Source organism: Haemaphysalis longicornis, unplaced genomic scaffold, assembly GCF_048455015.1.
Source record: "Haemaphysalis longicornis isolate Haplotype H1 unplaced genomic scaffold, Haemaphysalis longicornis Haplotype H1 scaffold_9, whole genome shotgun sequence".
Lineage (NCBI taxonomy): Eukaryota > Metazoa > Arthropoda > Arachnida > Ixodida > Ixodidae > Haemaphysalis > Haemaphysalis longicornis.
In genome coordinates, this window is record NW_027526460.1 from 155,335,002 (window position 1) to 155,407,090 (window position 72,089).

General features: G+C 45.6%; 1 protein-coding gene across 1 annotated transcript; it reads right to left on the reverse strand.

Annotated features, from left to right (window-relative positions):
• Positions 1 to 6,904: 6,904 nt before the first annotated feature.
• On the reverse strand, positions 6,905 to 34,798 carry LOC144152084 (uncharacterized). Its single transcript, XM_077683291.1, has 5 exons — positions 34,632 to 34,798; positions 19,524 to 19,684; positions 18,219 to 18,283; positions 15,710 to 15,793; positions 6,905 to 7,425 (listed from the first exon to the last, which is right to left on the reverse strand). The coding sequence occupies exons 1-5, from the start codon at positions 34,725 to 34,727 to the stop codon at positions 7,292 to 7,294; spliced, it is 540 nt and encodes a 179-aa protein (XP_077539417.1). The 5' UTR covers positions 34,728 to 34,798; the 3' UTR covers positions 6,905 to 7,291.
• Between the last annotated feature and the right edge of the window lie 37,291 nt (positions 34,799 to 72,089).

Genomic DNA, 72,089 nt, shown 5'->3' on the forward strand with positions numbered 1-72,089 from the left:
TTTTCTCTTATATACCATTTTTTATTTTTTTTCTCTCTTTTTTGCTCTGCTTTGTCTTGTTCCCCGTACGTCCCTCTAACTTTATCTTTTCGTTTTTGAGTTTCAGAAACGGCCTGTTTCAGAGCCGTTGCTGTTCCTGGAACAGCACCATTCCAGAGACAGCCGTTGTGCGCTTATTGCTTTTTCTTTTGTGTATGTGTGCGTGGTTTTCCATCCTTTTTTTTCTTTTTTCCTGGACCTCGTTATTCTACCCCTTCTCTAGCTTTTCTTTTGACCTGAGGCTTGCAGATAGCTTCTGATAAGGACTCCTCTCACGGCCTGTTCTGCTTCCAGCGTTTCTGAGAACCTTTCTGTAGGCGCCAGGCACAAACACCCTCTCATTCCTTCTCTCCAAGAGTTTCCCGGAATATCAACCCCCGTCTGACTTCGTGGCTCAACCTATACAATCTTCGTTCCCCCTCAATACCTCCCCCTACATACTCCCAAATCAATCCGGTTTCTCAATTCCACTTCCTTCTCACCTGTCACCTAGGGACCTACCCTGATATACAGCATGCCGGCGAGGCGAAGGGTTGCCCTGACGAAGGAAAGTGTCTTTGCTGAAACGTTGGCGACAATCGTGGTTTGTACATTGTTTGAAGATTTCTTCTGTTCTCTACCATCTTCCAAGCTTTTTTTTCTCCCTACATACATACATACATACATATATGCATACATACGCACATACATACATATACATACATACATACGTGCGTACATACATACATACTCATATACATACATTTACATATGTTTGTATATAAACGTATATTATGCGACCTCTTTCAGTTACGCAGACAGCGCTTGTTGGTGTTGCTACCACGCTTGATCTGCATACTACCATCGGCGGGACCTACCACCAGCGCTCGCCACAATCATCAGTGATAGTCGCAACAATCCCATCATCGTCATCATCACCGTCACTTACCCATAATACACGAAATCGTCTGTGGTTGTTCTAGGCTCCAAGTGTCCAAATGAAAGGTCGCCTTAACTATCCTCTCGGAATATCCGGGTGTGCATGTGTGCATATTTTTTTCTGAGTAATCAATTCGCAGTTCGCGTGCGACTCTAGGGACCTCGTCTGTTTTCGATAGTCGGGTTGCACGCTTTATGAACATCATAAATTACTGCCTGTAGAGCACTTGACATCTCTGGCCTTCTATGTACAATGCCCTCATCGGGATCAATGCCATACATTTATGGGCCTTAAAACTTTGTCTCAACGGTGGTAACAGACAGCTGCCACCGCGTCATGGGCTATTCAATGCGCACAGCTGCTTTCCACTTGCACCCTTTCCTTCTGGTGCCACAACCTGAAAAATGCGTCGACCAAGTGCATATGCTTTTCCTTTCTTTTCTCCTCCCTTTTCTATATCGAAGAAACATTTTGAACGAATTACGAACCAAATTATACTTTTGACATGAAACCATATTTACTATTTTGTCAAGATAGCTGTACGAGTTGCATCTTTTTTTCTTACGACTGATGGCGAGACCTACATCGGGCGGACAGGCTGATGCCTACCGAAATATTAAAGCCTATAACGAGGACCCCAAATATAAATCCACTTAACGCGCCGATGTAAGAACTACGCCCTCTTCAAACACAGAGTCCTACCTAAAGGGAATATTTCCGGCATGGGCAAAACGTACGTCAAAACTGCATATGCGCGCTTTTATTTAATAAAAGCGGCCCCCGAAAACAGTATCTGGCCCCATTGTGAAGAAACAGTACGATCGGTTATGTTACTACTAAAAAAATATAAGTGTATTTGGGTAACGTTTATGCGATTTCATTTGAGATAATTTTGTTTTTGTTTCCTTTGTGGACCATACGTTGTGGTGGGTGTGGCCATTAACATGCAATAGAACGATCTGAAGGAACTGCATGCTGGTGTTATACAGAAGGTTCGGAATGCGTGCCTCTTTTCGTTAGAAACCTTTTAAGTATTAGCAGTTTCTACTTCCCGTCTTCGTCCTTGCGTTTGTTACTGCGTGAGCATCAGTTACGCTTAAGCTAGCTCAGTTGCCCAAACAGGTGATCCACGGGCGGTATCTGGTATGCAGTTAACACTGGCTGCATTTAGCCTAAAACTTCCAAGAAAAATTGTCCATTTTTTCTGGAGAAGGGTACGCGCCGACTGATGACCCTAAGGGCTGCGGCGCGTTATTGTAGCTGCGAAACGGGCATGTTGTGGCAGTCGAAGGTGGTGTCGTTAACAAGGGCATGTGGAGGTCACACCTACCCATGGTGTATACCTCGCCCGACCTTTGCCCTAGCCTCCCCCTTTGTGGCGTAACTTCCTAATGAACTACCAGCAGGTTACGCACATTGTGTAGGCATTGCTTTGCCCATCTCTTCCTTCAACTTGAGGCTCACACAGCTTGAAGACTGAGTATAGGCCTTCCAACAAAGCCAATCAGATGGATTGGCCAGAGATGACGACAGCAGAAGCAAGAAGATTATGGACGGTGAATGCACTTCCGTTTGACTGAAGTGTCCGCATACCAACCCCACAATTTTCAGATACCTAGCCAAAGACTATCATTTGTGCTGTGATAAATTTTTGACCAGTTTAGTCCTCCCGTTGGGGGTCGACGTCAACAAACATTACCATAAGGAAGTGCTAGGCACTGACCATTGACAATGACAGCAGCTCTCAGAGAAAAACATCTGATTCACTACTTCTAGGTTACAGTGAAATTTGACAAGCGCACGCATCCTCACGAACCACGACAAAGCTCACGAAATCTCTTAAACATTTTTATTCCGCGTACTTGAAGCTCTCGCAACAACCCAAAGAGGCAGTTCCGCGGGTGCTGGCATTGGACTTGGCCACGGGTTGTAGCCTACTAATGCGCTCCACTTTGGGAGAGATGGGAAAGCTAGCAGACGAAACAATCCGGGTCTGCCAGTAATAAAAAGATTTCAGCAGCCCGTTCGCAAATAAATATGAGGCGCAACAGCTGGGTCTCCATCGAAGGGAGAGGGGCCGCCAGATCTGCGGTTTCTCCAGCTTTGCACATGGATGCTACCTGCGGCATTTTTTTTTCACGAAGAAACGCGGAGCTCAAGGCGCTGAAATAACAAACTCCGCCCTTCACGCCAGGAAAAGGCTGGTGCTTGCTCCCGCTGGTGGCTTTCTTCGTTGCACCAGCACCATTTTTTACATATTTTATATCAGGTCCAATGGTATATGCGACCAGGGTTTAGACGCAAGAAATTCAGGAAGTTTCAATTTACGAAACGTCTGACCTCCCAGAGCAATTATACGGTATTTTATATTTTGCATAAAGTTTTTGTTCTTTCTTATGATTACAAAGAACCTCAAAAACTTTGTAAAATGGAGACAACAAGGCCTAAGATGAAATGCTACGCGATATACGCCAGGCAGTACGATAATTGGAGGAATTACTGTCTTTATTATTTAATGTTCACGCTGGTGTTTACTGCGTATACACAAGCACTTTGACCAAACCCCGTTTCAAATTTGTGCGCTTCCATGTACGTTATAGCATTTAAACAAAATACGAAGTCCTGTAAGTTTTATTTCCTTAATTATTGCATCACTGCACTTGTGTAACGGTAGCAAAACTTTAAAAACTATAATTAGGCAAAAGCTGTATGTACTGAGAAATGTTATAGTAAGCTGTCACAGCTGCGGTTTCTCACGCGTTTCCAGTTTTGATGACACGTTATGCTTGCTATCAAGTTCAGTAGCCGTAATTGCAGAAACTGTATATATGGGTCTGTTTGAAAGCAAGCTTTCGCCGTATCCAAAGCAGGGTGCTTTCTAAAAGCGGGCAGACTCCGTATCGAACCTTTCCTCTCCGCATAGAGGAAAAAACAGCACTTAAGAAGGAGATGTGTCTTTGCCGTAAGGCAGAACTTCTTGTCTCCCGGCCTTGTGGTTTTCCTAAATGCATTGCTCTGATTCGTGATCTACAGCGTCATTGCTTGCTCAGAGAGTGCATAATGAAAAACGCAAGCATAGCCGCTCAAACGATGAAAACGTAAATTATGGTGTTATTGATGGGTGCTTTGTTAATTACACCTGCTCTGGAAAAGTTTGTATGTACTGGTTATTGCGCAAGCAGATTTGTTAAGATAGCATCGTTACTGCAATGCAGTTATCCTTTCCTCTACAACTAAGGTCGCACTACAAAACATAGAGGAAAGGTGCTTGTGCTGGATCCACAGAATGTTTTAGGTCTGTTGGCTGAATAACCGTACTGAAAAGCCAAAGTTATCTCGAGTGCTGCCTAGCTGTCAATGTAATTTCGGTTTTGTCTCTGAACATATCCTCAAAATACAAATCTTCTCCCGCCCCGGCCAAGTACTAAGCTATTCTCTTTTGGAATTCCTTACTCAATTTCACCTCTATCCTATCATTCGTCTCATGAGATAGCGATAGTATTGTTATGTATTTCCCGGCTGGACAGCCGACGGCCCGAGAAAAGCGCATGCACTGCTACGAACGCAATAACTGCTTGAAATAAGCCCGGCGATGTTTGTGCGCTACACATACGATCAGAGGGTGGCCACATAATCATAAGCAGAAAAGAAGATATCGAGGCTAGCGGGGCAATCTTATCTGAAGGCACAAACGTAGAGTGTGAGAATCACCACGACCGTTACAGATTTTGGCAAACTATACCTATTTTCCCCCGATGATGACTACGAGAGTGATCCAGCCATGTCTTTCGAATTGGAGTGATGACCTGTGCCATCTCGCCTGCGAAAATTACTTATTTCGCAGCGATTACCTATGATCGGCCCTGAATTGATTGATTGTGAGGTTTAACGCGCCGACGCAACGCAGGCGATGATGCGCGCCGTAGTGGAGAGCTCCGGATTAATTTTGACCACCTGGGCACCTTTAATGTGCGCCGAAATATTGTACACACGCGCGTTTTTGCTTTTCGCCGACATCAGAAAAGCGGCCGCCGCGGCCGGGTATCGAACCCGCGAGCTCGTGCTCAGCAGCGCAACGCCTTAGCCACTGAGCCACCGGGCCCTGAATACTATTACGTTTTGCCGCTATGGCCCTATCTAGATTCGTGGCGGACGTTTATTGCAGCATTCTCTGCTTTTCTCCGAAATACCCTAATGGCACACGGCTAACATTCTCAGAAGACCACGTAATGGTTGCCTCAACGGTAAAACCCAGCCTTCACGGACGCGAAATCGCTCCCAAATTAGACCTCTATGGATGCTTTTGTATTATTGTGCGCTCAATTGTTTGTGCGTCTTCTTGACAGCATGCACATGCCTCATTCTGTGGTTTTTGTTCCTATATCTCTTGTTACTCCAGCACCCAGAATGGGGCTAAAAAAATTACGTACTCTTGTCAGTGTTATCGCGAGGATCATCTTACGCGGTACACGTGTACCTGCTTGAAAAACTCTTACTCACTTCCTTATTTCTATACCTTCTACCCAGGAATAATCTTCGCTTCCTTTACTTTCTTCTCGCGTCCCATTTAATTGCACTTATGCATGTCTTGCTTGGAACAGCTCGCACCAATAATTTCTTGTTTTATTGTTTCCTGTTGTAACGCGAATCACGTTTTGGTTCGACATTATTTGAAACACGTTTTTTTTTTACCTGTGAGAACTCCCTGGTGTGTGGTGCTTTGGTAATTGGTCATGACCTATATACACCAAGAGTTCGCAGTGCAAACAAACTTTGCACTTTCTGCAAGCCTTCTGTACCTAACTAGGTTAGCTATACTAGTTCACTGTATAGTGGTACTGTATACGCTCAGTATACTGGTTAATCACTCGGTGTTTTGGGTGAAATAAAATGTAGTTAGGCAATTTGTCCCGGGTGCAGGCACATGTGAATGTTCTCACGCTAGTGGAATTTTATTTCTGGTAGTGAGCAACGGCTGCAACATGAAGTACTGCATTTGTTTCCACGTAACCATAACCTGTCGATATAGTAAACACGCATTATCCTTTACTGTCATTGTTAGGATTTGAAGCATTCTTTTCTTTTTGTTTTTTTATAATAATTAGAGTTCTCAGGGAAAGATAGATGTTCACTCTTTTTTCAAGTGCATTGTGGTAATTGTATGTGACCTCATGTGCCTGCGGCAACACATACAGCGGCAAAGAGCTTATGTACTCAGCATTGTAAAGTAAAACACTCAGACGGAAAATAATTATTCCGCCTAATGGATTGATGTGTGAACTGCTGTCTTTACAATTATAATTGGGTATCTGCAATGTAACGTGCTGGCACTGACCAATTTGCTGTCACGCTTGCACATGCGCACTTTTGTTGATTAGGCACCACCCTGAAATGAAATGAGGCCCCAACGCAAAGAAACTAAGCTACGCGTTATGCCATAACGGAAACAAAACCAATGGCAGTGTATTAGCGCACGCCTGACCTTATTATGTTTGGGTGAGTTCTGGCTTTTACTGCCGCATATGGTGTTCGGCACACCTATGAGACTTACCATAGAATCTGTGGACGGCCGGGGGTTCTGTGGTCACAAAAGTGTGTCAGAATACAGCCGCCTTTCTGCAATACATCAGTTTGTAATTGGGGCGTATTCCTTTTCTGTCTTCGTCGACGCTATACATTTTTTATTAATTATACATACCACAACAAACCAACTAGGCCAGCATAGTATTATGATGAAGAAGACCGTTGGTGGGACAAAGTGACATGATGACACCGAATGTCGAATAGCCCGAGGCTAGGACGAATCATTGGATAGCAGCGCACTTCTTGGTAAGCGGTGTATATAGAGGCTCTAAGGCATTTTAATACCATACGTTTTTCATAATTGTGCCACACATCAACACAGGGCCAATAAACAAAGAAAACCACTGCAATAAAAGTGCCGAATTAGTTGTAATTATCACCAGGTTATAGGCGTTTATTTAATGAAAACCGCTGAAAAACGATAACATGTAATGTCTACTGCAAAGAAGTCGAAACCCATCACTTCCTGCAAGTATTCCACGAGGTTGCCATTTGGATTACACAGGGACTCTTTACAAACTATTATACCTGTAATTTGTAGGAAATGCATTCGTGGCTGTGTTTGACAGCAATAAGTTCTCTCACTCTCGAAGACGGGTTTTTCAGGCAGAGAAACTCGGGGGCATGGGACTTTCTTTGTCGGATGAGGCAGCAATAAGTTATCTCACTGTCCAAGACGGGTTCCGAGGCGGAGAAACTCGGGGGCATGGGACTTTCTTGGCCAGATGGGGAAGAGAACACCGATGATTCTCAATTGTCGGTGTTACCGCCACATGTGTCCTTGTCGTAAAGCACTACTCCTTCTCCACAGATCTTCTCGTTTTCTTGAATGCATTGCTCCGACACGTTATCGACAGAATCAGTGCTGACCCAGAGAATGCACGCTGAAAAAATAAAACGCAACATAAACATGATTAAAAGGCCTGTTTCGATGCTGATAGTATATTTGGGTATGTGTAGTCAGTATTCCTAAATAGAGATTACAGCGGAACTGGCTTTTGAGTCGTCTCCTTTGAGCAGTTAAGCATTTCGAGTAGACCTTGCTATTTACTGATATACGTTTTTTATTTTTAACAACTTTAGCTGTACTTACGAAACAAATTTACAGTGCAGATATATGGGGTTCGTCAAAGCAATTCCTTTTTTTTTTGTTCCCCAAATTCAGGTTTCTGGCCAAGCCAAATCTCTCCTAAAGAATCGGTAGCTTTTAGGCTAATGTGGACTTCCATATAACTCAACCCGCATATGGCCTCTAAAGCCCCTTCTACATGGGGCGAATTTCGCTTGCGAATTCGCAGCTGTGGCGCCGCTCTTGCACAAAAACGATCTATACTCGTTGGTGTGGCCAATTTTCAAATATTTGGAAGTGTCTAACTTCTCTTGTGAACGCCGCGTAGCATTTTGGCAACATGTCGCAGCAGTGAAAATAGGAAAATAAATCGTTTCGCCGCACGGGCGGCGCCGCAACTGTGAATTCACAGGCGAAATTCGCCCCATGTATAACGGGCTTAAGAGGACTGCGTCAATTCCGTAAGCATCCATTTCTTGCAAAATTACTCCTTACACGCTTCCATTAAACGCTACGGAAATCTTGTCTGCCCTCAAAATATGGGCTTTTCGAACAGGAATGCGCTTATAGAAACCGGCTATATTCGTGCCTCATCAAAACTCTCTGGACACCACTTGTATACCTTTAGTGCCTATCACAGAACTGCGTATCCTTATGCAGAGTTATTTAAGCGGTGTAACAGGTAAATATGAGTGGCTGTTTTATACAAACTGCTATTTAAAATCAATTGGTGCTCCTTCAGAAATGAGTTAGCATCTCATTTCTATTCCTCCCAAAATTTGGCCTCGGCCCGATACGCACGACTTACCCCGCCGTTGAATATTTACGACGCGGCGCTGCTAGACCATCTCGAACACCTTGCTAGCAGTGCTTTGAACCCTGGGCGTAATTGTGGTAACGTTTGCACAGAATTGGACTTCACCATTGTTAGCCTGTCGCACTTTAAAACCAAAGCTTTTTACCTCTACCAGCCAACGTTTCGTGCCTTGCGGTACAAGGAACTCCCAACGAAGCTGCGGAGGGACGGGTGGTTTTCACTCATGGAGCACAGTGTAGATGTCGCGACGAATTTACCTCGCGTTCGCAGCGCGCTCACGCCGGCGGGCACATGGGCACGACCCGGCTTTGTCGTCTGCTTTAGCGACGGTTGTTTTGGGCCTGTTTAGCGGCAGCTTCGCGTTCATTGCGCGCTTTCTTCGCACGGCTTGATAAAATTGTTCGCTGGCACCTCCTTAGAAACCAGGTCACGACGGAATTAAGTGGGCGTACGGCAAAGATACGTTAAAGATTCCTTTGCAGGGCACGAAAACAAAATGTAGCGACCACATAAGGCAACTGGCCCTTAAACATAAATAACTACCTTATGCGCACTGCCTGCCACAAACAAGACTCCGTTTTCTAAATGGGTGAATACCAGTTCGGTTGCGTTTTAAAAGGTAATTCAAAGGGCAAAAGAACATTTGGTTCTGATAAATAGATTTTTTAAAATTTCCTCAGCTTTCACGCAATTTTTAAACTTACTAAACTAACTAGTTTAATTTATTATAAACTGGAATCACTAATCTCACATGCTGAATTGTTTCGGTGTCCGCCCTTGTGTCGCGAATTGATGTAGCCCCGAGCGACCATATCGGGATGGCTAGGTTCCGCTGTCTGACCCTTTGAATGACGCTCCTCACCGTTTTCTTTCTGCCGACGCACGTCCGGGCTAAGCGGCGGCGTCCGCCACTGTAGCCCGGCCGTGGCCTACGTTTCTGCGTTTGGGACGCCGCCCCTGGAAATCCTAGGTAACTGGAGGCAGAATGTCTGGTTTCACTCTTTGTAGAGCCACGTGTTTGAATTCAAGTGACGTCGCATGGACAATTGTTGCGGGTGTCGTTTACAGCTTTGCTTTCCAACCCCCTTCACAGCGTAGATTGGAGCCAATTTTTTCTTGTCCGGCAGCATCGGCCCATCGTTGTTGTTATTTTCATTTCTTCTTGTCTTGCCGCTCTGCACTGGCTGCATATTCAATGCGTACGAGCGGACGGGGTTAGGGGGGGGGGGGAAATCAGGGGAACAGCTGAGACAGGCGTGAGTCGGGAGCATCGGCATCCTCAGCACGTGAGCCGCGCTTCCAAATGACGACGACCTAGAAGAAAAAAGGCTGCGCTGTCGCAGCCTTTCCATCTGTGTATTGTGACTCTTGGGACAGGTCGATGTTGATCATTTAGGCCAACCTGAACAATCTATACCTCAGACGATAACAACATAAAGACGCCGCTTATAATCCTTTTTCACCGCATCCAGAATCCTACAAAACAAACAGCATCATGTTTGGCCTGTGTGCTAAGTTAAAAACTTTACCACCCTTCGAAAAAAAATGTTGAGGGAAGCGAAAACGGTTTCTAACATCAAACCTATGCCGAAAAGATGTCGAAACGTCTGTCATACGTTCGTCTAACCGTCGCTGAAAGCGCCGCCAATCGATCGTCAAGCCTTCGAAGATCCAAATCGCAAATAACAAAACCTTCAGACAAGTTTTTCTGTATTAAGTAAACACGTCTACTAACGATCTAAATGGGTACCGATACGGAGTTTATCATGTAAAGGTATATATTGTACTTCTTCGTGTTCCATGCGCGTATTGTCTGATCTGAAACCGTTCTTTCTCGCGATTGTCAAGAAACCGGTTTTACACGCGCGGGCCGTGTGTCCACAGATGTTATCAAAGCTATTCGTTCAACCAACCTGTCTATGGCGAAATGCATCAGCTTTTGACAGAAAGCCATCCGTCCCACTAGAAAAGCTTTCGTTTTAAAAAAACTGTAGTCCTCGCAGATGTTGTTGAGCTAATAGGTGTAAGTGTACGCTCAACCGGTACTTTACAAGTGCCTGTTGTTTGTTGAGCTCGCCTGCATTGCCACCTCGTCAATCGTGTTTTTGACGTACCTTCTTTTCAATCCTCTCAGCTGAACCCATTTGAGTGTATAAACGGGGGGGGGGGGGGGGGGGCGCTTTTCGTCGTACCATGGTGTGGTAGCGTCCGTCCTGTTCCTGTTAGGAAACTCTACGACTGCATAATATGCAACGCAATAAACTAGTTCCAGAAAGGCTTAGAGTGGGTTGTTTGTCAATTCCTTAGAGCATAAATACGTCGTTTGTGAATATATTTGCTGTCATGGACAAGCTTAGTCCTGCAACAAGGACCTTTAGTCTTTTACTTGGTAATGAAACACCATTGTATTGGAAGCTCACAAAAGTATATCAAGTTATTCAACCCGCCACCTTCAAGAAATATGCGATAGGGTAGTGTACATGTGTACATTACACCGTAACAACAACTTCACCAATCGAGCAACAACGCGCCGCCCTCAGGCTGGTCACTATTTGACGGCTGGCGAGCACCCTGAGCCTGAAACTAAAATCGAACGTTTTGCCCAATGAAGGATGTGCATTTTCGCTATGTATACTTTGTCACCCTTTTTAGCAGACATTTCACCTCTTAAGTGAAAACTCGACAAGACTCGCAATCAGGAAAAATGATATCCTAAAAATTGAGAAAACAAATAACGAGAAGTTTGCACGCATTTTTCGGAAGACAATGCCGTCTCACCCAATGAAATGAAGGACCTCTGAACATTAAATAGCCTGTCTTGATCTCCGAGTAAATGAGCCAAGCAGTAATTTGAGATGAAGTCAAGTTACTTTTAATAAAAAGCGGAGCGACTTGATACATTCTGTATAAATACCCCATACTATACAGATGACCTCAATATTAGTTTAATTAGAGCTATGATCGGCTGTGGAAAGAGAGGGAACCCTGATAAAAAATGGCATTCCTCATTAAGCACCTCGAGTGAAAATCTCAATAATTCTTGATTATCTACATGGACGGCAAATTAAATCTGTCAGAAATTTAAGAATTCTTCAACAAGAGAAAATTTGACCACCTCTAAAGATATTTTTGCAGTTCATAAAAAATTTGGCATCTTTATCCTGCAGACAAACAGAGCGAAGCACACACGGTGTTTTCATGTTTTTGCAGATTCCGGCACCTTTCACCTGATGCCACAGCTGCAGTTGTGCCTCAGAACAGTTGCGGATGTTGATCAAAACGCTGTTTTCCCTGCCTTTCGTTTTGGTGGATACAGGAGCAGGAAATGGCGCCACAGCGAATCCCTCTTCCAGCCACGTCACAACCATGTATTCAACGTGTAGTTAAGTTACCTGTGTCTGATGAAACAATGAAAACCCCGCAATACTACATGAAGTGAAAATGGCCTATCCAGTTTGCCGATTCAGGAGTACAAAATGTGTGTTTAATGGCCGTACTTGCGCTTTCCCTCAACTGTTTCTAGTATCAAATTTATCACCGACAGTGCTAATGCACAACCATGCAACAGGGCTATACTTGGAAACCTTGTTTAGATATTTGCAATGGGTTTGTAGCTCGCACGTTACAATCTGGAGTTAGCTCTTCCTTTTTAAAACTGTGCTATATAAACAATATCCAAGGAAAATGTGTCCTCAGTAGGCAATCAAACAAGTGGCTTCCACTTTTCTAGGGCAGAAAATCCACGTAATCAGCTCGACGTTCCTTGTAATAAAGTAAACAAATGGATAAAATAATACCCGCAATTTTTCTTCCATCAGTTTACGCCAACTTTAACTCCCTTTAAACTCTATTAAGAAAGATCATATTGTAAACTGCTTTTCCTGTTACAATACCATTACTTGTTGTTCCTGCCAAACATTGAATATTCCAGTTCTAAACTGCCTTGCATCTCACCTCACAGTACGTTATCTTTGCGGGGAATCACATTTAAATGAAAGCAACCGCCGCTTCCGTCAAGAATTGCGACAGAGGGGTGATTAGAAACTTCCAGTAAAAAGTTCTAGTAAAATGGTATTCCTTTACGAACTGGAAATGTTTCACGGTTTCGTGATCACCAAAGTTTGGCACATCTGTGCACAACAAGAATCCATCGACATTTCCAATGGGTTTATGTACGGCCGCCTAAGTGTGCCCTCCACCCTATCCATTGTGCCCTCCACTCTTTCCCTGCGCTTAGTATCCGTACTGGTTCTTTGAAGCGTACTCAAAAAACCTTGCTGGATTTTAAATTCGATAAATGTGCTTGATTGATCAATCTGCGAAATTATTTGTCGATCTGTCTGGCGAAATTTTGAAAGAACGCTTGATCACATATTATATAGAGGCAAGACATTTCCAAACTACAAAACAGCTGGAATCCATTGCATATATCGCGATGGTTCACAGAGATACCATGGTGGAATATTTGAGGCAAAGGACCAGGGTGTCATTCCGCGCGAAACGTTTTCAGATTTCAAAACGAATCATCACCCCGTCGGGTAATAAAATTGTGGTATTGACTGTGTGAAGAAAAATATAACGAAGTATTTCGCTCCAAAAAACTTGTTCGGAGGAGTGTTCTCGGTAAAATATATTTAAAAATAGACTTGCGCTGGACACGTAGTTAGGCTAAATGACAACCGGTGGAACTCCAGGGTGACAGAGTGGCTACCGGCAGAGCGGTCTAGAAAAAATCCCGGGCAATCTGCACTAACGTGCAACCTCGGAAAGAGCGAAGCATGCAGTGTATAAGTGTTCTCTTGGCAGCTGGAGTTTTTGCCAACGGAGATGAAACCGTTGGTTGTAGAGGTATAAAGCTTTGCTGTAACAGTCTCTTGTCTTTGAAGCACGAAGCTCTTTAGCCCGAGGCGTAATAAAGTGTCCCGGCGTGTTTTTAGTACGCGTTACGAAGCGCGCACGCGCGAGGCGTAAACTGGTGTCCTTGTTTTTTTAGCACGCGTTACGTTCTAGCGCGAGGCGTAAGCACGTCTTTCGGTGTTTTAGTGCCGCGACTACATGAGACTACGATTAGAACGACAATGATAATTAAAAACTTTATTTTGCCCAAACTGTGGCACGGAAGGGTATTTAAAGGAGCGTTCTACTTTACTTCCCCGTCTGATAGCTGGAAGGTAGCCCGTGAGCCCTACCGGCATCTCTGGCCAGTTGGACATGGCTGCGTTGAGTCTCTTGGTTCGAGCTGAGCAACACGGCCACCCATTGCTTTAGAGTCCGTATCACTATTGCCTGCGATGTGTAGTGTGGTTTCTGTGGACAGGCCCCTACGATGTGCTGCACGTTAGCTTGTTCCGAGCACCATCTACATTGCTCTTTGTAAAGGTCTGTGTATCACAACAGGAGACCCCATCAGTCCCAGCCCATAAGGGGCTTTGCCCCTAAAAGACAAGGGTGGCTGCGGGCAATGTGTTTTTATCAAGAGTGAAAAGAGTTACGGTGACTGTGAATGCTGACTACAGCATTCCAGTCTGAAGAGTGCTGACTACAGACAGCCACAAAAAAGAAGAAAACGAATCATGGCTACATGGAAACGACAGCGGCTGATGGAATTTTCAAAATGAGCAGGTACGAGCCCACTATGAGTGAAACAAAGCCGAAGTTCCTGTTTCAGGTGACCACTGGTCTCGGCGGAGTCGGGGATAGCCAACGCGTACTGGGATCGCATCTTCAACTGACCAAAGCTCAAGGGAACGGCCCAGACCGGCACTTTCACCGCACCCGCTTCCCAGAACACGGTGCGTTCTCCTCCGAGTCGACCCGTCGACTCATTCGTTACAAAGCACGAGCAGCAGTCTGCACCAACAACTGTGGGAAAGTTTCCCTTCCATTCAAACTCTGAACAGACAACTTTTGCTTTCACGCTTGCGTTTTGGTCGTAGCGCCCTTGCGTCCGCTACAGTGGTTTGGAGTCCTCGCGGCCTTGTAACCGAGCGAACGAAGAAAGCATCAAATACAGAAGAAAAACGAAGGAAAGTGTGGCGAAAGTGTGAGGGGGTGGAGGTATACCGAGCACGCAAGAGACAAGGTGGGGGTTGGAGACACGTCGCGGGATGATGCCACATTAGCGCGTGTCGTCGTTCGTTTGACGATGACGCTTTCTCTTCCCAAGACGCAGTTCGTGGTCACTTCACGAGACGCATATAGCGATCACCTCTAGAGACACATTTTGTGCCACCGGCTTAGCGGCTCACCATCGCTCACATTTGTGCGGGAGGTTGAAAAACGATTTACAACAACATGCTCGGCGGCGGTGAAGCGGTGCGACACAACGACAGAGCAGCGGACGCCGTCGTGCGTTCGCTCATCCGGCGATCACTTCTTGAGAGCAGCAGCTATGTGCCGTGACCGACAAGACTGGAGTTCGCGCTGCGCCCAACTTTCGCATGAAGGTGTACAGTAATCGCAGACGTTTTTTTCTTCTTCTGTGCTTCCCTCTTACCTTTCAAAATTGCAAGGCTGTAAATCCAATGCACTATTTTTTTCCTGAGTTCCGTTCCTACGCCTCTCCCGCCTGAAGGACTATACAATTCTTCAGAATAACAAATAACATTTAAAATGTTCCATTTCATTGTTCCGTCATATGCCATCCTGATTGCACCCAGGCGTTAATTTTTTGCTTTTATTTCGCCCCAACGGTGCTTGTGGGTCAGTTATTTTTTTGTCTTTTGCATGCTGCCATAGTGTCAGAAATGTTTTTACCCTGAAATTTTATTACAAAGTTTGTCGCGGAATTTTTACTCAAGTAAGGTTTAATGTAAGGGGGTAAAGACAAAGCCCACTTGAACTAGCCAATAGAGAAAGATTCGTTATTTAAAACAACTTCAAGTAACACATCTCCCTGCGACTCGTTTTGTCCACTTAGGAGGCAATAAATGTTTAATCGCCCAGAATAGGATCTCATGAGTTTTAACACCCTTTTTCAAAATAGTAATTCGCCATTGGCGACGTCTATATCTTACGCCGTGTGGGGATGACAAATCACAAATGTGCGTAATGTTTTTCTCAGAAATATTTATGTATGATTAGTACCTTCCTCATTCCCAATACGCGGCTGGCATTTAGTGGACATACCTAAGTGAACACTTTTGAACTTTTTTGCCGTTGCTTTTTTTAATAAATGTTAGCTCACAGAAGAGGCGCGATTTCCAAACCTAGTTCTGCACATCAACGCGTGTCTGGCGAACAGGCGTATATAGGGCAGTATATATTAGTACAAGCTTCTTACCGTAAGTCTTATCTTCGCGTTTCAGTATGAAGCAGGTTTTTTCGTCCGTGAAAGGTAAAGTTGCTGTCCAAACTGTCTCTGGATCTGAAATACGTAGGATGTGGACGCTTTCCAATTATTGGTAAATAATATCCATGGCAAAATAACTCATATATGCACCGTTGGCGGAATTCCGCACAAAATACACTTGAAATACATTTCGTGTAGACTGAACGTGACAAAAATAGGTTGATCACATCATGTGATGCCACACGGTAGAAATTACTGAAACAACCCAAGAGAACTACACCAATCTGTTTTGATTACAAGATAAGCCATGAGAAAAAAAGATGGAGAAATCGTAATTCGGGTTTTCATAAATGCCAAGGGCATCTAAAAAATTTCAGAGGGTGAGGAGTCGCTTGCAACGGAACGTTTAGATTGGCCGTGACACATTTTAATGACGCCTGAACAACTGCTTTCACGTGCTGGAACGATAAACGTACCTACTTATGCTGTGAAGAAAATTCGACAAGTTCGCAGGCCACGTAAATTTACTAAAGCCTGACCGTCTAAGCTATGTGGGCGAGTGAGGTACTGAAGTGGCGCTTTCTTAACCTTACAGGGCACTTTAACAAACAAAGGTATATATAGTAACAGCAGATCTAGTGATGAATTTTTTTTTCTGAGGGGAGCCACCGAACGGTTCGAATGCAAATTTGCGCAGTTTCTCCTACGCAAGTTGTGCGCGCGAAGAGGATCTTCGCCTTGATTTTTGTTGCCTTCAACGTAAGTCGGGGGACGTGTCGTGACGTCTGCGAGGCGTGTTATTATACCCAGCCCTCTATCTTTAGGTGATATTGCATAACGCTCTCTTTAAGCCGTCCGACGAACAAAAAGCTCGGAAGTATTTACACGTTTCAGCTTTATTAATCGCTAAATCTCTTAAACGCCTTTGATATTAAATGTAGATGTTTGATACGTGTGGGCAAATATAGGTAAGGGACATGTTGCATGGCTATTTTTACAAAAACGAAACCACTGCACCGAGATAAGTTTTCCGAAAAACAAAAAATATCGGTCACTTATGAAAACCTCTCAGTAATTAGACGCATGATATCTATTCGAAGGTATCTGCGTATGTTCGCTGAAAGTAGGGATATGTCTTGTTCTCATCCTTTCAGCGTCTGCAAATCCCTTCAGCGTCCTGCAAAATTTCCTGCGGCTCAATTGTCAAAAACGCATTTTAGTTTTATTTGAAGAATAATTCTTTCTTTCTCAACACCTGCTGTTTCTGCTGTGAATGCTGAAGTTTACTGCGCATGGTCGGGCGGGAGACGGGTGTCTCCAAAGCTCGCTCCATTCAGCTACTTGCGGTGCTTCCCTTGAGAACAACTTGACTTAACGGAGACAAAAAACATCCGTTGACCAAGTTGGGACCATACGTCCACAAAAGTGTTTTTAAGCATTCAAATACTGACTTCCTCTCGTGACTACTTGTCGAAAATCCACGGTCACATTAAAATATTTATTTAGCACTTTCACTATTTAGACGCCGGATTTTCGGTAAAATAATTCGACACAGACGTGTGCTGATGAAGACCGTACCCATGCATACATGGGTTCACAATAGCACACCCTATAGCGTCATGGACAAGGCAAAGCTGACAGGGCAGAAAATACAATATTTTGACTATGAAAAATATTTATCAATATAACGCGAACAAAAGTGGAAATTCGGAAGCTCGGTCCACCAAGAAAAATCCTGTTTGACTGTGTTGTCCTGTAGCAACACACCTTGTATTTTGGATTTCCAGAACAGTAATAAAAATGTTTTCCCCATGTATATTTCAGTTCGCCGCATATCTACTAGATTTGGTAAGCAAGCACGGATCTTTTCTGAGGGATTCAAGCAAGATCGAACAGGACAAACCAAGCGGCAACATGGTGCTAAGTGGACACAGCGAGCGCATGTATGTAGTATAATGTATGCTTACTGCCAAAGGAATGATGTGTATATCAACCTGCTAAAATAAAACATGTGTAGAACGCAGGCACCTGGGCATTCGCAGCCACTGCTACTCCAGCGAACTTGACGCCCGTCTTTTTGGAGGCACCTACTGGTACTGATAATCTGCGCAAGGCTTTCACATCAAGACGCCAATTAGAACAACCTCTAGGTAGCATCGCATCCATCGCACACTCGACGTTGACGCATTATACAAACAAAAAACACACGAAAAGAAGGCTTGTGGGTAGCAGCTGGTACAACTGCTGCTAGTGCTGCTTCTGCCAGTACTGCTGCGTCGTATATGACGATGATAGCTCTAAAGCGTCCGATTATACTTTTTTGCCTTCGACGTGTCGGAGTACGAGGCGCTAAATAATTCGAAGGAAGTGAATTTCTAGTGAATGAATGTGACCGTGCAACAACAGCCAACGATGTCAGCTTTGGGTGCATCATATAATATAATTTGATCCTGAATTCTCTCGATTGTGTGGCTATAAAGATATATTATTTTGTGCTCACCAGGAGTGCTCACGACCTTAACCTCGTAAGGGGAATCGCCAGCCCTTATCTGGTCAACAAAGGTTCTGTAATAAAGAAGATCATGGTACTGAAGCGTGCGTTATTGCAGTTTGAACTAAAATTCAATTATATTGACCTGTTGATTGTGCCTAATAAAAAGGATATGTAGATTACTGAACGCTGTAGTCTCTTGTAGCATTCAGTTTTATAAACTGCGTTATTTTTTTGCGTTCTTCATATTTTTTAGTTGCGCTACAGTGGTTGATAATAAAAGTTGCACCGCCCTGCGCCTATGACGAAGAGAAATGTTACGAATTCCGGATGATGAGTTTGTTGTGGCAGTGGGGGATGCCATAAATATACATGCCACTTCTCGCTGGGCCACACGCAGGGTAAAGCTTCGCATTTACTCACAGAGTTCTCCCCTTGTGCAACATAGTAGAGCTTCACAACTAATTCACGCACTGCTTGCATCGGAGAATAAAAGTGCCGCTACAGCACTTCGTGATTGCAAAATACTGATAGCATAAGTGAAATTAATTACAAAGCCCCAAATACAAAGAGATCCAAAAAGCACCCGATACAAAAACATTTTCTCAACTTTGAATTTTGTTTTCTGGCTTCCACATCATCCTAGATGAATGCATATTACATGCTTGTACTTTATTGTTGTCTGGAAATCGGAGATATGATTTGTTCGCCGGAAAAGTGATGCGTTTAGGCGTAAAGGTTTTCCCTGGGTTTCTGCTTTTTAGCACATACAAAGCCATTTATCTCAACTCAATAAGAGAGAAATCTTTTTCTTCAATCGGTGCAAAAGTCCTTGAAATACAGTAAACACTGGTAAATTAAACATACAAAACAGCAGCTAGACAAAATATTAACTCTTGCGCTATGATCTAACATGCGAAACTTGGTGTGGCTCCTTTGTTATACATTGTTTGGGCATAGTGTTCCCATGTTTCCCATATTGATTGCCCGATTTTGGTACCAGTGAATAAAAGATTAGCATCGCGACAGCAAAAAAATAACTAGACGGAAAGTAACGGCTGTATCAGTGAAACTTTGTCCAAACTTATTGAAGTAACGTCACAAAGAAATAGGTTTTACAGGGAAAGCAGACAACGGAAATTATTTACGCCCGAATAAATGGCACTGCTGTGCTTACTATAGAGAATTCGCGTCGAAATAAATGGTACCCAGCTTCCCACATCTGCGGAAACGTTTTAAGCTCTACGTGAAGGCACATCACGGGCCTGCTACCTCCTTCAAAGCCTGACACAACTTTGCAAGTTATGTACATACGGGGCGGCGCTATTGTCGGTTTTCAAGTACCAGGTGTAGGCTGCTGTTTCGTCTTGTGCGTCGAAGTGCGTCAATTGTAGAGTCGCGCACTCGAGATTGGTGCCCAGCAAATCAGCAGTTGTTGAGTGTAGGGCCGTCAAGTTTGGGAATTTTTCTATTGTCTGTAAAGAACATACGTATGAGAACTGCAAAGGTCATTACAACGGTCATTTACAAGCTCGAACACCAAGAGCTGGACTGCAACCCGCCTAATCGGGAAACCGCCAGACAATAATTAAAAACTGACTCCGACCATGAAACTTTAGGAAACCAAAGACGTTTTGTGTCCCGAACTGGAGCGCTGTTCACAGTGAAATGAGGGCCTTGATTTTTTTTTTATATTGCGATAGTATACTCGTTGGCTTAAAATGATGGCCTTGATTTCTACACACTATCATTTCTTTGGGAGCGGGGCTCCCAACGGGTAGCCAAAAAACGTCTTCCTTTTTCGCAGCTTTCATGGTTGCAGTCATTTTTAAATGGTTCAAAAGCCCGGAAATTTTCACCAGGACTTTTTTTCATGAACCCAAGAATTTCGAGTAAACGCGTTCATTCGATCATCGAAGTGAACCTAACGAGACAAATTAGATTCGCAACAAATATAGCCTCATATAAGCCGTATCTCTGAGGTGCCCAAGTAAATCCTTTCCATTCAGCAAATGGGGAGCATAGCAGTGCACTTACGCACTTGCTGCCAGCGCTTTTTGATTCAGAATTCTAGAGTACAACTGGAGAAGTCCTTGCGACCAGCATAGAGAACGATACTGGCGCCACCCTGTGCCCTCGGCGAAGGCAAATGCCACAAACCCTTGATGATGAGTTCGAGGTGGCAGTGTTCGATCCTTTAAATACACACACCACTTCTCACTGGGCCACACGCAGGTTATTACTTGGCCTTTATTTACAGAGTTCCGCCTTTGTGCATTGCAGTCTATGAAGCGAATGCAAAGAAGTGGATGTTAAACTTGTTACATGACGAAGGTAGGTGAAAGGTAGACAAACAGAGCACAAGGGACAAGCGGTGCCAGTGTTTTCTCGCTATTATTCTTCAAGCGCCTTCGCGCTTCAATACGTTTTACAGCACAGTGCCGAGTTGGACAACAGCACATTCTTATCCAGAGGTGCGAATTAAGTTATAAGCAGCACCTGCAGCAGAAGTAGGGCTACAAAATAAAAATATAAAAAATAGCACCGCTTTAACTAGACTTGCAAGGCTGGAGAAACCGCGGAAATGAGAATCAACCTAGCTTCTTCTGGTTCTGCTGAGTTTTTTTATGTTTCGCTAGGCTTTGATCAGTTTTTTTAGGTTTAGCGATGTACTTGCTAGGCTAGGCGAAGAATTGACAGGTGACGCCAAGTTAAGCCAGAATTTAGAAAATCTAGCAGTGGCGTATCTCGGCTGTGCCAGTATATACGTAGCGTGAGCTGGTTATTCTTAACCTTCCTGCTTGTCTAAGATTAGCTTTAATATCATGCTTACTGCTGCTTCAATGACACATACACGGTATACGCACTATGCGACACATGTATATTTCTCAAGCGGCTCAGGCGCAGCGTTCAGAATCGCCCCAGAGCTAAGCTGCTTCCACAGGCACACGCAGTGTTGCTGCGACGCACGAGCCATCGGTTCCATACCCGGCCACCCCTCGCATGATCATCAAGTAGACCGGGCTGCCCCGTGCGGAGCTGAGGTCGGCGAAGACGCTGGGCGCGTGGGGTGTGTGAGATACGCCGGGAAGCGAACAACGTTCTAGGCAAAGCGTAAGTCACTGCTCCTCGCGCATGCGCACCACTGCTCTCCAGGAGCCACGCCAAACTGCTCTACCTCGGCCAGTGGAGTTCGGTCGCTCCCCGCAGTGATAGCCGATCCGACGATGAAGAAGCTCGGTCGACCCCTAGCACCACCGTTTCTCCGTCCTTGTGCCAGTAAAACAAGCCGCACCAATGCTTTTTGCGTTTTGTTGCCCCAGAATGACTATCACCTTTAAAATGGCGCAGTATGGGGGGCTCATACGTATATGTCCATTGGGCTCACACTCGAGCAGGCGCGGAAGCCGGCTTCACTTTTCTAATACCCCATGGGCAGAGGCACACCGTTTAGAAGCTATCCAGTTTTACAAAGAAACTTGTTAGTTTCTCGTTGGTCGGAGAATTCCGAGGCGTAAACAAAAACCCCAAGCAGGACCCAGCAGCTCCTGCCAAACCCGCGGAGCGCATGCGTCAGGCTCATCAGGCATGCTGCATAGAGCTCCGTATTCGTGTAAAAAAACCACAAAGCAAGCATTCGAACCTAATGTTGTATGATAAGGTGCCGGTGAACAATGGTAACCCTTCACCCCACGTGTTCTGATAAAGGTTAGGTTTTCGATGATGATGGTTATAGTTTTTTGGCGCAAGGCCAGCTGGGGCAAAGAGCGCCAAACAAAAGTATCTAAAAGAAAATAGCGGCTACTAAAGCCAAAATAACAATAAAATCAACTAACGGCAATGGTGATGGCTGGTGTATAGGGCCAGATTTGATTATGCGTGATAGGAAATGAGGTTTAAAAACTTCACGTCTGACAAGTACTCAAACACACGTTTCACGGAAACCATGGCATCGTCACCCAGAAACAGCGATGGATGTAGGGGAATATGTTGTCTGTAGAGTTCTCTGAAGTGTTTGCGTCGTGTAGTGTCGAGTGCCTTCCATTCAATGAGGATGTGTATCACGGATAGGCCCTCCCCCCACCTGCTACACAGGGGTCTTGGAGATCCCGTGAGCAGGTGCGACTGCGTTGCATGCGTATGGCCTATCCGTAACCTAGCTAAGGTAACTTCAATGTGCCTGTTGTGTGAGTCAGTAGTGTATTGTCCCAAGTGTGGTTTTATTACGTGTAGTTTGTTGTCTGTCTGTTTGTTCCAGTCTGCTTGCCAAGTTTTACGGAGTTGTTGTCTAATGTGTGGCTTGAGGTCTGTGTAAGGTAGTGTTGGCATGTCTACTGTGTTTCGGAGTGCAGAATTGGCGGCTATTTCATCCGCCACTTCATTACCGCCAATGCCAGAGTGGCCTGGCACCCAACACACCGTCACCCCAAGGTTTGAGAAATAAGCTACCATAATTGTTTTGAAGACAAGATTAATGACATGGTTTTTTTATGACTTTCCGGATGATAATGCACGGACGACGCTCAGCGAGTCTGTATAAATGATGGATGTAGGAATATGATGTTCAACTATGTGACTTACAACCAGAAATATGCCATATGCTTCTGCCGTAAAAATACTTGTCTTTACATTCATTGTCCTACATGCTTCGAAATTGGGACCATGCGCAGCACAAGACACTGCAGTGAACGTTTTAGATGCATCGCTGAAAAACTCTGCAGCCCTGTATTTATTCTGCAGATGCATAAAATGCTGCAAAATCCCACTTCTTGGTGTCCTGTTCTTATTGTATTGTACGAAAGACAAGTCACATGCCACAGGACGAAGATGCCATGGTGCTACAAGATCAGTGTGAGATGATTTGAATGTGTCTAAGAGGGAGACGTCAAGAATAGTCACCTCGTCCCACACTCTCTGCGAGAAAGGAACAGCAATGGATGGGCGGTTTAAAAAGAGTTTAGTTGTGGACGTATCCTTAAAAACCGGTTTAAAGGGATGGTTATTCATTGATGAGATTTTGGAGGCATATAGGAGGTCAACATAAGTTCGCTGGTACGCTAAGCACCATTTGTCGCACTCTGCATAAAGACTGTGGACAGGACTCGTACGGAACGCCCCACAAGACAGGCGAAGCCCCAAGTGAAGCACTGGGTCGAGCATTTTAAGTGCTCTTTTTGTGGCTGGCCCATACACAACGCTTAGGTAGTCCAACCGTGACCCTACAAACGCGGCATAAAGTCGAAGCAGGAGTTGTTTGTCTGCACCGTACGATTGGTGAGACAGGACTTTTAGAATATTCATTGTTTTTAGGCATTTTTGTTTGAGTCGTTTTATGTGGGGTATGAATGTGAGTTTCTCGTCAAACACCACACCCAAAAACTTGAGTTCTCTTTTTACTGGAATCGAGTCACCAAAGAGTTTTACGTCGGGATCGGGCAGGATGCCCCGCCTTTTTGAGAATACAACGCAGGTACTTTTAGAAGGATTAAGTTTAAATCCATTTTCATCTGCCCAGCGAGAAAGTTTATTTACCCCAAGCTGGACCTGACGTTCACAAATGGATATGTTACATGATTTGAAAGATATTTGAACGTCATCTACATACATCAAGCAGGATATGGTTGGCGGCAGTGCCTTTCGGAGAGAGTTCATCTTAACTATAAACAAGGTGCAGCTCAATACGCCACCTTGAGGCACGCCATTCTCCTGCACGTGAACGTTTGAAAGTGCCGAACCGACCCTGACACGAAATGTTCGTTCAGACAGGTAACTTGAAAGAGTATTCAGCATGTTACCTGTCACACCATAGGATTTTAGGTCTGCAAGAATGCCATAACGCCATGCCGTATCATAAGCTTTCTCGATATCAAAAAATACGGTCATGCAGTACTGTCTGTGTATAAGGCATCCTAATGTAAGATTCCAGTGCAATTATTTGATCGTTTGTGGATCGCCCTGCCCGGAAGCCTGCCTGGCAGCTCTCGAGAAGACTATTGTACTCAAGAAAGTACCCGAGCCTACGGTTTATCATCTTCTCGAGGAGCTTGCACAGGTAGCTTGTCAAAGCAATGGGCCGGTAACTGGAAGGAGAGGAAGAGTCCTTCCCTTCTTTTAGGAAAGCCACTACTATGGCCTCCCTCCAAGAGCGAGGAATGTGTCCCGAAAGCCAAATCTTGTTATATAGGTGGAGGAGTGTTAGAAGAGTGTCTGAGTGTAGGTGCTGTATCATTGTATATGTGATGTTGTCTGGGCCTGGAGCTGAGGGCTTACAAGTGCTCAGAGCGGTCCTCAGCTCATGAAGTGAAAACTCCGAGTTATAAGAGGAGGTTGACTTATCATTATCAAGTAAATACTTCTTTTCAGCCAATTGTTTGTGTTTCATGAAAGTGCTAGTGTAGTGTGCTGAACTGGACACGTGTTGGAAGTGTTGTGCGAGTGTGTTAGCCTGGTCTTCCAGTTTGTCCCCTGTTGGACTAACCAGGGGCAGGCTGTGTGTCTGTTGTCCTTTTAGTTTGCGTATTCGTGTCCAGACTTTGCGAGAGTCAGTGTAAGAGTTTATGGATGTTACGAATGAGCGCCAACTCTCTCGTTTTGCCTCACGGCGCACACGTTTTCCCATCGCCTTAGCCCTTTTGAACAATAAAAGGTTTCCCGACGTGGGGTACCGGCGCAGGATACCCCACGCCTTGTTCTGGGCCTCTCGCGCCCGCCTACAGTCCTCATTCCACCACGGCCTCCTCTGGTTGCGCGGGGCACCAGAGGCGTGGGGAATAGACTTTTCGGCGGCGTCGAGGATGTGGGCCGTGAGGAGTTGGGCGGCTTCATGTACGCGTAGGTGTGTTATAGATGTGTAGTGTAGTTTGGAGATTTCTGTACATGTATTCCAGTTTGCTTTTGCTTCATTGAATCTATCATGGGAAGGTGAACTCGTAGGGCCTTTGTCAATGTATGTTAATGAAGTAGGGACGTGGTCACTACCGTATGGATTCGTGTCCACGTCCCATTCTAGAGACGGAAGAAGTACTGCCGATCCTATAGTCAGGTCAAGGTGTGAGTAGGTGTTGTGTCCTATATTATAATATGTTGGCTGTTTCTCGTTGAAATGGCATGCTCCCGACGATGTTAGGAATTTCTCAATGAGGCGACCCCGGGCATCGGTGCGGGAAGAGCCCCAAAGAGAATTATGTGCATTCAGGTCGCCTATCAAGATGTAAGGTTCAGGCAACTGATCTACCAGCCCTTCGAAATCTGAGCTCGAGAGCTGGAAGTCAGGCGGTATGTAAAGGGAGCACACTGTTATCAATCTATTAAATATTATTGAGCGAATCGCAACAGCTTCAAGGACAGTGTTTAAGGGGATGGTATTACATGCAATGCATTTTTGAGCGACAATAGCCACACCGCCCGAGGAGTGTGTGCATCCATCTCTGTCTTTTCTAAATACTATATACTTATTCAGGAAGTTTGTGTTTTTGCTGCTCAGATGAGTTTCCTGCAGACACATTATACTTGGTTTCTTGGTGTGCAGTAACTCATATACATCGTCAAGATTTTTGATGAGGCCTCTACAGTTCCATTGTACAATATTTTCCCTTCCCATTATTTGCAATAGCGACTGGAAATGTGTGAGAGTGTGTGTTTATGTATCGTCTTTCGGGGCTGTGACTCTTGGTTTTTTTGGCTTATCGGATGTCTTGGACGATGGTACCCGTTCCTTCCGCTGCAATGCAGACAGGTAGGGTACAACGTCCATGTCTTGGCTGGACATCCTCGGAGTGCCCAACGGATTGGGCTCCTTGGACCTGGCACCCTGGTGGTTTCTGTTTTCTGCAACCGCCACCACCGATGCCATCGGCACTGCCAGAAGTGGCACAGGTGGTGCGGCAGGGGCGGGAGCTGCCGGGGGCTCCCCCATCTCCATCTCCTCCGTACCCTCACTTGAGCTTTGGGCAGGTGGAGGAGAAATGGAGGCAGCAGCGCCCCCAACTGACTGAGTTGCCACCACAGCCACTGCTGACTGAGCAGGCGGTGTGGTAGCGGGTTGGGCCGCCGGAGGCAACCCGGTGGGGGGCGGGGGCGGGACCAGGTCCATTCGCGGTACAGGGTCCCCGCCGAAACTAGACGCCGCTCCGCCCCCCGGGGAGCTGCGTGGGCATACCACCCCAGGGGGAAAGAGGCGAACCTCTTTCGCGCCTCTGGGAAGGTGATGTTTTCCGTGAATTTGACGTTGATGATTTTCTTTTCAATTTTGAATGTCTCGCAGGCTCGCGAATACGCGCCGTGAGGTCCTTGGCAATTCACACAAAGCAATTGATTAGAAGGACAATTATCAGAGTTATGACCTTGTTGCGCGCACTTGGCGCAGGTTAGTTGGCCGCGACACGAGTTGGTATCATGCCCGAACCGCTGGCACTTGTAACAGCGCCGCGGATTCGGGATGTACGCTCGGACAGAGCACCGGATGAATCCTGCATTGATATGGTCTGGAAGAGTTGAACGGTCGAATGTGAGAATGATGTGCCTGGTAGGTATTTCCTTATTATCTCGTCTTATGGATATCCGCCTGACTGCCGTCACACCCTGATTTCTCAGGCCTTCTAGAAGATCGGCTTCCGTCTCGTTTGCCAGATCTGACTCTGAGATCACGCCCTGCGAGCTGTTGAGGCTGCGGTGGGGCGTGACCTTGATGCCAAGATCGGCAATACGGGTCTGGCTCAGGAGACTTGTGGCCTGTTGCTGGGTGGTGACTTCTACCAGCAACTCTCCAGTTCTTTGCTTTTTGGCTTTGTAGTGTTTAGCGATTATTCCTTCTATGAATTTTGTAGTCAGAAAAACGGACATTGAGGCAACTGGTTTGTCTTTTTCAAAGGATTTGATAATAAAGAATCGGGGATAGTTATCAGGTTTCGGGAGAGTGAGAGTTGGAAGGGGTGGGTACGTAACATCGGTGCGGCCCCTTTTCAGGGACCGATCGGGTTTACGGGTGGGTTTTGATTTATCTATATAGCATTGGAAAAAAGTAGGGGACGGGGGTACTTTCGTCTCAAACCTTATCCTAATAGCTTGAGAGGTCCCGGAGCTCCCTGCCTGGTGAACAGACAGAGAGCCCATCCGCCGGAGCTTGACCTGGGCTCCGACGGCCACCGTTCGTGGTTTCTAACCCTCCACCTATAAACACTTCGCCACGGTTGGATCCAGCTTATGTTTGGGGGCTCGGGGTCCGCGGTATCGCCAGTACCGTCACCATGAATACTCAAGGTGCCCCGTGCGGGGCAGGTTAGGTTTTCATCTGCCCTAAAAAAAGTAGGGGAATTGACGTCATTCGACCGCAAGCGAACGTATCAGGCTAGGCAGGATCCCGCAGTTCTCGCCCAAGACGCCCAGAGCATGCATGACGACCCAGCATTTGCCGCCAGAGAAGCTGAATACATGCGACCAGCGGGCCGAGAAAACAAACATTTCATTCACTCTCCCCTCATCATGTGTAGTGGTTTACAACAGGTGCCCTGGACATCCCATTTCGCAGGGTGGGATGCAGTCCATGTTTTATCTTGATATTTTTTGCAAAAGAAACCGTACTAAGATCAAACTTTAAAGGCTTCATTGTTTACACAGAATCCATGCAAGACCGAAACTTCCTGTAGCAGAGTTATTCGAAGAGGGTGATTGATAGTTGGATCAGGAGTGCACATGGAGGAGAAGAGGAGGATAAGGCTGAGTGACTATGAGAATTAACGAGCCTCCGCTCAACAGGGGATGATTGGCGCCGTAGTGTGGAGCTCCGGATAATTTTGAACCGCTGGAAATTAACGTACGCTGAAATCTAGAACACAGCAGTTTTTTCTTTTCGCCTCCATCATAAATGCGGCCGCCGCGGCCGGGAAACAAACTTGTGTCCTTGGGCTCAGCTGCACAACGCCTTACCCCATGATCCACCGAGGTGGGTGAGGCCACACTCCTGCAAGAAGATCGAGCTTCTGTGCACTAAGGTCGTGTCCTGACGACGCCTGAGGCAAAGCTACAAGCAGCAGGCAGCATTCATACATTGAGATCCCGCTGCAACGCAACGTCAGCGGTTCGAGAAGGTATAAAACCACGGAACGAAAACCATCCGGTCTCCTGGCCTGGGCCAATTAGACTTTCACTCTCTGCGCTTTCGAGATATCTGGGGGCTACGTACTCTTCGATCGTGGTAGCTACCACTGTTCTTGTACGACAACACCTTACCTGGAATGAGTGGCATCAGCACCGCAACAGTCACAACCAGAAAGTCAGCGGCGACGTATAACTCAAGCGGGATGTAGTGGCAAGCACACCATCCCGGAAAATTTCCCTTCATTTTATCGGTGACATTTCAGCGAAGCGCGCCGTTAACAGTTTTGCGTCCGATAGTGTAAATTTCCGTCCGCGCATATTAAGTGTTTTTCTCTGCATCAGTTATGCCCGGTTCATTGACGTGATAATTTTGGCGAGCATGCAGGACTCATCATTGTTGATCACCTGCCAACATTTGAAAATCAATAATGGTTCAAAATCTCTGTGCCCAAAAGAAGCGCTAGGATTCGCAGGGAGGCTGCGACGCATGTGCATAAATGAGCAGCTAGGAAGAACCCAGAGAAACCAAACTAGAGTAGAACTTATTCGAACAAAAAGAAAGCTTGCCGAATTGTCCTCACAGGGTGCAGTTATCGTGGTGGACTGTACATGATATTCAGTATCACTATGAGCCCTAAAGGTTGGTCCAAGAAATGGACTGCACTATTGGCTGAAAAACGCGACAAATTAGAGGCTTACCAGCGGTGTTTTGAAAGAATAGCCAGAGGGCCTAACTCAAAAAAGTAGGAATGAGCTACGGTCTTGACTATGTGAATGACACTGAGTGCCTTCGGGCAACTGCCAGCGCGAGCCTTCACTCAACACGACAAAGTAAAGATTTCTCTCCATTAGATATTTTTTTTGCTGCTGAGAGCGTCGGAGCGACATTTAGTTAGAACAAATCAGATCAGCACTATGTACAGTAACGACGCAGTTCATAAACTGGTATTGTTTTTTGGTGAGGGACTCTCGTCCTATATAGTTATCGCTATAGTTATATACTAAAGCTATAGTTATCGCCGGCACAAAGCGGCACTGCGGGGTTTTCTCGTCGTAGCTGATACCCCTCCCAATCCAGCTTTGATTTTTAATGACGATAGTCTTTCTTGGGCTACTTGAACCCAGAAATTTTGGTCTCTCTGTATGTCTGTCTGTGACTTGATTCAGCCTCCCGACCAAAGCAAAGTGGATATTGCGCGATAGTCTTATATGCTTTCAGCCAAAGGTAAACGTCTAAGCCCGGTTTATATGTTCATATTTGTAAACTTTGTTGAACAGCAATAATACATCATGCAAATATAAGACACGAAATTAGTACACAAGGTTATTTGCAGGGTTCCTTTATTAAAACATTCACGGATGCTTGGGTTTTCGATAGCAAATGATATTCTACATCTACTGCAGAATAAGAAAAATCACGCCACCACAGCAACAAAACATGATGATGATGATGTACTCAAAGATCTTGGCAGGCACCCACAATGAGGGATTGGCCAGTGCTTAATCGGTTGTTCCACTAGCTACGTTCCACGTTCTCCTTTGAACGAACCTGGGGCACGTCCACGCGGCTCTATGAATCTTGATGTCGGCTGCCACGATTCACGCGCGTCACCGCTGTACTGCAGAGTTGGCATTGAGAAACCCGGCGTGTAGCCGTGCAACGCGGTCAACTCAGATCGCCTCGATCAAACTCATGGTGTGTTTACGTAGGGATGAGCGCGACTTTAAAGGAACAGCACGAGAGAGGAGCGGGAAAGCAAAAGGAGCCATTTCCTTGGCAAATGTCTACACAGACTGTCGTCTTTTCACGACATTCGCAACGAAAGGAGCAGATACGCGGCCAATTTTTGGCTTTCTTTTCAAAGTTGCTACCGATTGCTTTCATTGCCGCAACTGAATGAAAGCTGGCGACAGAGCTACACCACTGTAATTGACGTAATTCCGGCGATCGACCACGCCAATACGGGGAAAGAGACAGTTTCTGGGTCAAATTTTGAAGTTCTATAATGAGCCAAGATTAGTAATTTTTGGCTGCGGAACTTTGCGAACTTCTAATCTAAGTACTCAGTGTGTTGGTTGACTACGTTCTCCAAGCATTTAGGACTTCAAAAACAGTTCAAAAAGGGTTGCACGGACCCTTTAAATCTGCTGTTGGTTTAGACGGTTGCGGATCTATCGTCAAATACACCGCACCGATGAAACTTCTAAGGCAAGTGCGACATGCTGGTACGCAGCACGTCAGCACTATGTACAGTAATGACGCAGTTCGTAAACTGGTATTGTTTTTTGGTGAAGGACTCTCGTCCAATGAACATAACCATTCTTTTCCCTTTTTCGGGTTTTTTTCGGTTACTAAGAATGAGAGGCTTGGGCAAGCGCCCTTGTTAGCCATACTCTCACGCAATAACGGCATCTTGCCTAGCCACTCTCATAAATGCTACTTGGGAAAAGACTATGCTCAAATGTCTCCGTAGTAGAGATCATATGTTGCAAACACGTCTCTATGCGGAAGGCCACCACACTTTTGTTAAGTTCACCTTTTCCAGTTCAAACAGTCGGTCTAAGGCAATACAGGTTGTTAGTGCTAGTCTTGCAATAATGGGGACCCTAATATGAATGCAACCCAGCGCGAAGTGGGTCCAGAATTGTTTTCAGCTCAATTAGTCCGTTTTGCTGAAGGAGATCTCTGATAAACATGGTTCGTAGTGATTCCTAGTCATTGCTATTGTTCCCAGTCACAGATGACTTTTCTTCCTTTGAGAAAAAGAAATTTGTGTAGGCCTTCCGTCGGTCGTTTTTAGGACCATTCGACCATTATGTTTACCGTGGATGAAGAATTGTAGACAAGGATTGCTATTATAGCTTGGAAAATAAAATGGATAGAGTGCAAAACTTTCAGTAACACCCTGAAAAAAGTGTGGAATAAACTCGTTGATTTTTGCTACGAATTACTGAAACAAAGCAAACAATGGTGCAGGAACTGCTAATATTAGACAGAACATAATATTTCTGGCCAGTACCTAAAGACGATTTAATGACCTTTGGTCACATACTACAGATCGACATATACCGAGGTCTGTAACAATGGGGATCACTCGTCAGTCATCTCCATCGCTATGCCCTTGAGGCTTACCTGCACTGCGGGCAAAAGAAGGAGTTAAAACCAGTGTCGCGCCTGTACGCTGTGGGCGGCAGTGCCATCTCTTTCACATTCTAGTTCTCTAAAATCTCCCAATTTCCTCTGGTGCATGGACGTATAGAAACACCCTTATTAGGGGGAATGGTTCTACGCCCTCCCTCACAACCACGGCAAGATTGTCAAGCAACCACACAAAACCGGCCTTGAAATGGCGCGGGTCGACACGCTGACACTAATGATTGAGTAAAAAACCATTTATTACCACCTTTGCCGCAATTCCAGCATTATATATGTCACCTACATCATCACTGACGGCTAAAACTTACACCGATGTTCCAATCCCCCCCCCAAAAAAAAAAAACAATATCAATGAAAATTTCACTCCTAAAAGCAAAGTCAAGGGTATTCGTGAATAAAGGATACGTGTGGAAATGAAAAGTTCCGGCATGAGGTTCACACTTGACGTTCTGGCGTGTCATGTAAAAGCAGTTTACGGGTTTCCCATATTTGTGGTCTAGTGTGAAAACAAAACCATTCATTGAAACCAGCAATAATACCATTTCTAGAACGCATAAATGGGCATGCGGATTTCGCTAGCACTGCGATAAACAAGCAACTGAAATACCCAGAATTTACAGCAACAACACCAATGCAATCTGGACAATTTTCGTGTCTTCTGAAAAATGTTTGTGGCTAGTTGTCTATGTACATTACCAATAGGAAAACATGGAACTGTGTTTTCCTATGACGTCACACTGCCCACTACGATCATAACTACGATCATACGATCATAACAAGACAATTTGTCATTACTGCATAGCTAAATTTATTCCCGAGAAACGCAAAAAGGTTTGGAAACACACGCCTTGGATGACGCGTGACATAATTCACTTGAACCGCAAAATCAAAAGACTAAAAAAGAAGCGGTCTTCTACAGGACTGATTAGAAACCTACAGAACAACCTTCAAAACATGATAGAAAGCGCCAGAAATTACTACTTTAATACTTCACTGCCAAGCTTTATCAAGGGCGATCCTAGCAAGTTTTGGAACTATATAATCGAGAAAAAGAGACCTGTGTCCCAAATAATCACCGATGGTACAACCGTTGCTGATCAGAGAGACATTGCTCAGCACTTCAACAAACACTTCCACGCTGTTTTTTCTTCTGCCGCTACATGTGTGTCTAACGATGCAATATCCAATTCATATAATGTAGATTTTATTTCCTACACTGGTGTTTTTTCTTTGCTGCTCAATTTGAAAACCAAAACTTCCTGTGGCCCAGATATTATCCCAACTGTGTTCCTTCGTCGCTATGCTGAAATTCTCGCGAAATTTTTAGTTGCTGTTTTTCGTGCTTCCTTGCGATCAGCCCAATTACCGGAAGACTGGAGGATGGCCCGCGTGGTGCCTATATTTAAAAAGGGAGACCGTCTATCGATAGAAAATTACCGCCCACTTTCCTTAACTTCGTCGTGCTGCAAAGTGATAGAACATATTATATGCCACTGCATAAATGAATATTTAGAAGAACACCCAATCTTAACAAAATTTCAGCACGGGTTCAGAAAGGGCTACTCCACCGTTACGCAACTAATTACGATTATCCACTCGCTTGCTTCCGCTTTAGATAAAAAAGGCCAAGTTGATGTCATTTTTTTAGATTTTTGCAAAGCCTTTGACAAGGTGCCTCACAATAAACTAATTTTAAAACTTAGGAAAACTGGTATTCCTGAAATTTTTGTCTCCTGGATTTCACCTTACTTGACCAATCGCAAATAATTTGTTGATGTGGGCGGGCAGCACCCGGGCTGTCTTCCAGTCACTTCTGGAGTACCACAGGGAAGTGTATTAGGTTCCATGCTTTTTCTATTGTATATCAATGACATTGTAGATGTAGTTAACCCTGGTGTCCAGATTCGACTCTTCGCGGATGATTGTATCCTGTATAAAAATGTTAATTCGGCAACTGATCAAGACGACCTGAACAATAGCCTAGGAAACATTCTGAAATGGTGTGATGAATGGGGCATGATTCTTAATGCTAACAAGTGTGTGTATCGTCCTGTCACTCGTAAAAAAACAACACTCAAGCATGTGTACAAACTAGGTTCATTGCCGCTGGAAGAGGTGAATAACTATAAGTATTTAGCCGTGACACTAACAAATAACTTGTCCTGGAACCTTCACATCAACAACGTTTGCTCTTCTGCCTTCCGAAAGCTTTGTTATCTAAAACACAAACTTAAAAGTGCCCCGCCTAGCGTTAAACTTTTAGCTTACGTAGCATTAATAAGACCCAAGCTCAAATACGCATGCACCGTTTGGGATCCGTATACTGAAGTTAACATTCATAACCTTGAACGAATTCAAAGAAAAGCTGTGCGGTTTATGCATAACAAATTTTCCCGAACTGATTCACCCTCCGAACTAGTGAAAATTACCGACCTACCTTTACTCAAAATTCGAAGACAGCAATTCAGACGACTTTCTTTCCCTACTCGTAGGTAACAAACTAGCACTCGACCCTTCACTGTTTGTATCGCCCTTGACAACAAGAGCTACCCGGCACCGCCAACCCCACGCGCTTACTCCTTACTTTGCACGAACTAATCTTTTCAAGTTTTCTTTTTTTCCACGCACTATCAGTGAGTGGAATGACCTAGCCACAACAAATGTGCTGTCATAAAGTGGTGTATTGCTGTTGAACTGTGCTCACTTGTATCGCCCACCCTGCTTGGACCTAGTGTCCTCAGTATATTGTAAATAAACAAAATAAAATTATAAATAACTTAGCTCCGAAGCCGTAAGCGTATTCTTCCCGAATCTCATATTCGAATAAACTGAGCAACAAAGAAGTTACTATCTTTTTTAAATGCCTCGAGTTACCTGTGTAAACCCAGTCCACTAAACTGAAATCAACGCTATGTTATTGATGCAGGCACAGCGTGCACTTTTCATTACAACATCCAGATGTCCAGTTTACGCCGAAAACGTAAATGCGAAAATTCAGCCCTAGAAGAAACATAGCTGCCTTAATTTGATCTTAGAGTTTGCTGCAGACGGAATATTTTTTGCCGCTAACTACGCTCACTAGGCACCAAGGGGGAAAGGACAAGTAGAAAAATTGCAAACGCTTTTCGTCAAGAAAACAGAAGTATTGAATACAACAGATCTACTTCTACCTTTAAGACATCCGCATCGCCACATTTGGTCACCACGGCTCTCAGGAGCAAAGTGCATAACGCCACATACGGTAACTTCTTCAGGGCAAGTGCCATATCTGTGATGTCTGCCTGCTGCGCTGTGTACTGCTGCCTACAAGCTTACTATGACTGTCGGTTGGACAGCTGCCCTCGCCGCTCGCTATATAGCATGCTCTGCGGGGGCCTGCGTGATTGTACAACGTGCAACGACATCCTGCCTAGCGAGATGTCCAGTTTACGTTACTTTGGCTGCGTGACTGAATGTTTCAATGTTTTCAAACTTTGAGCCTTTCATTTCCGGTCAACGGTGAAGTATGGGGAACTGATACACGTGGCGAGGTCAATGGTTTTTAGTTCGTGCGTGGTATGCAACGTATCTCTTATAATTCGCGCACTTGCAGTTTTAATGAACATAAAAACCTCAACACGTGTAACTCGCTTCTAAGCAACTTTGGTTTATTTAAAGCTATTTTTTTCATTTCTTTAGGTTTTTCTATTTGATATCTGATCATGCTTTTTATTGATAACGTCTGGCGCTAAACAAGTAACTTTTGCCGGTTCTGATTTTGCGTGTCCTGTTCAAGCACCAATGAATGAACCCTTGATGTGCAAAAAACAACACAAACGGTACCAATAATAATATATGCGGGAGTCTCAAAAAATCGTTTCTGTGCTAAGTCACCGATACCTAGTATTTTTATACTCACCGTGGAAATAGGAATGGCATGAGACCACCAAGTATTGGGTACCAAAGGTAGCCGTGTTCGCTTAAAAATAAAATTCCACTGAGGCCTTTATAAACCCAAAAGCGGAACCAAATAGAGTTTTATTCCAGAATATGCATCTACAGTAAAGACCGAATTTCGTAATTACGAATTTAAGTACAGTGGGAAACCATTGAAATATTTTAGTTGTGATATGAAGTAGGCGCCAATTTTGATGTCCCAATTTTTAAACGCAAGTGAAAGTTTTTTTGCTTTTTCATTACGTCAGCACAAAATATGTTACAGGAGAGCTGTATTTCGGTTCCCAATCACGTTTAGATATCTTCACAAGTTTACAGCTTCACGTGGCTTCCGAACCACAGGCATGGTACACTGCAAGGCGTTCCATGACACGTGCTATAAGTGTGGAGTAGCGAAAGTGAACGAGCATCGGCAAAATTCTCAGGAGATAGATCGAATCTGTTAATCTGTTTAAAGCGAATGGCAGAATCACATCACGAAGCAGATCGTGAGGCTAGTCGTTTCAAAATGGAAGCAGGCGAAGTATTATGAGGGCATTGGGCGAAAGCTAACCATCGCTGACGTACAGTTTAGTAAGAAGGCTGTCGGATTGATTAGTGTTCTTTCTACTGACATCAGAAAGTGTATTAGTCGCGATGACACCACCCAGTGATTGAGTAAGTGATTGTAGTCAGTGATCATAGTCAGTGATTGCACTGTAGCTGTGTTAGAAACAAAAAAGAGTTCTTTACATGTTGGAACAGCCTTAGTTTGAGTGCCAAATTCATCCGGCAAAACACCACCGAACTGCGTATGTGCATTGGTTGAACATAATATAAGAATGTGTCTGGAGTTGGGAGCATGCTAATAAGTTTATATAATAACGACAGCTAAGCCTTAAACATCAAATGGTTGTGGCTATTCGGACGAAGTGCCACTGAGACAATTTCGCTTTGCATAATGGCGTTCATTTTAAAAATAGTTTTTTCTGGGGTAAATAAACCCGAAAATATGTCTGTCTGTCTGTCTGTCTGTCTGTCTGTCTGTCTGTCTGTCTGTCTGTCTGTCTGTCTGTCTGTCTGTCTGTCTGTCTGTGTGTCTGTCTGTCTGTCTGTCTGTCTGTCTGTCTGTCTGCCCCTTGGTTAAGCCTTCCAGCCAAAAGTTACTAGAATACAAGGGCGCTTTTTTGCCCACCTTGTCTAACCCTACTTTCGCCACAAATCTAACTCTTAAACCTGGTGCAATAGCACGCAAATGTTAGGGCATACAATTTACAGGTAAAGAGGAATGTGTCCCGTCCTTAATATAGCTGTCATGACCAACTGCAAAACAAGAAGCAAGCAGTGCCATCTCACCCATTTAAATTGGCGGTCTCGTTTACCGATAGATTTAAGGAACCGCTCAAATTGTGCTGAGTTTTCCACGAAGATAACACAATTTCATGCATTGTCGCGTACGTGACATGCCGAGCCACAAATATTCCTCACGAACTTTTAGTCTAGTACCGAAACGAAAAAATCGGAGTGACTAGCAGGTTGTGCGGCATAACTGTGAGAGGGAGGCGGTTAGAATAGAATGAAATAGAACTTTATTGTTGTTGCTACAGAATCGTACATTACCAGAATATAACCAATACAGAAAGGGGTCCCAGAGTAATAAACTATAGTGAGACTTCTTTTTAGTGATAGCTTACACAGAGATAGCTTAATTGCAGTTGCTAACAGGAATGATACGTAATTTTTTTTAACATATCTTATACAAAGAAATAACTAGGCTACGCGTAAAAAGTGAATAGTTAAGATTGCATATTTTAGAAATAAATAAGGAACATATTGAACAAATGAAACGCACAGCATTGAAACAACTAACACAGGAATATTTAAACAAAAGCATCCTATAAATGATACAATATTGAGTGCTGTGAATCCATATACGTAGTTACATAGCAGTTGTATAAATGCAATGGTTAGGTGTGTAAAAGACTAAAAAAAGACTACACTAGGCGAAATGTGGATGCGCACGTCAAAAGTCTATGCGATGTTTCGTGAAAAATGATCGAAAGAAACGTTTAAACGTTGATGGACGTACTTGTGTTTTAACTGTATAAGGAAGCTCGTTCCAGATATTGATTGAAGTAAAAGTGAATGTCTGTTTACCGTAGTCAGTGCGTACCTTTGGAAGTAAAAAGTTATTTTGCAACGAAAAATGAGTTTGGTTAGTGTTTTCTAGTTTAGTTCTACCAATAATATGAAGAAGGTCGGGGTCATTGAAATGGTGCAAGGCAGTTGTGGCAACGTTAAATGCTAAGGTGTCAGTAATCGGAAGAAGTTTAAGATCAAGAAAAAGGGGGGCAACGGGAGCATAAAAGCGACTACAAAGTGGTTATACGCAGTACCCGATTTTGAATTTGCTTTAATGGTGGAATGTGGGAGTTGTAAGTCAGACCCCATGACCAGAGGCAATAGTTTATGTTATTGTGGAAAAAAGTATTGTATAAGGTGATTAGGATCCGTCTCTCGAAGTAATGGCACGCTTTGATTAGCACCCCAACATGAATCTTTCTTCCTGATTAGGTTAATGTGTGCATTATATTTCAGAAAATGGTCAAGTTCAATTCCTAAGAATGTGCATTCATCAGTCGGTATGATGGTGTGATTATTGATGTACACAGGGTTGAGATCGTCACGAGACTTTGTGAGCGTGCTAAAAACCACAATAGTTGTCTAGATGGGTTAATTACAACTGATTATTGTGACACCAGTAAAAAATGTTGGCGAGGTCATGGTTCGGCTGTGAAATAACACTGGAAAGTTTTTCTTGGGATGTGAAAATGGTGGTGTTGTCGGCGTGTAAAATGTAGTCGGTACGGATGTCAGGAAATTCGACAGGTCGTAATACAAATCAGAACTGAGTTAAGAGTTATGAGTTAGTTGGAAGAGGAAAGTTGGGAATAAATTTCCGTTTGCTATTATGATGTATTTTATTCTTGTGGTATTTCTTGTGTGACGCGCAAAAAGCTGTGGTCATTCCTGCTCTATATTGCTTTATGGCGATGGTTTTCTAGCGCATATGTGCGCGGGGCTTGGAAATGATAAGTAACTTCTCGGTAGTTCTAGGTCAGCGTGCGCGCCACATAGAGGCGGAAGAACCCACATGAACACACAATTCACCTTGAACTCGTCACAAGATATTGGAAGGGAAACTAACGCTATCTTGCAGTCTAATCAATGCTTGTTAATTACTAACCGATTTAAAATTAACACAAGTAAATGTAGGCTATAGTATTCCGACCACAAAATAAACAAATCATTATTCTATAGTGTGTGAAGATTTGTTCTAACTAAAAAAAAAAATCGTGTAATCCCTGAAGGTATCAGGAGTGCACTTCAGCCGTCACCTTACTTGGGATGACCACGTCAATAGCAAAACTGTCTCGCATTGCCGAAATTATTACCAATCATCGTCACTGCATTACAATTAAAGTGAAGTGGTTGCTTTATAACTAATAATTCGCATCTTATTTAAATTACGCTCAGCTACTTTCGGTAAGTGCTTAACTTGCTAATAAAAATAAACTTCATGTATTGCAATGAAGCATCCTTATTTACGCTTGGAATCTCACCTATTCCGCTCACTGGTCATTTATTTCAGAGATACCGCATTACAAAAACTTTCAATCTTTAGTATGTAAGATTTGCTCTTAGCTTTGAGAAGGAACTAGCAAAACTTTGCACAAAATCTATATGAGCTGAACTTGCATTGGCCGAATGCGCCTGTACACACTTGCAGAAACACTGAACGATGGCACGTGCACACCTTTCGTACTGCATGTGGTCTCCAAACTTTAGCTAATACATTAGGACGCTTACTACACAAACATGAAGCAAGAAATATAGATCTGATGCGTATTTCGAAGAACGAAGAGTGTACATTGATAGCGTCGTTCTGCAAGCGTTGATTCTTTACGTCCAGCTATCGTCAAGCAAGCAGCTATCGACGCTGCCTTGCAAAACAGTTCATTTATGCCTTCCTTCCTTTTCTTGCTCTTGTTTGCTACTTTTCAATTGTTCGAGGGAATAACCATTACTATTTTTTATTGCAGGGTTTAACGCGCTGACGCAACGTAGACGATGGGGCGTGCCGTAGTGGAGGTCTCCGGGTTCATTTTGACCACCTGGGGATCTTTAATGTGCGCAGAATTCTCGTACACACGGGCGTTCTCGCTTTTCACCTCCATCAGGAAAGCGGCCGCCGCGGTTGTGAATCGAACCCGCGAACTTGTGCTCAGCAGCGCAACACCTTAGCCACTGCGCCACCGCGGCGGGTACCCATTACTTTTTTTGCTACGCGTAAAATTGAGATGCACTATGCATCTTACTGCGGGTAATACCTTGATATACCCATTTTCCTTGATGGGTTCGTTTCTGTGATACGTCGTAGTTCCCATATGCGTTCTTTTGTATCGCTTTTTCATTACTTGTGCATAATTGTAGACTGACAGCATTTGTATATACAGAAGATAGTTTCCGTCTGTGCTTTGTTGTTCTTTCTCATTTTTTTTCAGCAGAAACCAGTTTTTCGTGTTGCCCTGTAACATTTTTAGAATACAATCTTGGTTTCTTTTTTTAGTTGTATGGGTGCATGTATTTTTTTTTTCTGCGCATACTTTTGTTACTCCAACAGGATTGCGATACATCGGTGTGTATTATCTTGAATGCTGTAGAAACTCTGGCGCATGCATTTTGCCAACTGCTGCTTAGCTCCAGAATCGGGCCGATGGGCACGTCCAGCTGTTTCTGTGCAGCTTTTATCGCCGGTCTGCCCTGTGCCCAAACGGCTAATGCCTGACCAAAACACAAATGTGACATATGTGCTCCTAACAAGGGGAATAGGAAATGAGTAAATTACACTGTGAAACAGCGCCTAAACGAAGTCAGCAAGAGAAGCCACAGACACGAGCACTCGTGTCTGTGTCGTCTTTTACTCTCTTCGTTTAAGCGCTCTTTCCCAATTTAGTGGTGAATCCACTAGCCCAAACCCAACACGTTAGGGCACTGAGTAAACCTGCCATGTTTCTGGTGGTCTCTGCGGCTTACGTGTCCAGTCCTTGATGTTTTCAATTCTCTAACTGTGCACGCAAGTTGAGCGCACAGCTTTGTGCAGCTGCATGACTGGTCAAGGGCATCAAATGCCTTTCCGTCACGAGTTCTCGACCTGCAGCCCCATTTATAATGTTTCTGATTGCGTACACTTCATGGTTTTGACCGGATATCTGTGTGCGTCTTTAACGCGTTCCACGGCTAAAGTTTTTTTTTACTGCAGCTGTGGTGGGTGACTGACATCCTGAATTCAATGACATACAATTTATTTTTTTAACCTGCCATTTTCTTTGACAGCAATAAAGTCGAAGCCAACGAGCGGGATTTGTTTCGTGCACAAAACAACTTCCGCTCGTTGTTCTATTGTTTGGTCTTGGAGCCATCACAGCCGTTGCGAGCAACGCAGGAGTAGAAACGGCAACACAAGTTTTGCCGGGTACGAGTAAAATGAACACCTAGGCACGAAGAGGTGTAAAACGGAAACACTACAAAATAACAAAATTTTAGTAAAAGCTACAACGAAGAGTACAAATCTAAACGATGTCAAAATGAGGAAGCAGAAAAAAAATTAAACCCGAGAAACGAACAAATACTGCAGGTCTCTCCCGATATCTTGTCCCCGGTGGGTGGTTCTGCGGCATACATGGTTGAGAACATCACGGCGGGCGCAAGGCAGGCGCTACGGCGCATAGTCGTAATAGCCTTGGCAACTTGTTCACGGAGAGATAAGACTGGAAGAAAAAGCCACAGATTAGTTCTAGAATTCAGGTTTAATCAGGCTAGGCCGCGACCGATTGAGAAGTCGGGTATTAGCGCACTGATGCTGGCCGGAGATAACCTGGGCTGCCGGCCCCGGCGCGGCATTGCCGGTTGCGACGTAGTGTCTGAGCTCACCAATGCGAGCACAGATATCCTAAAAAAGCCCACTTCAAGCTGAAGTCCGCCGGGCTGTCTTTCTTGTGGGCGGGCTTCCCCTTTTTGTTCTTTTTTTTCTCTTCAGGTGCGGCGATGGTCATTTGAAGGGTAGTGAGAGCGGCTTGCGTTTGGCCTTCTTTTATGTATTTCTACTACAACTTCACACATAACCAATAAGATAGGTTGCTTCGGCGGCGCCCCACATAATTTTAATGTCGCTGAAAGATGAAATTGCACCACCTCTGAATGTCGCAAAGCAGTCTGCTTCACCGAACGAACCTCTCCACAAGTTGGGCGCACAAATCGTCATTGGTATTTTCTATACAAAAAAACGCTAGACTACTATAAGGACTTAGATTTAATGCCAAGGTCAGAACAGTTGTTTGTCCTGTTATAGTGAAGTTGTTATTTTTCAAACTGGGTTACCATTTCCAAAATTGCTGACCTCGTATATTGCATCAAGGTAGACACTTGTACATACCATTAGCTTCTCGCCAATATTTCAGTTGTCGTTGACTAGCTTGACAGAAGCTTAGAGCACCGAGCGGTTTTGCTGCTGTTCTTCTTTCTTATGTTTGGCCTAATTTAAAACCCATTCTTGAATATGTTATGAATTTCGCTTGGCCGCTCTTGAAGCGTATGTGTATTTGCAGATGCTGCGGTGCCGACTCTTCCACGATAGCCTTCTCAGCTATTCTGCCATTTCCCCCAGCTTGTTGTGTTGCGGCTTCATTAAAAAAAGAGAAAACAAAATTTTGCCTGAACACACTTGCATCCATTTTGCTGGTGGACACAGAACATTTATTTATTTCCGGAAAGAATACTTATTTATGAAAGGATCACATCCACGTCGTTATTCAAATAACATAAAAATCCGCAAAGTTTACTAAACCCCAACACATCGCATTTATAGTCTACGAAAAAGCGTATGATTCACTGCATACCGCCGCAGTGCTGGAAGAATTAAGAGACCACGGAATAGAAAATACCTACATAAGGGTTTTTACGATGTAAATAAGTGATGTACGGGCAGGACATTTCTTCACAATCAAAGCGAGAAATTTCCGCCCGAAAGGACGTGCGACAAGCAGATACCATCTCTCCAAAACTGTTCACAGCATGTCTAGAGGTGGTAATCAGGAATCTTGACTGAGATAACACTGGTTTACGGATAAACGGTGAAGACTTGAGCCATTTAAGGTTTGCAGACGGCATAGTCTTGCTAAATAAGTCTACAAACAGCCGCAAGAAATGCTTGAGGAACTGCCATGAGAAAGAAGAGCCGCGGGATTGAATAAGTCGTGTTGAATAAACAAGCCCAAAGTGTCCTCTTCAGCATATTTAACAAAACACGAAAAGAAGTGGTTGAATATAACTACCTGAGACACGTGGTCAGTGCTGATCCAAATCACGAGAAAGGAATCCGAGTGAGAATAGGGACGGGCTGGGGTACCCTCGGCCACCTCTCCCGAATAATGAGAAATAAACTACCTATATCACTGAAAAAAAAATACATGACCAATGCGTTCTTCTGGTGATGACATAATGAACAGAATCTTGCCGCCAAACTAAACAATTGAAATGCAAACCTATGTCGCCTCAACAAGCGATGGAAGGATGAATGATAGCAGTAGCGCTTAGGGACAAGGAACGAGCTACCTAGATCAGGCCACAAACTATAGGTAGAATATTTAAACAAACGTTTGGGCAATTTGGGGCATTATGATCAAAGCGGCCATGTTGTTCCTTTCGTATTCTTGTCATTTTAATCCGGTGGGGATTTGTCAAAACAAGGCAAAAACGTGTCCTCTAAAACGACCGAACGTGTTCAGCCTGGAAACCCTGCCAAAAGCAGTCCAGAACTAAAAGTCTTTTACACTGCCCAGGCTAATAATGTAAACTGCCCACTCCGAGCGATAATGACTGAAGATGGATAATGACAGAAGATAACCGGAGGGTTTCTGCAAGCCAACTCAACTTGCTAGGGCCAGATGACCCATTCGAAATCCGTAGTTCTTCGAACATGACTATACAGTGATCTAAAAAATATTGTCTGGTGCTACTATTCCTATGTCAATTCACAAAGAACACTTAATCTATTCTGTGCCCAACGACGAACTCTTCTTCGCTATTCATGAAGTGATAGATAAAACGAATGTGGCGAAATTTTAGAATGAGTATGGTATCAGTGTGGAAGCATTTCTTGAACTGGTGGCTTTGTATCTCTCTTCGACATTAGTTCAGATTCCAGACCACACTTACTTTCAAAAGAAACGTATAAGCATTGGTACTACTGCGGCTCTTGTATTGTGCAAAATTTTTTGTCGAGGTTTGGTCAAAAACTTCAGGAAGTCAGCCCCAATGATGCCACAGTGCTGCGCATGTTTCCTTACCTTGATAATTTTCTAATTTTTTAAAGCTTTTACCCTCTGCGTGCACGGAATAGGCGGCTGAAGTCATTTTAGCGAATATATTTTCGTGCTCACATTCTCTAAATTTTACCTTTGAACTGGCTGAGAACAAAATTCTAAGGTTGTTATATTTAACAATAACAGTTAAAGACGATGGCCACGTTCGCTGGATTTGCTCCCCTAGAAATAAGAAGGTGTTGCTCCTGTTCGAATCAAGCCACTAGAAATTAGTGAAAAGAGGCATAGCCACATAAATGTTTCCGCAGAGCGATAAAGAAAAGCTGCGACCCCGTAATGCAGGAATGCTATGAACGTCATGCTGAGAGGTTAACTGTTGCGGGTTTTCCGACTCAAGTGCTTAAGGTGGTCGGGGAGTCCCTCCGCGTACAGCGTAAAAGAAAAATCCAAAGAGCACATCGGCCCGATGTAAAAATGAAAAGGAGAGCTTGAGGTAATGCCTTATATTCATAAACTGTCACACAACCTAAAAAGAGTCGCCTCGCGACAATGTGTTCAAGTAGTCTTTTCCGGGCCGTGCAAACTATCGGGAATTTGCGGGCATTGAAAGTGTGGGAAAAAAAGAAAGGCGCCTGTAAAGAAAGTCTGCAGCTGCATTCCGTCTAGAGTGAGACGATGCGCTAGTACTTCGTCCCACAATGTTGGTGCAGTGCGAGCATGCCAATGCCGTGTGAGGCGCATTGAAATCCCCCACGATTAGGAGCATATGCTTTTGAGATTGTTTTTCAGCGTTTGAAAATCGGAGATTAAAATTGTGGCTGTGGGCCTTAGGATTGCTGTGTACGTTCAGTATGTAAACTCTGGTTGCGGAACGCTTAGTGAGGTACAGAACAACAAAATAATGAGGAATGTTATTACTTTCGAATTCAAGCCATTCGGCAGTGGTATTTTGTTAAATAAAAACTGCCGTTTTGAGATCATGAGGTTTGACAGGTCTTTGGAAAGCTTTGTACTAGGGGAGCATAGCGTGCGTGCCGGTTTCCTGCAATGTTGGTCCAGCAATGTGGGCGCTAGAGAAACCCCCACATTGCTGGACCAAGAGAAATATTTTCTACTTGGATTGCTACTCTGGTGAAGGAACTGAAATAAGCGCTATTTTTTAACTACGGCCTTAAGTGGCCGAAATAATGGCCGCGTACCTGCTTGCTTTGCTGAAAATATCGTGAAAGATCCGGCGATAGCCATAAAACAAACACGATCAGTTCGAACAACTGCTGCCGCAAAGCTACGGTGTGAACGCGCTTGAACTGGGAAACTACTGGGTGACGTCCGCAAGGCACGCTTGAACGGGGTGGAGCGTAAACGAGTGGTACGAAAAAAATAACACTATAATCCGTAATCTGCCACGTTCTCTTGTTTTGAAATATTACCTGTCTCTCTTTTCTCTCCTCGCACTCCTCGCTAATCCGTTCTCATCTCGCAGCCCACACTACGAGTACAACGGAAATTTGTTGAGTTCAATTCATGTTCCCGCGTCCGACTAGCTTGCGCTGTATCGGTTGAGGCCGCGCAGCCACCTTTGTAACCATATACGGCCACTGTACACACCCTTGTCATTTGTTGTAAAAACGCGAAGAATATTTCTCCTATGTTGAAATAATTATGACGAATATACTAAATTTGTGTCATGCGCCTTGGAGTATTAGCCCCACCGTTCATCGTCGGATACCTTCGCTTTTTATCACTCAAAAATGTTTGGCAGTGTCATTCTACAAAGGGCTAAATATTACATGGCTGTCCGGGACATCCAGGAAATGTACAATTGTCAAGCCATGCTGAGAATGCACAAGGTCAAGGCACATCCGGGAAATGTACAATTGTCAATTGAACAATTGTCAAGGGACATCCGGGAAATGTACAATTGTCAAGCCATGCTGAGAATGCACAAGGTCGTTCAAAGAATAGGTGCCCTTCTGCTCTGTGAAGAACGATGACCTGCAAAGGTGGACGCAATCCACCACAGGCACGAAACTAAACACGTTTGTTTGTAATTTGCGATTGAGGAACTAGCACTCCTCCCAGTGAAACTTGGATGGACTCGAGCTTCATTCTAGCGGAGAGGCATCAAGCTGTCTATTTCTCTACCGCGTCGTAGGCAACTGACCGTCGGCGTAGCACACCTACCTAATCCGCTCGACCACTAAGGACGCCGGACAGTTCGCATTGGGGCAGTAGGCCTACACGTTTAAACACTACGCCAGCATAACGGACATGTCAGTCAGTGAGGGCATGAAGCCTATAGCTGCGCGTGCACGATCCTTCCCACCCTTCCCCCCGGACCCGACCCGCGCCTGCATTGACCAGCACGGGTTGGGAGTGCCAGGTAATGGGCGCGTGCTCAGAAGGGATAGGCACTACCAAAATTGTCGCCGTTATAGCCCTTTAAACTGAACAAAAAATGTGGACTCTTGTCGAAGTTTCATCCGGGAGTATTCCCAGCTTATCGACGAGCTGGAACGTGCGGCGGTACAGGCGGCCCCAGCGGCTTCCTGTGGTTTTCCCGTCCATTCACGCTTGTTTTCCGGCAGGCGCTCGTTAGATTTCCGCTGTTCTTCCTCCGAGCGAGCGACGCCCGTTTGTCCTACGGGAAATTAAAACGTGGAAAGACTCTAGCTCTATTCTAGTGCACTGCTTCTCAGTCACGAGTGCGCCGGGGACTGCTTTTATGGGGATCCGATGATGGAATGTATGTTGATCACTCCACAATGTCAAAACAAATTGCACTGGCGACTTATCTGACCCACACACTTGCTCAATGTCCGCCTTTGCTGTCTGCATTTTATACGATACGTGACAATGTCAAACAGTTTGCTCTTGAAGAGTCTTCTGAACACAATGTTGCCTGATCTCTCTGTTTTTTTTATTCCTTTTCCTATCTGGCTTGTGGTAAAAAAGATGTAAAAATATGTGCTACACGGTGAAACTCAACGTAAATGTCTCGCGGTGAAGCCACCTTTTTGCAGTGCCAGAAAGTTCTGACAAAAGAGTAAAGAATGGCGGGGGGGGGGGGAGTATAAAGTTTTGGGGAGTCTTCGGGGTCGCCTTAATGCTCTTGCGGACACTTGGGGTCCGCGGACCCCCGCTTGAGAACCACTGTTCTAGTGGACAATCACGTGACTGCCCGTTTTCCTTCCGCGTCGGAGTCATCTCACTGTCGGTGTACCGCACCAACTCAAACCGAAACCGCACGACCATTGAGGACAGCTGACAGGTCGCATTCAGCCGCGAGACTTCCATGTTTAAATTTCCCGCCAGCCCAACGCGCATGTCATCGGTAGCGTCATGAAGCCTAGCGGTGCATGCATGCCCCCCTCTTGCACCCCAAGCTAGTGCATGCATAAACTGGCAAACACTGATGGGCGTATGCTTAGGCGTAAAATGCCCGGGCAAAAATGTCACGCGGAAATTCTTTTTGCTGAACAATGACTGTGGGCTCACGTCGGCGTTGAAAGGGTCAAGTTGCTTTGGTAACGCCTGATAAAGGCGCTACCGCCGTTATCAGCCGATTGGCATCATTTGTGAAAGATGCATCTGTGGTTGCGAGGTGAATAAAAGTTGTGAAAGCCGGGTCGGAGGTGGTGAGGAGAAGTACAGCGGCTTCACCGGAATGAAAACTGGGAGTGTGGGAGGAGGGAGGTTAGACATATACCTCTTCGCACTGCATTCGCGATGGACGTTCGTTCTAAGTGCGCAAATCGCCTCTGATCACTAGTCGCTTAGTGAGGCACGTGCTGTTGGCTTTCGTCCAATATCACAAGAAAAACATTGGATATTTAGGATTTGTAGGGTAAGTGTATTCGACGTAATAGGTCTCAGACAGCAGCTGATGAATTAGTGTAAATGGTACACGCTGCTTAAGCCCGAAAAAAAAAACTTAAATGTATGTTTCAAGGAATCTCACACTGCGAGGAGGTCGTCTTCGGTCGATGGTCAATTTTTTGACGTTGTCTGTGAACTCGTGATCGGTTCAGGAGCCCTGCCTCTAAAATATAAAGTGGTGTGATGCAGATTATTTAGCGGGTTTGGGTCGACAAACATACGCGCAAATGAAGTTCTGGCAATGGCCTGAGAAAGCCGAACCACGACATACAGCTTGACGGTGCTTCCTTTGGCCGGCTTGACGACAATGGTGAACTAATTCGTGAAATGTGTTCGCTCGTGTCACCTTGACCCCTAAAGCTTAGGCATCAAATTTGAATTGATAATAAGAAATATGAGGGGCGCGTAATGCGACTGATGTGAACTAATTCCTTGCCGTCTTCGATACCTTTGGCTTTGAGGACAACGTAGGTTTCGTAGTCCGTGAAGGTGTAAGCACCTATCCGAACGGAGTCGGGATCTGTCACCCAGTTTTCACTGACGTTTGTAAATGCTTCATACAGCTTTCAAAGCGCCAATATGAAAATGAGCCTGGCGTCTATTGTTCAAGAGTAAGCAGTGAAAAAAAACGTGCAAAAACTGTGAAGCGAAAGGCTGCATTTTATTATACATTCTATGCAACGTATTCCCACAATAATAACGTATAAGTCTCTTGCGTTGTGCATGTCCTCCCCGCTAGCTTCTTTTCTGTAAGTAGTAGCCGGTTGAAAAGCCGTTTGTGAGATGTGGCACACAACACATGCGTTACTTGGCCGTTTCTGGGCTATATCGGCTGCAGAAGACGGGTATTTTGGAAGGAAGGCTCACGAAAGAAACCCGGAAAAAGAGGAAGAAGGCTCCCGATATAAGTTGTTTGCTGGTGAGGGTATTAAACCGCAGGTTTCAACCGCTTCATCAACATCCATCTGCAACATCCATCTCGAAGACCCCATCTGGGAAAGGACTTGAGGAGTGAGTGATTGGCAAGTTGCCTAAATACCCGGGGATCTCACAAGCCCGCAATATTTCAGTTTCCAGGAAATAATTTCAACGCCAAACACATAGAAGTAATGACTGCTATGATAATTGATTTTATTCTCTTGAGCTTGTGGTGGTGCCACCGAAGTTTGCCACCGAAGTTTACCGGTGGTACTTGTGGTGCCACCAAAGTTTACAACCTGGTGCGTTTGTTTAAACTCCACAACTTAGGAGCCACTGGCGTGATAACCATAGTAGATTTATTTGCGCTTTTAAAAGTCAAGCTGTCTTTCAATAATGAAACTTGAAAGAAACTTGAAAGACCAAGGGTGTGTGTGACAACTTCATTGTTAATTGCGGTGGAATAGGCGGCTGCTCCGGCATGCGTCTGTGATGCATTCGTGTAGACGATCGTATAATCAATAGGATGGACATGATTGACAACGCGAGCACACCCTCTACCTGCATTGGCATTAGCTGCAACGTTTTTTGGGATGAGAGCTATCCTGAGGTTATCTGGGAGCGATGCAGGAGGGGGGATGATAGGGAGGTCAATTGGTTTGAGGGCAACTTGGTGAAGGATCCCGTGTCCTTGTTTTGTGGTAGAAAGACGCGCCATTTGCCGGTCTTTACGTTGTTTTATACGATCTCCAAGGTGCAAGAACAGACCCGTAGAGTATAGGCGCTGAGTGTACGTATTAACGGGAACGTTGAGGGCGGTCTTATACAGTGTATGAAGCGCAAACTCAATCTTGTGTCTTTGGTGACAAGTTAGAGAGAGATATTGAATTGTATAAACAATTTTACTTAGAGCTAAGGCATGTACGAGCTGCCTAACTTAATCCTCATATAGCCCCGCATGCTTGTGGACAATGCGGCGCACCAGATGCGTAAGCTGATGGCGAACTTTACCTGTTGTAGCCACATTACCCTGATTATATGGCTCATGGATATGCAGTCCAAGAATTCGGCATGATATTACGCGAGGGGTGCGGGAACCTACCATTGTGAGAGTGGTGAGGTGGTTGTGTTGGCGCTGATAGCGAGTTTTCGCAATGAGCAGCAATTCGGACTTTTCAGGTGCGGGAGGCAGACCTATTGTGTGGAGATACCCAATGACTGCATCGATACCCTGCTACAAGGTGCCCTGCACTGAACCAGGAGACCCAGATCAGCACCAAAGAGTAAGGTGGTCTGCGTAGAATGTATGTTTGAGATTCGCGATCGATTCTAGTATACGAGACAGGGGCACCATTCTGGGGTTAAAAAGGCTGGGTGAGAGAACAGCACCCTGTGGAGTACCACGCGTGATGAGAGAAGGATCGGAGACCGAATCAAGGAGACGGAACTTGGCCGTTCGGTCGCGTAGAGATGCAGCGATGTACTCGTACATTTTTGGCCCACAGCCGGTAGAGGCAAGTATATTTAGGAGAGGATCATGGGCAAGGTTATCGAAGACTTTGCGGACACCCAGGGTCACTATGGCCTGTATCTGGGTAGGAGAAGGAGGGTCCAACTTGTGAGCTAGGAGGAAAAAGAGGTCTTGGGTAGACACACCCTTGCGGAAACCAATTTCTTGAGGAGGAAAAAAATCTGTGGACCCAAAGTAGGCCTCAAGTCGATTGAGAACCGTCCTTTTCATGATCTTTCCCAGGCAAGAGGTTGGAGAGATTAGACGGAGATTTTCAAGGGCGGATTTTTGACCTGGCTTGGTAGTAGCATTTTAAGGGACTTCCTTCAAGATGACGGGAGGGTGCCTTCTTACCAGTGGGAGTTTATAATGTTCAGAAAGTGTTCCTTGTCATTGTCGGATAGGTTTCGTATGAGTGTATACGTAATCTGATTCTTACGTGGGGCCGACTTCCACTTTAGTAGTTCTGGCGCCCACTCGAGATCCCAAAAGAGTGAACGGCTCCCCGAGTTCTGCAATAAAGGCGCCCATGTAGGGAGTATAATTGCTAGGTAGAGAAAGTGGAATATAAAGGTCGCGGAGCTGGGTTGCTAAGGCATCCGATCCCACCAGGGAATGATGCTTCTCGAGAGTGGGAACAGGAGCCGGATGAGGCCCAAGGATCATTCTAAGTACGTGTTCGAATCTTTTCTGATCCAGGCTGCCGTTGATGGCGTTACAAATTTAATTTCATTGATTCCTGTCAAGTGTAGCACAGTGCTCTTTGACATGTGCCGTTAATTCAGAGATGTGCTCGGCTAGCCGAATATTATTTGGTTGGGGGCGAAGGGCGCGCCAGAGTCGTTTTCTCCTCTTCCAGATACGGAAAAAATAAGGGTCTGGGTTGTCTGATGGGGCTGAAGTGAAACATTCCAGCGTGGCTTTTTTATGGGCCTATTTGAGTTCTTCTGTCCAGTTCTTGAGATTCGCATTCGTATGAGACGTGTCGCGAATATCGCCAAAGATTTTCCAGTTTGTGAGTGAAATATTACGTTTACGGGATCGGTACAGGTAAAGATAGTGACATTATTTAACGTAACGATCGCTTAGTAGTCTTTCATCTGTAACATTCCAGTGACATCTGCGCTCCCCAGACTGCCGTTAGGTGTGGCATGGTCGGCTGTTTGTGCTTGTGACCCTCACGAGTAATCGAATCGGGGCTGTTATAAAGTGTTATTTGAGCTCCGTTTAAAGTGTCGCGGAGTATGCGTCCAGGTGATGAGGTGCGTGAGTAACCCCAAATAACGTGTGGGGTATTAAAGTCCCCACCTATAACGAAGTCGCAGTCGCGATACAACCTTGAACTAAAGTGAATAAGTGGCTTGAAATGTGTGTACACTTTAGGGGGATTATAAATATTTTAGATAGAGAACGGCCGAGAGGGTTCTGGGTACATAGAAAACACAGTTAGATACCGCTCAAGGCGGGAGGGGACATCGATGACCTCAAATCGAAGATCCCGCCTAATGTATGTGCTATCTAATAGGGTACTATCGCTGACACAACTAGAGGTTCACGGTGACCACCTAACAGCAGCTTCCGCCGCCAGCTGAGCAAATTCTGGCTTTTCAATGAAGCCCTATACCGCTACAACAACCATTCCGCTGATAACAAATGGGTCAATTTCTTCCCGTATACCCTCGAGGCTCACATTTTGCATTTTTCAATTGACGATGCCACCCGTGGACACGGAGGATCCCACAAGAGTCTCAATCGCATCGTGAGTACCTTCTTCCGGCCCGGTTTTTCCAGAAGAGTGGCCAAATATGGTTTTATGCCCACATTGCCAGGAACATAAACACGCTACGTAACCACCTTCCGGCGAATCAAAACCTTACCTTGCTTGGCCACGCGGGCCGAGGTCATCAGGCTAACCCTCAGACTCCAGCGGGTAATTGGTGTGTTGTCACTGCTATTGGCCATCTAACCCGTTGCGCAGAAACTGCCGCTGTTCTTTAGAATTGCCTAATTTTTTCTGCACAAAATTTTTTTCCCGTCATGGTCTCTATGAGCGATCGTGGTCGAACTTTCCTCGCCCCAATCTTTGCGGAAGTTTTTCGTACTGTCAACATTGTCTACGAAACTACATAAAGCTACCATTCACAGACCAGCGGCTTGACAGACCGTTTTCACGACACACTTGAGGACATGATTTTCATGTGTATTCGCCCCAAACCCCTAAACATAACTCTATTCGTGCCTTCCCGTATAATACTGCTATGGAGTGCACAACTGGATATTCAGCGTCTTATCTCGTCTTCTCCCGGCAGCCTTCCTCCATTCTGGAACTATGTTTCGGCATTTGTTGATGATACGACCAACATTCCTAAACAGTTGTCTCCCGGAATTGCGCACTCCGCCGCTTGGCTCGCGAGAACAGTGAGGCAAGCCAACAGGCCCGAAGTCTCACGACAATGCCTCTCCCTGGGCTGTATCGTTTGTGTCAAGCAATGAATTTTTCTTCGGGACGCCGGTCTGCACCTTCGGTTTGTGCAAAACAATTCTCGATCGCTTCATCGGCCCCTGCACTGTGCTCTAACCCACATCGCCAGTGAATTGCCGCGTAACTGCTGTTTCCACCGTTGGCGACAATTGCAGCCGAAGGCCCGAAATTGTGCCAGCATTTCGCTTGAATAATTTTACTCGCCGCCATCCTGAGATAGCGTACGTCCAGTCGTACCACGTCTTTGCGCACAATCGTTTGTGTGAGCGCCAGGGCGAGACCTTAAGCGCAAACTATTTTTTATGGTCTCCCCGTATTTATTTACCGTCAGTGCATTTTCTTCATACCATACACTTTGTTCAGGCATCCGCCGCTTCTTGGTCATCATCCTGGTTCGGAGGCTCTTATCGAGCTCGGTTCGTTTCTCCCCCGTATGAACAGCTTTGTCGCAAAAGTCCTCGGTATGAGTATGTTGAACCACAAAAATACGGGTCCCGTTACGGTTCGGGTTCGGGTGAATTCATTCCGTTCCGGTTCAGTTCCAGTTCGACCAATATTCGTGTGAAACTGGTTCGCAAAGCGGTTCGAATGCTTCGAACCGTTTCGCGAACTGGCTGGATTAGTTGAATCGCCAGTGAAGTAGGAACGAAATGTGTAGTAGTTTAAAGCAATCATAAAAACAAAATAGAAAAACCAATTTAAAGTACCGCTTTTTATAAACAACAATGGTGCCATTTAAAATACCACAAAAACAATTCAGGCAGATATTAGGTAAAACCGACGAAGTAGTGACGATTCACAAGCCAGTTTCCCGTACAGCCCTCATGTGTTAGGACTAGTTTGCGAAGTTATTACGAGAGATGGAACAGGTGTGTCCGATCGTCCTATTTAATGAACACGTCTGTTTTAGTCGTTAGCGAAAGGTCTAAAGCGTAATACACCTTATTGCATGGCACTAAGTGTAAAAAGCAGCAGTACTATCTTCTCCTCAGGTAATAATTGTCATGTTCGATGGCTCGCACCAACTAATATTGGGTGTTCTTTCTGGAAAGCATTTAGTTCCCATTTTTCCAGTTGTTTGTGCGTAAAATTCAAGTACGTTTCTTTGACAAATTGTTGCCTTAATTTCATAATGTGGGTACTGCCTCCTTGAAAAGCTCAGACTATTTATTATTCGAGATTTTAAGCATCACCTTATCCATACTTTTTCTTTTCTCTTCCTACAAAGGAATGATGTTCGTACGCCTGTCCGTGAAATGCCTTTCCACGAATCCAAAGCTTTTTTTTACCTTCAAGCCCAAGCCGTTTCAATTTTACATAGCTCAATAGTTTATATATTTGGCATAATCTGTAAATGATAAAACTTGGTTTTTCTTCAAGGTAACTGCACTCGGTTTAGTGAGTGCAAAGATGCCGCAATAAAAAAATATATGCTTCATAAAAAAGATAAAGGTGATATCTGCAAAAAAAAAATTGCAGTTTGCAATTTTGCATCCCTGACTCCCGGCAGTAGCACGTCACAATGGCGATGTGTCCTAAGACTTGCGCTGTCCTGCTGTCACGCAGCCCGTGAAAGACGTTTGGTAGGCGTTAACGGACTCCTGTTTGGCATATTATCTGATTTTATCTCTCTCTTAGAGCTTAGACAGACCGATGTAAAAACCAGGTATCTTTGTTTGTGGTTCTTGCTTAGACGCTGTCCTGCTCGGCATGATCCGAGGGTTCAGTTCTTCACCATGGGTACCATTTTTTTACTGCACTTCTGACACCATGTATCATGTGCGGGTGGCAGCAAGACGACACATGAAGTGACTGAGCCAAAGCAGACCCCGTGCAGCTTTATTGGGCTTGCTTATATCGCCTCATGCGCAGCCAGGGAAGGGAGAGGGTGTGACAGTTTGGCGCGTTGTCGGCTTGCGCGCCGCAACAGCCAAGTATGATACAAAGCTAACAATGGTAATGCTTGCGAATTCAAAATGTTCCCCCGTGTAAAACACAGCAGGTAGTTCAAATATTTTGTAGCACAACCTATAGAATAGTAAAAGTTGCAATGGAGATTTACGTTCCCGCCTCTGCATAACTAGCACTGTATGTTACACACGGCAAAAAACGCCGACTGGAGGGAGGGAGCGCCACAATAAAAGCTAGAGCTGCAAATTTCAGTACACTGTCGTGACCCATAAACAGAAAATGCGTAGCGAGGCTTTTCGTTACAAAGTCTCGTCATGACAACCTTGGGAAAAACAAGGTTCGCGAAACAGGGTCAGATATCAGCACGAGGGCGGACAAATGAGGCTTTGTCAAGGACGTACGCGTAAACAGTGCACTGGGCTTCACAGCTGTGGCTTTTAATAGACTGTCCTGTGCAGACGATCTGACTCGTGAAAATAGCGAAAGATTGCCTGTGAGGATTTAAGGTCACCTGTACTGCTTGGGATGTCAAAAGCACTGTCAGAACACAATTACCCTACTGCTGGGGGAAAGCCTGTCATGTACAAAAAAAAACAGAATATTAGGGCACTACCCTTATTTTTCGTCTGATAAACGTAATGGTGCAATAAAACCAACTGCCCTTTTAAAATAAAAATTCCCTCAAATGTACAGGCAGCGAATTTTTTTAATTACACCGCGGAAGCTTCTAATGCTGAATGGGTCAGCGCCTTACCATGGTAGAAAGCGACGAACGAACGTGTGGAGAAAGCCTGCGCACTCATAGAGTTTCATACGAAAATCTAGAGGCAACACTGGCGCTGAAATCGGTCAACCAAACATGGAGGTGGTTGTGTTACGTAGACCTGTGATTTTCGAAATTGGCTCGACGTGGGGCCTGACGGTTATGTGGACCTGGCTTCGGCTGCGGCGTAGGCTTCGGTTTCGGCGTCGCAAACGCCAACGGCTCGTTTACTCCTGTTAGTGCCCGAGTCCGGTGGCTGCACTGAGGAAATTGTGCTTGGCTGGAACGACATGCGTGCGAAAAGCAGTGGCAGCACCGTGTCGCCTTTACTCTAACAGTAGTCACGTTCTGCGGTATTTCTCAAAACATACCAAAACACAGAATTCCGCACCAGGCAGACGTAAAACGCAAGCTGCTCCCCCAGTTCACCAGCTGCATATGTCGGAGGGCTCAAACTCTCTGCGCGCAGCTGTCACTCGCACAATTCTGCCAAAATGTATGCCGTCATGGCTTACCGGCCGAAATCCAGTACGTTACCCGTGCAGACTAGAAAGTACGCGGCGGTCAGAACACGCACCACCCGCCTATCAAGGAGGTTGAAAAGGGAATGGGTGGTGGTGGGGGGGGGCTCAGACGTTCCGCGCAAAGCAAGCTCTCTATCGCCGCAAGGTTAGCACATACACGATAAGAAGAAAAATGTCGATTTTTTGGGGAGGGGAGTGGCCCGCTTTGTGCGCGGGTTAGCGCATGGTCATCGAGCTTTCAGGCGCGATGAACTCCTCATGCGCCGCTGTGATGATCTTGCTAGTCGGCAAGCCGTTACACACTGAAGGGTCCCTTTTGGCTTGGAGAGCGACAGCTGAGTACTAGAGATGGCATCAGGCAACAGTTTATAGGGACAAAATGCCCCTGCTCACCCCCGCGCTGTTGCTCGTGTCGGTGCCGCACAACAGTTCCAGCAGTCAGTCGTTCGTTGTCGATTGGGCGGGTCGTCAATCGGTCGTCACTGGCAGTGGACACACGCTGAAGCTCCTCGTCTAGATTAAGGCTCAACAACGTCTAGATTCAGGGTCAGGCCGCACGAGTACGTCTGCCGCGCCCACTGCTTTTCCAGTGCTCCTTCGGGATTCCTCTCCTCCTTACACCGTCCACAAGCGGGGTCACATCTCCGGCCTCCCTTTGTCCCCCCCCCCCCCCCCCGCTGACTCATTTTAATGTGAAAACCGCCCATAACGACAAACAGCTTACCGTCCCCGAGTCGCGGCGGATGTCCCTATGCAAGACGACATCAAAGGGGCAGCACGCAAGATGCCATTTTTAAGTGGACGCAGCTTTCGTCGTCCCGGAAGAGAGAGAGAGAAACAACATTTATTTGTCCAACATGGTTTTGAAGCAAAGGAGGCCGAGCCTCTTCACCCCCTTCAGACGGCGGCCAGAAGTCCTTGGGCTCCGGCGGCGTCTTCGGCCATTTGGACAACCCGGATCTGTACATCCGGATCGGAGCTGCGCAGAACGGTCTCCCACTGCTCCTCGGTCTTAATTAATAGCAAAGCACCTAACGAATTCTTTTTCTGGGGACATTCCCAAATAATATGGCGCAGGTCTGCCCTGCCCGTACATAGCTTACATTCGCTCGTGTAGAGCCCCGGGTAACAATGGCTGTACAGGACCGGATTGGGGAATGTATTTGTCTGTAAGAGGCGCCATGCTACAGATTGCCATTTGTCGAGAGTACAGTGGGGGGGACGATACTGAACCCGTTCCAATCTGTAATGATTGATTATGTCTCTGTACAAGACCATGCGGTCCCTCCCCATCCCAGCGCGCGAGAAGTGCTCAGATGTTTCCTCGACGTGATCGGCTCGGTTAGCCAAACCTCGAGCCGCGTCGTGAGCGTTCTCGTTACCGGGAAGAGAAGAGTGTGCCGGTGTCCACACAATTTGGACCTTTCCCCGGTCTTTGAAGCCGACCAGAATTCTCAGTGCCTCGGACGAGATCCGTCCCTTTGCGAAATTCGTAATTGCAGTTTTAGAGTCGCTGACAATAAATTTAGCTTTCGTGGAGGCCATCGCCATCGCAATGGCCGCCTCTTCTGCCGCATCCGGCGACGACGTCAGTATCGTGCCGCTAGTTACGGAATTGCCGTTGCAATCGATACCTACCACGGTGATGGCATCGCGGGCTGCGTATTCCGCGGCGTCCACGTAGACCACGTTCTCAGAGTTTTTGAATCTCTTTTGTAAGGCTTTCGCTCTTTCGCGTCTTCTTTCTTTGTTGTGCTCGGGATGCATATTCCTCGGTATAGGAGGGGCGTGTATGCATTCCCATACTTCACATGGAATCTCGCGTTTGGTGCCGAATTGAGATTCGTACCGAATGCCTAGAGTCATTAAAATATGACGGCCCGTCGAGGTCTTTGTGAGTCTCTCTAGATGGGCAACTCTCTGCGCCTCTATTAGTTCCTCTAATGTATTATGAATTCCTAACGCCTCGAAACGTTCGTTGGACGTGGTAACTGGTATCCCGGTATCCCGAGAGCTTGTTTGTATGATTTCCTGATCATAGTATTAATTTTGGTCTTTTCGTCCGCCCTTAGTCTCAAGAAAGGTGGTACGTACGCTATACGACTCAGGACGAACGCTTGTACCAGCCTGATCAAATTTCCCCCCTTCATTCTATGATGTCTGCTTGCTATCCTGGAAATCAGTCTGGAAGGTTTGATGGACGCTTTTTTCTAAAAATTTAACGGTTTCAGGATTTTGACCGTTGGCCTGAATTCTCAAGCCTAGAATCCTGACACTAGTCACAACTGGAACGAGATTACCATCAGCGAAGAGCTCGATTTTGGGGACTTCCAAGGCACGGTTGCGTCCTCTCATCGTGGGTTGGTCAAGCAACAACTCCGATTTTTGCGGTGAGCACGCTAGACATCTCGGCTTCACGTATGTTTCGATTGCGTCGATCGCTGTCTGGAGAATATCCTGAATTCGACCATCACTACCTCCGGTGACCCAGAGGGTGATGTCATCAGCGTAGAGGCTGTGATTCAAGCATTCTATCCGATCTAGTATTTCAGGAAGCCCAATCATAGCGGCATTAAAAAGAAATGGCGACAGGACGGAACCTTGCGGTGTTCCCCAGCTACCCAATTCTATGTCCTCTGATCTGACCCCTCCGATAGTTACATGAGCTTTCCGGTCGGAGAGAAAGTCTTTTATGTAATCGTAAGTTCTACGACCCACTTCCAGTTCTTGTAAGTTGTCTAGGACAGCCTCGTGAGCGATGTTATCGAAGGCCTTTGTTAAGTCCAATCCCAAAATTGCTTTAGTGTCTAAGGACAAGCTCTCGTCTCCATCTAGGATCTGATGTTTGAGGCGTAGCATTACGTCCTGCGTAGACAATTTGAGTCTAAAACCTATCATGGTGTGAGGGAAGAGTCCTCTGTCCTCCATGTAGGCGTTCAGTCTATTGAGGATGACGTGCTCCATCAGCTTGCCCACGCACGACGTCAGTGAGATGGGTCTCAAGTTTTCCAATTGTAATTTCTTTCCAGGCTTTGGACTCATGACCACTTCGGCAGTCTTCCATTGCCGCGGGATGCTACCCCTTTCCCAGCATACATTAATTTACTTCGTCAAGGCTTCTATAGATCCGTCGTCTAGGTTTCTTAAAATTTTGTTCGATATACCGTCGGGGCCAGGGGTGGACCTTGTCCGGAGATTGTCCAAAGTTGCCCGAATCTCGGATATCGTAACGGGTCGGTCAAGGTCTGCGTTTTCTTTACCGGTGTACGGTTTTAGCCTTTTCTTTTGAGTAGATCCAATGTATCTATCTTTAATTTCTTTGAGCAATTCTTGCTACGTTCCCTGGTAAGTGTGAACAATGTTACTCAGGTTGTGTTTCTGGGTAGTTCTACTATTTTCGGGATCGATTAAGTATCTGAGTATATGCCAAGTTTTAGCGAGCCCCGGAAGGAAACAGGCGTTGTTCTTGCTTCGTTTGGTGGCCACGCCTGAGCTCTTCCCATCGCTTAGGGCGGCGGCCTCTGCCTCCCCACGGAGCGGCGCCTCGAGACTACGCGACGAATGGAGTCGCGCGGACGCGAGAGGAGCGGGTTGAAACCGAATGACTTCGCGAATAGCCTACACAACATTTGAAGATTTCAATAACCATACACTGACAATTTCCGTAGGTGCAAGCGTACTCCAGTACACAAAAATACACAGGTTTTGCTCAGATTAAGCAGCGAACTCCAAGGATAAATGTTCGAGGCGTTTCGCATTGGTGAAGAAGGCGAAGGCTGTCAGAACACTTTCCTTGGCGTTGTCCAAAACAGAAGCACGGTTTAACGCGCACAGGTGCAAAATGAATGAGGCTTCTCCTTTTCTCTGTTATGTTTATGGGGTTTTTCTTCCTCCTTTTGTCACCCGCGCCAAAGTGGTAACGCATGTGTGTCCAGAAAAAAGACGTGAGAAACGCGAAAACTAAAAAGGCCTCCAACTTTCACTGAAAGTGCGTCCAACCGATCTTTGGATCCCAAAGGATCAAATCGCGAACGGAGAACGAAGCCATGCGATGAATTTCCGATCACTAAGGGAACGCATCTATACGGACAATCTCAATGTCTCAATCCGATCTCAATAAACCTATGCGTGGTTTATGCGATAAATGCTTGCTATCGCACTCCTTCTTCATGGTCGATGCGTGTATAATCTTTTATCCGGGAGCGTCCCTTTTCCTAGATTCTCAAGTAACCATTTCGATACAATTCAAGCCAGGTTTCACACATGTTTCAGGTCCAGAGACCTTACCAAAGCTTTTAAGCCGACCAACTGGTTTATGTGGAAATGCGTTAGTTTTTTGACAGAACGCCATCGATCCCACTAAGAAAGCTTTCGCTTGAAGAAATTCAGTTGAACTCACGCGCCATCCCCCGCATTTTCTTCTGTCTCCCGTCCTACAGCGCCAATACAATGCACCCGGAATCATTTACAGTGGTTTCACTTTTCAATATATAGCTAGATTCTATACGATAAACGAAAGGAGTCTTGTCAGACTAGGTCTCTTTTGATCGACATGATGGTCAGAGCTTCTTCACGATGGTGGAGCCAAAGCAGCTTTAACTAAGAACATATTTCAAAAGATATGCTCTTGAGCATGTTACGGAGCGCCCAGCTTTATCTAAAGAACTTTGAAGGAGAACCGTCCCGCATTCCTCTTTCGGCGCGATATCATATTCCCAAAGGGCGACGATCACTAGGTGAGACATCTATTTCCTTCTCCTGAACCTTTTGAAGGACACAAACCTTTGTGATTGGTGAGTTAGCACGAATAGTGTTAAAAGGTGTCACTCGAGCGAATCAATTTCCGGCGCATCTCGCAAGGGCAGGTCTGCCCGCTGCCTAACCCACTCACTCATTCACTCAGTGTTCAGCTTGGTAGTTCGTTACAAGGAGGGTTAGGTGTAAGCAAACAGCAATAGAAAAAATATATTTTGCATTATAATTTTGAGAAGGTTTCTCGCCGTTGTATCTTGGAAAGTGCAACACTCCAGGTAGTGCAAACAAACTGAATCACTTCAGTGAGAAATATTGAGCCGATATCACCCTTATGGAATTCGACTAATCCGCTACCTTTATGCAACTGCCCGTCATCCCAATTAACTTCCTTCTCAAGCGCAATACTCTGAAATTTCTGACAGAAACGGCGTACGCAGATATCTGAGCCCATAGGGCAGTGCTTAAGTTGAGAGTAATTACATTTAACGTCCCTCAGGCGTGAACAGTTTACAATGTTCTTCAGAAAGTATTTCATTATTCGCCTGATCCCCTCTTATGCTCAAGCGTACGCGTACTTAGAGGTCCGTGTACCGAAACGACAACCGAAGTAGTTTTTCTCAAGCAAATAAATCTAAGTTCCCACTGTATTTTATAGGGGGAATGAGCTGTGGACTATTGACAATTTGTTGTACTCCAGTAGGATACTTTGAAAAAAAAAAAAAGTCCGCTGGTTAATTTTGTGCAGTAAAGTTTGTGCCTATATTGTACCGTTCTCCTCCTTGTCTAGATTTCGCATATCGGGATCCGCTTCCACGGAGACTAATTGCGCGCATGCCCACCGCGTCGGGACTAAGCGGAGTGAAGAGGAGTGTGCGATAATAAATCTATTCTCTCTCTAAACGAAACTCCTGATAAGCGTAACATATTTTCCCAGTCCCTAGAGGTTCAGTTTAACGAGAGTCCACTGTATATCAAAGAGCTCCTACAAGCATCATAGATCTCAAGGACAGAAACACCACAGCGCCGGTCAACGTCCCAGACGACATGATTGTTCGTTGTGTACGTTCAATGAGAGATTGCGGGCAGTTATGTATTGCTATGCAAAGCCAACATTTTTAGCCTTTGCTGTGAGCTGATCAGCGAAGTCTAAATTAAGGAGTTTCATGACTGCAGCACAGTTTTTTGCTTCGCTGGGATTTGCGAAATGGGTACCTAAATTCAGGAGTGCAAAAGCCATACAAAGCACTACAAAAGCCACCTCGGTGGTATCCCAAAGCAAAACGCTTTCGCATTGGGCAATGCGTTCGCGGGAGTGAAGGTCGCGACCACATTTCGGCACTAGCGATGACGAGTCGCATTTCAGCGGGCGAGGCGGCTCCAGCGGATGATGAACACGACACCGCTCGCCTTTGTGTGGGCCGTAGAAAAGGAGTGAGATGCGTGTTATGCGGAAGCCTCCGAGTGACATTAGCGCGTGGGCGTGTCTTCGCAGCGCTCAGGTGCTGCACCGATCCCGTTGTGCGCAGCTGGAGAGCTCAGGTTCTCAGCGCTAGAGCTCTGGACGGAAGAACGTTTTCGCAAATCTAACTATTGATTCCGGAGGAAATCATGATCCACTAAATTTTCTTGCTACAACCCAATCACCATACTTACCGACTCTCAGGCAGCGTGCAGAAACTACTTACAAGGTCGAATTTCTAAAGCGGCACTTCCTCTTCTTTTAACAAGACAGAGCATTTCCGAAGTTTATATAGTTTGGGTGCCAGGACACGAATCCCTTGAGGGGAATGAAGCGGCTCACGCCGCTGCCCGAGACTACATACACCTCCGCGATTTGCTGCCGGCGGCTCGCCGCCGGTAGCTCATCGCGAAGGCCACGGTGTGCCGTCACTCGTTACGTCGGGCTCCGCGGTATGGCGGCACTTGTCCGTTCTAAGCACGACTGTGAAACACATGACTGTGTTTCACGTTACGAACTCTTTTCCGAACACAAAGTATTGCGTCGAGTTCACTGTTAGTACGATTAATAACATCTCTGTTGGCCCCACAGTTTAGAATCGGATTGGAACGGAGCAGGTGACGCACGCCAGTGTCTTTTTTTTCTTCGGCGTGCGGCCGCAGTGGCCCAGGCCATAGAGTTGCCCAGGCTGCGCCGTGTCCGTGGCGCATCGGCCATGTCTGTGGCCGTTTCCAGTGTTGCTAAGCGAAGAAATTGACCGCTAAACTTTTCAACGAATATAGTCTATACAGCAGTGGACGGCGCGGTTGACCAGCAAGGACCCTACGTTCCAGCGTGACCTGGTGCAAAGGGCCCGCGCAGCCAGCCGTACCCAGGGGATCCCGGACTAGGGATCCCTTCCACCGGGCGGGTGCCCTAACAACTGCCCCTGTTGTTTTTAATAACGATTTGTTTCATTCATTCATTCATTCAACCAAATACCTAACTGGAATAATTAAAAAGGTACTTAACAAACTGAAATTAAAAATTCGTCCAAGTAGCACTTGGAACCCGTTTTATAGGCCTCGTGCGCTGGTATGGTGGCGCCACTGAATTCGAACCAGCGGCGCCCCCTGTCGACACGCCCCGCATCTGTTGCTCGTAGCGCGCTTAGCCGGTCCGCCTATCCCGTGCCCAGGGCCAGCGTGACAACGCGAAGCGAGCTGTGCGTGAACTGTTCTGCAGCTTCGAATAAATAGAGAGTCCTCAGAAATACTTAAAAAATAAAGGCTACTTGACCTGCGAAAAAAAAAAAAAAGACTAGACGCCAGCAACCATGTCTTCGGCATCAACGCTGAAATTCAGACCGAAACAAGACCCTCTATACAGCCCCGACACATGGTGTGATTCAAATGAATAGTTTAAAATGCAAGTGCGGCTGGCAGTAAGCAAAAAATATGGGATATAAATTTTATACCGTCAGCATTTTTTACTAACACCCCAGAGCCCAATCTATGTAATGCCTGGCATTTGCAGAAAAACGCACAATGGGAGATGAAAGTTAACGCGTTGTAATAGTGTAACTGTAGACCATTTGTCGAGTGAAGTAAAAAATACATACAGGAAAAAAGAATAAAAATGAACTTGCTATAACGAGAAGTCTACCTATTCACAACAATCACACGATTAATAAAACAAAATTATAACCTGTGCCGCTCAAGTAGCAGCGCACCAGCCCTATAGCACCCGCCATGGCCCCTGTTCAGTTCGCGCGCGCAAAACAAAAAAAAAACAAATTTTACCTACGCAAGTCTATTTTGTAAAATTATTTACAATGTTTCCTGAAGCACGGTGTATCCATATTCATCTGAATATTCCATGCAACATGTAACTTGCATGTAACTGTAACTTAAATGCATTGATATGTACCGTGCGTTCGATACAACTGCGCTTGCGTTGTATACGCGGCACTTTCCTCGTCACGTAGATCAACGGCTTTTCGGTTGTACCCCCACATCAAGAAATATTGTTGTTGATGCTAAAACCAAAATTTGAGCATTGCGTTTTCTGTAAAATGTTATTGATAGGGTACTTGTTTTCATGTTCCACCGACTTATATTGCATCGGCGCATGCTCGGCGAATTTTCGTTACAAACCGAAGGACCAACCGCCGCCAGGCCATGGCGATGACTTGTTTGATGTGTGACTCCTGTTTCGTGTCGGCGTGATGGCAAGTCCTAAGCCTTCGAGAGATCTTTTTTTTTAATTTGGTTTTTGAATTTCTTTTTATTTTCGGGTTTTTCAAAGTTCCGCCCGACCACAACACATTATAAAGATTACAGGTGTTACTTCCGCCAAATCTGCTAATAGAATGGGAATGCATGGCGTTACACAGTTATAAATTGTTTCTAATTTTTTTTGTATTTCGGACATTCCTTTGCGGACTTTTTCTTTTATTCTTCAGTTTCGTGTTTTTTGGGTGGCGATGTATATTATGCATATTTTTTATTTTGTTTGATCATTTTTGTAAAATTTATTTTTTTACTTTTCTTACTTTTGTGTTTTCAAAGTTGATTGATTGATTGATTGATTGATTGATTGATTGATTGATTGATTGATTGATTGATTGACTGATTGATTGATTGATTGATTGATTGATTGATTGATTGATTGATTGATTTTAAGGTTTTATGCGGCGACGCAACGCAGGCGATTAGGCGCGCCGTAATGGAGGGCCCCGAATTATTTTGACCACCTGGGCATCTTTAACATGCGTCGAAATCTCGTACACAGGGGCGTTTTTGCATGTGTTTTCAAGGATCCGTCCGACGAATTTTTTCAATCTACGCTGTTATAACGTTGGAATGTGTTACTTCCGAAAAATCCCCGCATTTCCCCGAGGGGAAGAATGTGAAAGTGCGAATGCACGAGTTGAATTGGCGCGGTTCGGTAATTCGCGAAAGAGCGATCACACACACACACACAACTACAAAGAAAGAAAGATGCATTTATTCACAGACACCTATTTGTGTTGTCGTTGTACTTGATTGCTAGAGCGGATCTCAGCTTTGAAATTTCGTGTCAGTACTCCTTTAAGCGGGTGCATTAGCCCTTCTCACGCCCGATTCCTGGCCAATCCCCCACGTGGGTATGTGCCATGCACAGACCCCTATTTGTGTTGTCGTTGTACTTGATTGCTAGAGCGGATCTCAGCTTTGAAATTTCGTGTCAGTACTCTAGCCCTTCTCACGCCCGATTCCTGGCCGATCCCCCACGTGGGTATGTGCCATGTCAGCGGCCAGGCAGCGCGCGCCCATCTCCCCCCGTTGCCAAGGAAGACGAGGAGATTCCTGGCCAATCCCCCACGTGGGTATGTGCCATGTCAGCGGCCAGGCAGCGCACGCCCATCTCCCCCCGTTGCCAAGGAAGACGAGGAGCGCGCGCACCTGCAGCTGTTGCTATGTGGACGGACGGCGGTCGCCGGAATTCAGGGTCGCTTATAAAGTGCATTCGCACTTAAAATCTTCAATTTTGCTGAAATACAAGGGGTTACATGGTCCTGGCTCTGGGAGTATTCGGCAAAGAAAGCTACGTATTAGTGAAACGTCCTACCTTCCTCCTGAATTGTGTCTCTCGTCTCTCTCAAGTACTAACATGCTTCGATGATCATCCGCTTTCGCACGGCTGGAATGGCGAGCTAATTTATATGTTTATGTTTGTTTTTCTGCTGATTTTTTTCCTCTAATCGAGAAAGTGCGGCGTAAAACATGCGCATTAATGATTTTCTTAGTTTTCTTTTGCAGCGTGAGCTACACTGGCCGAGGTTGAGTAATTTCGCGTGGCTCCTGGAGAGCCGTGCTGCGCATGCGCGAGGAGCAGTGACGTCACACCGTGCACAGAACGTTGCTCGCTGCCCGGCGTCTCTCACACACCTCACGCGCAAAGCGTCTTCGCCGACCTCCGTTCCGCACGTGGCGGCCCGGTCCACTTAATGATCATGCGAGGGATGGCCGGGTGTGCAACAGATGGCTCGTGCGTCGAAGCAACACCGGCGTGCGCCTGTGGAACCAGCTTAGCTCTGGGGCAATTGTTGACGCTGCGCCGGAGCCGCTTGATAAATATACATGTTTCACATAATGAATCAGTATACCGTGTGTGTGTCATTGAAGCAGCAGTAAGCATGATAATCAAGCTAACCCTACACAACCAGTAAACAATAATAACCAGCTGAAGCTTAGCTCATGCTACGTAAATACCGGCATAACCGAGCTAAGCCACTGCTAATTTTTGTTATTTTAAATGCAGAGCATTTCAGTAACTCCCGATGTCACCCGCGTTGACGTCCGTAGTCCGCACCGTCGTTGTCCCTACTATATAAAAAAAAATACTATCCGGCGCCCGGTTTCGATCCCTCGCCCCTGCGGGCGGAACGCAATGTACATGGTGCTCTACCCACTGCGCCACAAAGCCGACACAGAATGGGACGCTACGAACGCACCTTATATCGTTGACTCATTCAAATTACTGCTGACGAGCGCTCTCTCGTCAGCAGTTAATTAACGTCGTGCGCCCCCGGAAATGCTCCGCATTTGATCGTGCCCCTCGCGAGGGGGATGTTTCACTGCGTCTTCTCTCGGTCGCGGGACCGGTGACGCCATTTTTTTTGCCAACATGAGGTCATTACGTGGCAAATTTTGTTTTGCATTATTTAAACGCATATTTTGTTTTTATTAACAGCAGAGCTGCGTAAGCTCTTGGTTGTGCCGATATACGCAGGAATAATACCGAGAAAGAGCCGAGCGCACTTAAACGTGCGTCTGGAGGAGCGCCTGGCAAAAAAATACCAAAAGATGCAGAGCTGAAAATATGAAGACAAGGAAAATGCCGGCACTGGTGCACTGCGCGATGTTAAAGTAATGCATAAGAAGAAGACGAAGGTTATAGCCCCTATTTTGAGTGCTCGTACTAATATGGCCACCCAATAAATCACCCCTTCATTTGCATTGAATCGTGTCTTCCATGATGCCACCGCCCCACATGTTTTGCGATTACTTGGTTACGGCTCTGAGAGAAGGCAGGGCCCCAATTATGCCGTTTCCTAAGATATACCTGGGTCCGGTGCGTAAGATTAGGTCTCTCCGCCGACCACGTTTGCGATGACCACCAGCGAAATTTTGGGGATTTGCACGACAAAGGGGATTTGCACGACAAAGAAAGAGACGGAGACGAGCGCAAGCACATTCTAAGGGTAAAGAACCTCTTCGAAAAGATGCCCGACGATTGCCTATAACACACTATGTTCGATGACTTCTACAGTTCTCGCACTGCTTTGGCGTGTGGAACGAGGGTCACTTGAGATTCTCAGAGGCGGAATCACTCGTCCCCGCGTCTCGTATAAGCGGCGCCCCGATCACAAGTTGGTGAACCCATTCCACCCCTTTTTAAAATACGAGAAGAGACCAAGCGCCCCGACGTGCCGGGAACATGTTGGTGGTTGTGTTTACAATATGGGGATGTAACGAAGACCCAGCAGCTAGAGCTAGAACTGCTCAGGCGAATACAAGCACCGATGATGATGCGCTGCGATCATGATTATGCGATGATGAATATGGATAATGTTTCAACACCTTCCACGGCCACAAAGAAACAGTATTTACGTTGGCTCGTTGTTGTTTGATCTGGTGAGACTTTCAGAAGGGGAGATTGCCACAGGTGCTGTCTTTTGGACACTCTGCTGGAGTGTCTTAACACTTCACGCAGCCATGCTCAAATTTGTAGCCTCTCTTCCATTGTCTTGTACTCGGATGGGACTTAAACCTTTTTCCTTTCGGTGGGAAAACACTGTTTTGAAGGCTTCCGCTCCAGTGTTCGAGCGTCGTTCGAACGGTGTCTGCCGCGTACTGCTTTCTTTAGAATGCGTTGTCAGGTGACGGCAATCTTCTTTAGATGTGTAAGAAAACCGGCGGGTCCCGGACCTTAGTGTTCTTGATCCATTGGTTGTTCACTCCATATATTGTGTTTTATCTTGCCCTTTTAGTATTTCAAGAGGAAAATGCGTAATCTCCTGCTCTAGACATTCGCTAAACGGAGATTGTTCTGGCGGTGTGAGCATCCATGAAAGACTATCTTGCTCCTGATCATCTCGGCGGACTTCTAATGTACAAGAGAGCAAGCACTTTCTGTTTGAAGATAACGTGCGGCCAACGAAGGTGTCGCAATCTCACGTTCTGCTTGCGATATGAAATGTGACGCATGCGAAATTTCTGCCAGAGAAGTTTCTTTGTGAGAGACTTTCAGATAATGTGTCATAAAATTTTTTCTCCACGTAAAAAACTCAAATCAGTCTGTCATCATCATCATCATAACAAGCCTATCTACGCCAACTGCCGAGCAATGGCTTCTCCCATTAATGAAGTCTGTAGATCAATACAATATCTCCTCGAGCTGCCCCTGTTCCTTGGTGTCTGATTTGTGGTTTTTCAGAAGATAATATAATGACACAAGACATGAGCAATTTCGTCATCACAATCAAGGTTCGGGCAGAGTCCTTCAATGATTTACTGGTCACGAAACTTCGGCGCTCGTTTCTTATAGGGACCGCGGGCGCCACTACTGGCGCCACCGCCGCACCAAGGGCACGGCCGCTCGATGGAAACTAGGTCCGGCCTGCCGAACGCGCCTCTCCGCCGGTGACGGCGTTAGTTTCCCTTTCCGCCGCAGCGTCAGTCGTGGCGCTAATCATCGGTGAAAGATGAGCGGCAGCTGCCGGCTGCGGTCACGGTTTCAATACGGTGTAAGTTGTTCATGACTGCACCGACGGCCGAAGTCAGCATCCTTATAATTTATAATATTACGCGGTGATAAGTGAGGCGGAAACTCACAATATAGGCGTCACGGACTAACTAGTATTTCAGAAGTAGGCACAGCGCTACATTTGTTTTCCTTTTAGCGTGCCGCATGCGACGTTAGCAGGTGGCGTATTGCTAACGTCGAGCGCAATAGGCGGGTTTCTTTCTAAAGACTTTCCCAAGGCTTTCAGGAATAATATTTGGCATGGCAAGCTAGTCTGAGCAACCGCATTTGTTTATTACAAAACAGCTTACAAGTTGAGCGTACGTAAAAATTACATGAACGTTTCGTGCTGTGTCGTACACGCCCATTTCTCAATGCGCGTTTGACAAATGTGACTGGATATTTTCACACCTTGCTTTAACTGTGTTTTCAAAGAGAACTGGAATAATCTAATACCTTTTAGGATCCATTGGTCCATTTGGTTTTGAAATATTGTGCGACGGCGCGTTAGGTTACCGGGTACACAAAATTATGGAAGACACACGAATGAAATGGACAGATCGAACGCAATATGAACTGATTTATTGCAACAAGAACACTATTTACATGGGAACCAAAACACGGAAATGAGTACAGGATGCAGTAGAATGCTGTAAAACTTCGGCAGTCGTTCTTTGATTTACACTAGCTGCACACCGTAATATACAGTTGGAAAATAAATTAAACTGTATTAAATCCATGTGACATCAAAGGTAAATTTAATACAACATTTAAAGAGGGATTTACTGGGTTTGTGAGAAAATATGCAATTTATCTTCGCCTATGGTTAACCAGCAATCAGCTTTACAAGCGGAAAACTTTTGGCGAGAAATGTTTTCCTGAAAGCTTCAGTAGATTCTCTAAAGAGCTATTAACGTCGCCAGCCTAGGTGGCAAGAAGCAGCGTCAATAGCTTTTTTAAGAACATTTCGCAAAGCTCATGACAGGGTACGGGTCCCTGTTGCTGGCGCACCACATCAGCGGACAGTCTGCGAGGTGTGGGAATACGGTGTTTGAAAGAAGCTTACAAATTCGTCCGCTGTGTCGAACTGCCTGTACAGCGCGATTCCCCTCGAACTTCTTCACTTGTTCACGAAATTCGTTGCAGCGTTTTTTCAGTTTTTGTAGTTTTTCGTTTAGTCTGTTTTCTTTCATATTAAGGCGGCGGGCATTTCTCTTGGTGTTATCGAAAAAGCCTGTCAGATCGAACGAAGTCTGGCATTCTCGCGCCTCAAAATTACGTTGGCCGCATGATTGCATGTCCGTGAGAGAGTACAGGATTGGGTCTAACCTCTTTCGGTGAGTGCGGTTGACCTCTTTCTTCATTATCCGTTAGGCCCAGAATTGAACGCTCAATCGTTCCATTTTCTGCAACCATTGTGCTCACTTGCCCTGGATTGCGTACTTGAGATGCCGACGCACACGCCTCGAGCAGCGGCCGAACAAGCGCCCTCCTCCTTTTTGGGCTTTCCGGCAGCACGTACGTTGGGTACGGCGGAAATCTTGTCGACACAGCTGTTGGCAGCAACAACTTGCCCTACAATCCCACCGTGTAGTCATCCTCTTTGAAGTGCAGCGAGCAAACGACCGATCTGGAGCTTGGCTTCCGTTGGCTGCCCTTGATCCCTTGACGGCAGATGTTGTGCAGCCAGGCGTCTCGGAGTCGTTCTTTGGAGGGAACTCGTGGCAGCAGACGCCCGGGGTTTTCTAGGAATTCGACTTGCAGCGCGGCACGCAGCAGTTTTGGGCATTTCATAACCAGGAGCACACTAGTACGATATATTGCACGAGCAGTGCGCGGAATTCGGCGAAACGAATAGCTCAAAGCACTCACGCGTGCTTCAATATTCCCACCGCTGCTGCTCTTCGCGCCCAAGCCGGAGTATGCGCCGATACGTGGCACCCCACCGCGAGTACAAGCGGCAACCGTAAACTTCGCTTCCATGACCTCGCCCGTCGCCGACGCGCGATGCTGCAAGCCGCATTCATCCTTCCAACCGTGTTGCTTGCCCGCGTTAATTCCGATTCCACCCTCCTGAACTTAACATGTGCAGATTATTAAAACTGGAAGCTGAGCTAATTCGGTTCCGTTCATAATGAAAAATGACAAGCAGCGTAAATGCTATACAACATAGAATCACGCAAAAATACACAAGTTATCACTGCCAAGCAGTTCTTATTAAATCTATTAATATCCACGCAAGCGGCCTATCAGATTTCACACGTAAGATTTCACACATAGGGGAAACTCGACCGCACATGCTAAATCAAACCACGATTCAAACGAAATACGGAAAGAAGAAAGCAAACCACAAACACATTACCGATAGTACACAAGTGTTTCCCTCGGCCAAAGCAGCGCATCTACGTACGCCGCGCATCGTACACAGCGCATCTAAGCATTTTATGTCCCTGTTTAACGAGTAAATATCCGGTTTACTAATAAATGTGACCTTCTGCAATTTCTCAGCATTTGGGGACATTTGGCTGGGATTAAAATTACCGTGCCTGAATTCAAACATGAGACTGCCCTGGGGCTGCTGAGCCTGTGTTTGGCAAGGTTAAAACACGGCCGTTTTAGAATTGTCTTTCAGTTAGCATGGTGCATGGGAGCAGTAATGGAGTTTTATATTCCAACACAAACGCGCTGCTGTGTTTAAAGCGAATTAGCATTGTAACATGCTGCACAGTCATATTCCCGAACATCGCGGGAACTGGGTTGCGATAGCGGCCGCATCGCACTCGTCTTTTTAAACCGCGAACAAGAATTACCGTCATCAAACAGATGAAATTCTTAGGCATTGAAGATATATCTTTGCCGGAAATTGTGGTGTCATTATTTTCCGGATACGTGTGTTAGAACGCGAGTAAACGACGTTTAAAGGGGCGATGATCGTCGATATTCCGTAGGCGCTCCGAAGCGAGGGCCGCGGGAGCCGTCACCGATGTGTGGCGCCCCCGCCGAAAGTAGCGGCGGCAACTGACAACTCCGCTGTCACGCGCCTGCCCATTGGCGGCGCGTGAATGGGCAGGCCGTCGGCGCGTGAATGGGCAGGCCGGACCTAGTTTCCATCGAGCGGCCGTGCCAAGGGTATCCAGCCGCCGCGCGCGCGGCATGTTTGCCTGCTCTTGGCGTGCAAACGCTCACTGCTTCTGGTGTCTGCGGGCTGAGTAAGCGTGTTCTTTTCGTAGTAGTTAGCGATGAATCGTCCAGTCAATGTGTATATCACCTGCCTTCAATGGGGTTTCATTTTTCTAAGTAAATTACCGTTGACTTCGGTCGCGAATGGCAACTGCTTATGCGTCCTCCGGAACAAGC

Bases quoted from the DNA above. Each gene is read 5' to 3' on its own strand.
- LOC144152084 (XM_077683291.1), bottom strand. From the start codon at position 34,727: ATGGCACTTGCCCTGAAGAAGTTACCGTATGTGGCGTTATGCACTTTG. The intron at 19,685-34,631 runs GTAGAAGTAGAT...TGTTCTTTACAG, and splicing joins GCGATGCGGATGTCTTAAAG to ACAATAGAAAAATTCCCAAA. The intron at 15,794-18,218 runs GTGAGCACAAAA...TACGTATTTCAG, and splicing joins TAAGGTCGTGAGCACTCCTG to ATCCAGAGACAGTTTGGACA.